Source organism: Nylanderia fulva, unplaced genomic scaffold, assembly GCF_048542155.1.
Source record: "Nylanderia fulva isolate GAGA-0341 unplaced genomic scaffold, ASM4854215v1 Scaffold192, whole genome shotgun sequence".
Classification (NCBI taxonomy): domain Eukaryota; kingdom Metazoa; phylum Arthropoda; class Insecta; order Hymenoptera; family Formicidae; genus Nylanderia; species Nylanderia fulva.
Genome location: NW_028190184.1, coordinates 93,021 through 153,968, shown reverse-complemented (window position 1 = coordinate 153,968; position 60,948 = coordinate 93,021). Strand labels below are relative to the sequence as shown.

General features: G+C 34.8%; 1 protein-coding gene and 1 pseudogene across 1 annotated transcript; both read left to right on the top strand.

Moving 5' to 3' along the window:
• Window positions 1-20,660: 20,660 nt before the first annotated feature.
• LOC146723493 (uncharacterized) lies at window positions 20,661-28,475 on the top strand. The gene is made up of 8 exons (XM_085481864.1): window positions 20,661-20,785; window positions 22,573-22,872; window positions 23,092-23,420; window positions 26,064-26,393; window positions 26,571-26,879; window positions 27,255-27,454; window positions 27,573-27,837; window positions 28,198-28,475. The coding sequence occupies exons 1-8, from the start codon at window positions 20,661-20,663 to the stop codon at window positions 28,473-28,475; spliced, it is 2,136 nt and encodes a 711-aa protein (XP_085337990.1).
• Window positions 28,476-34,628: 6,153 nt separating this feature from the next.
• LOC114928990 (uncharacterized) lies at window positions 34,629-35,310 on the top strand (annotated as a pseudogene).
• Window positions 35,311-60,948: the final 25,638 nt, after the last annotated feature.

Sequence of the window (60,948 nt, the reverse complement as noted above, 5' to 3'; positions counted from 1 at the left end):
GTGTTTCAATTCAAGACGACGATCCAATTCTTGTCGCTTGGCTTTCCGAAGCACTGTAGTAGTGTATAACGTTGGTGGAATGGGATCACCATTGTCCATTAAACTTTTTGCTTCGAATGTTCTCCACGTGCTGGCATCTTGCTTACTTTCCACTAAATGCGATGCAATTTTCTGACGTAGATTTCCTTTTAATTGACGCTTCTTTTTGTGTAAAAATTCATACTTAAAATTTTTTAAGCTGCACTGAAATATTAGGTTTTCATTTTTTTTTGGTTTTTTCAATAAATGACCAGAGAGTTTCGCCTTACATTCTACACATAAACCCACAAAACGCGCGTAATATTTAGCATCAATACTCTGGAAAACTTTTGCACTTTTGAAAGCAAAAGCGCATGGAAATTTTTTCTGTTCCCATATTTTAGATGCAAATATGTGAGTCCATTTTCCAGGTTGCAATAGTACATAGTTACGAGTACAATATGTCTTTTTTGTAGGTTTTAAGGTTTTCCAAACATCGTTAGAAAAGACAAGGGAAAATGTTATATTGTCAGTAATTTTTTCTGTTGTATCTGATATATTTGATATATTAAATGTACTATCATCTACTGTTTTCTTTATTTCTGCGCTTTTATTTACATTAAATGTACGCATAACATAATCTTTCATTCCACTTCTATTACTGTTTAATATTGTATAGATATTTAAAGCCACAATGTCCACTTGATTCCTCTCGAGCAATAGAGCCAAACGCGATGTTATTGCGACAATTATGAAGGAAAGAACATTTTGGAAAGGAATTTGAATCCTATGGTTGGGATCTCAAAAATTCCCCCTGTTCCTTCTCTTAACATCCCCTGTAAAGAAAATTTTTGAGATCCCAACCATAGGATTCAAATTCCTTTCCAAAATGTTCTTTCCTTCATAATTGTCGCAATAACATCGCGTTTGGCTCTATTGGTTGAGAGGAATCAAGTGGAGATTGTGGCTTTAAAAATTAAAAGAGCTGACTAAATAATTATTCGCATTATTGTATAGATATGTTTCGGGCTAATAACAGAACCTAAATTGTGCATGTGATCTGATATTCTTTTAAAAATATTATTGGATGGTGGCAATACCTTGCCATTTTCATCAATAGCCCTGTACTCCACTTGCCCTAAGGTTTCAATTAATTTCTCGCGATCGTACATGTTTTTTTTCTTTTTGGAAGAACGAAGATTTTTTTTCAGCTTTCGTCAATATATATATATATATATATATATATATATAATTTAATATACTATATTATATATATACAACATATATATATATATATATATATATATATATTTATATATAATATTAAAAAGAAGCGTTGTGTATTTAGTCTAGCAAATCGTAAAACGGCGATTTTTTTCTTTTACAGTTGCAGAGGAGTCAGCTCAGCGCAATGGTAAAGGCAATAATCAGTGAGAAACGATACAGCGCTTTTTATTTATAACATTCGTCTGTCTCGGCTCATTCGGCGTGCGTATCGCAGGGATAGCGCGATATATTGTATATATATAATATAATATATTAAATTATATATATATATATATATATTGTATATATATATATATATATATATATACTGGGTGTAACTAAATAAACATATATGACATATAATACCGAATTCTCTGGCCAATTTGGAAATCATTTTTCCTCAGCGAAAATGTTGAGAAGTCGATAATTTTCGAGTTAAAGCGATTGAAAAAAACGAGTTTCTCGCAAACTAAACTTTGTAGAGTTAAATGGTTAACATAATTATATTCTTCAGTTAATTTCAAGTGGAGTTTACTTTAATAAAATTTTAATTTAAAGCTTAGTTACAAAGATATATACCCATATAGCAAAAAATGTCACAGTGATGTCACAAAGACATTGCTCTGTGACGATAAAATATGTCAAAATAAAATCACAGTGATGTCATAGTGACGTGCGAATGTCCGCTTCGTAACAGATGTGATGTCATCATGACATCATTGTGATAAGAAATGGAATGTTATAGCGATGTAATTTATACAGATGTGATATCACTATGACATCATTGTGATAGGAATGGTATGTTACAGTGATGTAATTTATACAGATGTGATGTCATTATGACATCATTGTAATAGGAAATGGAATGTTATAGTGATATAATTTATACGTCATAAAAGAGTTTTATATAAGAGAGACAAAGATTGGTTTTAATACGAGTAAAAGTACCAATATTTAAAATTAAATTCATAGCAGTGCTATAGCAGTGCTAAAAGGAGAGATAAACGTTCAATACAAGTTTACCGAGCATTTATCTCTTTTTAGTGCTGCTATAAAATATGTTTTTCATTAATTTTAAAGATTATTACTTTTTACTCGTGTTACAATCAACCCTTGTCTCCTCTACGTTTTTCTTTCAAATAAATGTAATTTATTTAATTACATTTTTATTTTTTAAATAATACATATATACGTTCCAAAAAATATAAGCCATATTTTATCATCCGTATCGATACCGTGTGAAATTCGAGATTTGTTGCGGTTAGGAGAGAACTTCTGTCTGCCAGTATTTGACAAAGATAAAACCACCATAGAGTTGTTGAAAAATATAGAACAAAATATTTTTAAACTCCCTGTGGAAAAACGATCTGCAGTCAGAAATAGAGCCTTTCCCATAATAAATAAATTCCATATTTCCATGTCTGGAAAAGCTCACACAAAAAATAGTTTTTGTAAGGCTTACAAATTGACGGGTAAATTCATCCAAGATAATCCCGATATTTTATTTATGAAGGCGGATAAGGGTAATATCACGGTTGCGATGAACAGAGATATGTACATGGACAAAATGTGTGATTTGCTGGCTGACCGGGATACTTTTACTGTTGTTAAAAAAGATCCGACTAGGAACCTAATTAATCAATTACACGGGATTTTAAATAGATGGAAAATGAAGAATTACATTTCTTCAACAACATATAAATCCCTGAACTGCACGGACGGGGTTTTACCGAGAGCGTATGGTCTGCCGAAGGTGCATAAACCGAATTGCCCTTTACGTGTCATCGTGTCATCTAGGAATACACCTCTTTATTACTTGGCAAAATTTTTACATAAGATAATACATAAGGCAATTCCGAAACCTGATTCGGCTATTTCTGATAGTTTCCAATTAGTGAACAAATTAAATGGTTTATGTGTGGATAGTGATGTGAAGCTAGTTTCACTAGATGTTGCATCATTGTTCACCAACGTACCATTGGATATGGCTATCGATAGTTTAATTAACAGATGGGGGTATATTGAAAAAGAGTGTATTATTCCACGAGATGAATTTTTATTGGCAATTCGTTTTATTATGAATTCGACTTATTTTATGTTTAATAATGTATGTTATCAACAGACTTTTGGCACGCCTATGGGTTCCCCTCTCTCACCGATCATTGCGGATATCACGTTGCAAGATTTGGAGAATAGAGCGATTGCTGCGATTCCAATGTCATTTCCATTTTATTTTAGATATGTTGACGATATCGCGTTGGCGGCCCCCTCCCTCCATGCTTAAAATTGTTTTAAACACTTTCAATTCTTTCCATCCTAGATTGCAGTTCACCATGGAGGAGGGGGTTGACAACCGATTGAATTTTTTAGACGTCACTATTATTATAAATAATGGGAGCATTGAGTTTGATTTGTTTCATAAGCCGACGTATTCAGGCAGATATTTAAATTTTGAGTCGCAGCATCCTCTCTGCCATAAAAAAGGCACCATTATCAGCCTCATAGATAGAGTTTTTTGGCTATCTCATCCGAAATTCCATAAAGATAATTTTGAGTCTATGATTGGAGTTCTTTTGTCTAATAATTATCCTCTCAAATTGATATTTCAAACATTACAAGCGCGGTTAAAAAAGTTGTTCTTCCGGTACAATAATAAGTTGCATAACAATAGAGCAAATATATGCAATGACAAGATTCCAACGCAGAAAAAAGTTTCGTACTTTAATATTCCGTATATCAATAATGTATCGAAGAGAATCGAGGACATTACACGTGATTTGGATGTCATTCCATCCTATACAGCAATTAACAGTCTCCGTAAATTCATCAAAGTACACAAGGATAAGTTACCAAGGGAACTCCATAATAATGTAGTTTATAAAATTGATTGTATGGATTGTGATGCGTCGTATGTAGGGCAGACGGGTAGATTGTTGAAAACTAGGATGAAAGAACATCGCAGCAACATAAAAAGAAACGCGTCACAATTATCAGTCATATCGGAATAATCTTACTTATTCCGATAACACTAGTATTCCTAATACTTAGAAATACTAAGGTAAACTGTATCGTATATGATAAGCCGAGGATAACAGATCATTTATGGATAAGCGTTGAACTTAATAGAAGTAATATTGAAGAAAAATATAGAGAATTCATTAGTAGAGATTACAGCAAATTTCAAATAGATGATTTTTTATATGCAATAGAGGAAGGATTAGAAAGTAGAATTAATTTAGGGGTAAATGAAAGAGCAGAGAAATTGTGCAGAATATGGTAGTGGCGTTAGATAGGGTAGCACCAAAGAAAAAAATTTAAAATTCCAAAGATATGGGAAGGAAAAAAATGGTATACGGATGATATAAGATTAGCTACAAATGCAAGGGATGAGGCGTATGCAAGAGCGGTATATGCGGGTGAAGAACAAGATTGGTTACAGTTTAAAACTGAGAGAAATACGGCAGTCAAAATAATTAGAAAAAAAAGAAAGAATATTATGAGAACATGATAGATGATAATAAAAATGATCCTGTATTAATGTGGAAAACTCTAAAGAAAGTCATAAGAGGAGAGACTAGGGGTTCGAAAGAAATTAATAACATAGACTTTGAAATATTAAAGAATGTAGAAGAATGTACGTTAGTGAATAATTTTAATATATTTTATATACAGAGCATTAACGATATAATAGAATCTATAGAAAAAAGAGAAAGTAAAAATACAAAAACCATTTATGTTATAAATAGTAGAGATAAAATGGAATATTTTAAGTTGATAAATTTAAAGAAACTTGAACAAATTATTATAGCTTTGCCAAAGAAAAAAGGAACAGATGAGGGAATATCTAGTGATATATTAAAAATGAGCTTTCACGTAATAAAAAATGAAACTATTGAAGATAATAAATGATTCATTATTAAAAGGAGTGTGTCCGGAGGGATGGAAAACATCTACTATTGTACCCAATTCCTAAGGTAGAGAAACTATAGAAAAAGAGACAGTAAAATACAAAAAACCATTTATGTTATAAATAGTAGAGATAAAATGGAATATTTTAAGTTGATAAATTTAAAGAAACTTGAACAAATTATTATGGCTTTGCCAAAGAAAAAAGGAACAGATGAGGGAATATCTAGTGATATATTAAAAATGAGCTTTCACGTAATAAAAAATGAACTATTGAAGATAATAAATGATTCATTATTAAAAGGAGTGTGTCCGGAGGGATGGAAAACATCTACTATTGTACCAATTCCTAAGGTAGAGAAACCAAAGAAAGCAGTGAATTTAGACCAATTAATATATTACCAATTTATGAGAAAGTCTTAGAATTAGTCGTAAAGGAACAAATAGATGAATACTTACATAATAATGATATTATATCAGAGCATCAATCAGGATTTAGAAAATACCATTCGTGCGAAACAGCGATACAAAGCGTCATTGATGATTGGAAGTTAACAATTAGTGAAGGAGAAATAGTAAGAGTAATATTCATAGACTTAAAACGGGCATTTGAAACGGTGGATAGGACAAGATTGTTAGAAAATTAGAGCAATATGGAATAAAAGGAATAGTGCTAGAATGGTTTAGAACATATCTAAACAACAGAACGCAACAAGTCAAATTTAACAATCAGTGGTCAGAACGTCTTAGAACGGAATACGGAGTGCCACAAGGTTCGGTACTAGGATCTCTACTATTTATAATATATATAAATGATATAATCGAAGTATGTCCGGAGGGATGCAATATAAAAATGTTTGCAGACGATACGCTTATATATGTAAGTGGAGAAAGTAGCACAGATATAGAGATAAAAATGAATATGGTTTTTAATATAATTGAATGCTGGATGAATATAAATTAAAAATGAATGCGGATAAAACGAAATATATGGTAGTTAGAAGTATTCGAAAAGAATTGAGAGGCAATACTATTTTGAAATGTTTGGATGGAACTAAAATAGAACGTGTTGAAACTATAAATATTTAGGTATAATTATGATGACAGACTACGATTTCAAGATCATTGCGATTATATGCTTAAGAAAATAGGGAAAAAGACTAGTTTTTTAAACAGAATAGGTAACTTCGTGTCAGCCTACACTAGATGTATTGTATATAAGTCCATAATAGCACCTCATTTCGAGTATTGTGCCACTCTATTAGTCGGGATGGGAGAAACGCAGTTGAAATAAACTGCAGGTAGCTCAAAACCGTGCCATGAGAGTCATATTGCAATGTAATAGATATACCAAAGTTGAGGACATGCTGCAGGCGCTGCAGTTTATGTCCGTAAGGCAACGATTATATTATAATGTAGGTGTATTTATTTTTAAAATACTAAATAACATGGCATCGGTGGCGTTAAGTAATAAAATAGAAATAGTGGGAAAAAGAATGTGATAGACAAACGAGGCAGACCGGAAACATAGTACTAACATTGCGTAAAACGAGAAGTGCGCAAAAAAGCCTGTTTTACGAAGGAATAAAAATGTATAATGCGTTACCCACCGAGATAAAACAATGTGAAAAATTAATATTATATAAGAAACTGTTAAAAGAATATGTGTAAAATAATGTATAGTAATTATGTATATGTAATAGCTGTGAAAGCTAATAAAGATCAATCAATCAATCAATCAATCTTTCTTTAAGACACACGCTCTATCTCTATCTCTCTCCTTCCCCTCTTTCTTTAAGACACGCATTCTCTCTCTCTCTCTCTCTCTATCTCTTCTCTTTCTCTCTCACTCTCTCTTTCTCTCTCTCTCTATCTCTCTGTCTAAAATTTAAAATCTACTTACATTATGCTGATTTGAACTGCATGCATTTCCCTTGCTCTCTCTTAGACATCTTGGTTTAAACCGTATTATGTGTCACATTGATTTAAAAAAGTTGAAGGAAATGTATGTATAAAATAAGAATATTGAATTTAAATGTTACTATGGTCAAGGCATACAAATTAAAGGTTTATTTACACGAATTGCACACATAATCACAAATACGTACACAATTTTTTTCAAAATTACTTATTGGTGTGATTTTGTAAAAATCACTCTTTAGGAGTAGTAGTTTCGATTTTTTTAACGTGAGTCATTTAATAAATGATTATATAAGTTGCTGGTTTCATATTCAATTACGTTAAATGTCATAATGGATAGCTCACATCAAATAGAAAAATATTATAATAAATGAAATTAGTACAACACAAAAAAGAGTCGAAGGCGTAAAACTTTACGAGAAAGGAGTGATAAACGAAGGTAAAACGTTGAAGAGGAAGAGTGAAGGACGAGAGAGAGAGAGAAAGAGAGAGAGAGGGAAAGGAAGAGAGAGAGACGGTAGATATTTTACATTTTTTATAAATATAGGTATTTGTAATAAATAGGTATTTGTAATAAATAGGGTATTTGTAATAAATAGGTATTTGTAATAATAGGTATTGTAATAAATTTAAATATTTGTAAATATTTTATACTTAATAATTACACTTTTATTACATTTTTCTTATGATATAGTATAATATTATTTCGTAGATATTCTAAATTCAATTATATAAAAATATATAAAATTATATAAAATTATATAAAAAATATATATATAAATAGAAAAATATATAAAATTATATAAAAAGGCTGCTGTGTGCCTGTACAAAAGGCTGCTGCGGCGCCTGTAAAAAAAGGCTGCTGTGCGCCTGTAAAAAAAAGGCTGCTGTGCGCCTGTAAAGAAAAGGCTGCTGTGCGCCTGTAAAAAAGGCTGCTGTGCGCCTGTAAAAAAAGGCTGCTGTGCGCCTGTAAAAAAAGGCTGCGGTGCGCCTGTAAAAAAGGCTGCTGTGCGGCCTATAAAAAAGGCTGCTGTGCGCCTGTAAAAAAAGGCTGCGGTGTGCTTGTAAAATAAGATTGCTGTACGCCTATAAAGAAGGTTGCTGTGCGCCTATATAAAAGACTGCTGTGTGCTTATACAAAGAATTAATATAAAACAGAATAAGCACGAAAAAGAAAAATTTCATCAAGAAAATCGATGAATTAATGAATAAATAATTCTTGGTCATACAGACAGATATAGATAGATAATATAAATATAATTATTACGGCAATATATTTATAATATACCTACGTATACGCCGTATACGGTACGACGCAGATAAGTATGCCTTAAAAGAGAAAAGGCGGAATTTATATAAAATCAGTCGCAAAAGCAAGCGCTTACGACAATTACGAAAAATTGAGAGTTCGGAGGAAAGATCTCAACGACTTGAAGCTGATGCCCAAAGACATGCTCAGCAGAGGGCTCATTGAAAATAATGACGCAAGGTCTCAACGACTCGAAGCTGATGCCCAAGACATGCTCAGCAGAGGGTTCATGAAAATAATGACACAAGGTCTCAACGACTTGAAGCTGATGCGCAGAGACATGCTCAGGGAAGGCAACAAGCTAGACAATTAAATCATCATATTCCGCTAATTGCCAAGGACAATGAAATAAATGTGTCAGTTCATACACTTGGCCAAATGAATATAGAATGCCAATTTTGCAAATCGTTAAATTTTGAATGTGAAAAACCTGAAAATGGGAAATTTACATATTGTTGTCAAAGAGTAAGCTTACATTAAAGTCAATAAATTGTCCTGATTTTATTAAAAAATTATACATGGGAAATGATTATGCATCGAAAAATTTCCTAAATAATATTCGTTCATATAATAGCGCTTTAGCTATGGCTTCTATGGGTGCCCCGGGCAATAGAAATCCATTGGATGTTGTGAACAATGCTCTTTATTGCTTGAAGATTCATGGGCAATATCATCATTTGACTTCGACAGCAATGCGCCCGGGGATGGGCAATTTTTAATTTAACGAATAATTTTACGAATGGTGGTAATTGATTTCAGTAAAGCTCTTTTAATGGCTGTATCGAAAGTATTTTCAAATTGCGCGGATACACGTGATTATTTACAATATTTTATCTAATATTATAATTTTTAGAACGAGAAGAGAATTAAATTACCAAAGTGTTCTATCAGACTTGATGTTAGTCATTTTATCAAAATTATTGCTAGCTGGACTGCCTTCGCCGGGTAAAGTTAAAAAAGTTCGCCAATTTTATTTAAGGAGTATAGGCCATATTATAAAATGAAAGATGTAAAAAAACATAAAAGATGCATTAACGTCCATAATGATAATGCTTTGAGCTGAGGACATAGGCTGCAATAAAAATTCTAAACTTTTTCAATTTTGGAGTTGCATTTGAGAACTATTATGAAATTATCAAAGGAACGTCACTCGAATATCCTTTCGATGAAGCAGCGGAAGGAAAGAAGAAGCAATTTACAATGAATTTGGTTCAGTGAAAAAAGATTGGAAGAAAGGGCTAAAGTATTTCGAGGCGGGGCAGAAATGAAGGCCAGCGAGGTACCTCAGATTCGTATAAAGAGTTATTTTCAATCCGGAAATCGCAAAAAATTAAAAAAAATTAATTTTATTTACCCAATGGGACAGCCATAGAATTATTTTTTGGAAAAGAAGGTAGCCCCCGTCCTAACTGGTTGAAGCAAGCGCTCCAGCCTAAATGCAGAACTTTCGCAGGAGAATTTCCAAAGCGAGTCGCCCAATTACATTTGACATATCGATTGGCTACAAGGTAAGGTTTTGTTTCGCTTGGATATAATACGGCACATAATAGAAAAATAACAGCCCAACAAATGAAAATAGTGGGATGTCGTAGAAAATGGCGTGGTTTAAACCCAAACCATAAAAAATTAAAAATGTGAATTTTTAGAAGACCAATCAAAATAAAACGGCGCAAATTATAAAAATAAGAAAGGGAAAAATACATCTGATAATTGCCCAATTGGAACGACATGCCAACATTAAAAAATTCCCCATACTTTATAAAAAACCCGGCCCAGTTTGCTTTAAAGCATGCGTTTGTGTGGTAATTTATGTTGTTCGCGAGACAGTGAAATTTGTTTTTTTTAAAACGCAAATAATAATAAAATGAATATGACAATAAAATAATAATATCATTACTAAGGAAAATAACAATTTTTGTATTTGCAAGCATTTCACTTTAGATATTTTTTTTTAAAATTCCCGAGCAATATTTATACGGAACGTAAAAAAATTCTTAGATTGATCCTTTTTTAAAAGGGAAAACCAACGAGCAAATGTTATGCTTTTAAATTTACGAATTGCAAGCGGGGTTTAGCGGAACACTATGCAAATTTCCCGTTAAGGATAAGAAAAAAAAAAAATCCCCATTGCAATCTTTTAAAATTTCCCGGGAAAATTTCCCATAGTCATATTAAGTTGATATTAATTTACAAAAGGGTTTCTTTATTTCCCAAAAACGCTATAATCGCACAATACGACAAAAATTCTATTAGGCAGAAATGTCATTAAGGGGGCCCGGAAAAAAAATAAAATTTTCAACACACTTGCTCTTTGCTGGCAGGGGGTAAAGAAAAGCGGGGGGGGGCGTTAATAGGAATAGAAAAAAAAAAAATACACTCGACCGGGACCGAAAAAATAAAGATAAAGAAAAAGTTTTTCCCAATTTTTAAAGCTGGTGCAGTATCTACCCACCCATTATGCTAGTAAAAAAAAATAACGGACATTACACGAAAACATATGTGATACGAATCCGGGTTTGGGTTTTTACTTTTGTATGAGTTTATGATGTCTAACCAAAAATAGCATCAATGGTTTTGGAAGATTTAGTGGATTTTCAGTTAAAAGAATGGATTTTAATACTTTATAAATAAAAATTTTAAGCATAAATAGTTAAAATTTATAACAATATAACTTATAAAAATAAAAAAAAAAATTTTTTAGTAATTGAAAATGCCCATCGCACGCACAAACACACACAAACCCCACCCAAAACCAAAACCCCCACATGACCAAGCAAAGTTACCGACAACCGTAAATCAACCGCCTTACAGTGTAAAGACCAACTCATCAACACTTAAGCACCAAACACTTACTACGCGACAAATAATTGATTAAAGAAGACTCGACTTCAAGCTGTACTAGTCAAATTGCGGTCTGAGACCGCATAAAGACAGAAAAATTAAAGGCTACAAAACCAATATTGAAAGCCAAGAACCCCACATCTCGTTCGCTCGTTTCTATGCATTCAAGCGCTCTTACCCCTGATTCACCAAAGCACAAAATTTATTGCCCTCCCACCCAGTGCGGGGATACTATCTCCATCCCCACCCACCTCTCATATACCTACAGCATGATCTAAGGTGCTTGGGAGTAGGAAAAAAATGCTCCAACGCGAACGATCCAAGAATGTAGACGCCATTATGGGCAGGACCACGGGAATACTTGAGACAATAAACAAAAAATTCAATATCACATGCGTTCCGTTGGATTAGACAGTGAAAGAACAGGTTTTAAAAATCGAGCAATACGCATTTTTTCTTCTGTTTGCAACAAATAGATTACAAATTATTTATTGAAAACGAGCGCGAACACGTACCGATTATCGTCTAAGTAATGACGAGACGAGTCCAAAGTGAACCCGTTATTCAGAACAAAGACAAATAAAAAAAAATAGATGGAACGGCAACTACCACACGTACACGAATGGACCGCTAACTATTAGCACGACAACCAAGCGATTTCAATCTCCGGCGCCCGCTCTATAGGCATCACACGCATCTTCCTGCACAAACTCGCACACCGCTTCCTCACCCAAGGATAAAAAAATTGGTATACAATGTGGCCTCAGAAACATATCCTAGAAGGTGAAATGGATACTACAAATGAAATGAAAAAATGGCACCCCTACTGAAGGTGGATCCCAGAAGAGCAAATACTAGACATAAGAATGTCGAAAATAAACACCAACCAGATATAAGCGTCTCTTCCCCGGAACAAATAACACCCTTCCTCCCGATCAATCTACTGGCGTTAAAAAAGATAGAATGAGAACGATAGGGATCTTAAACAAGGTGAAAGAAGGCTTTCATAGATTGTGAGCAACCAAATGAGCAACGCTGAATTTAAACCAGGGACAAAGCGACTGTCCGCAATAGGAACCAAGAATGTAACGGGACATAACCGCCGCAACCCCCGTTAACCCACCCTTGAGAAGAGATTTCGGCCCTTCCTTTTGAGAAAAATAGTTGCTACTATAAGACTATAAAAGGTGACGACAGATTCGACAATTATAGAAACAAACGCTCCGCTCTCTTGATAAAAAATTGCACACAAAGTATCATACGCTTATGAGTACAAATAAAGTAGTTAAGAGGACATATATATTAGATATATGAAAGGATGCTCGTAATTCAATGCCAAAGACTAGACTACCGGCGTAGGGCAATCCGAATTCCCATGTAAAAGCCAAAAAATAACGCATGGCCTCCCATCGCTCTCCCACTCTCTCTCAGGGTGTGAATTGAATACGGAGAACATGTAAGCGATAGATATATGATTTCCCTCTTATATACACTTGATTGTTAACATGCGTAATATAAAGTTGTGTGCCATTTTTTATCAAAGAAGGAACCTCGTACGCACTTGAAGAATTCCCAACGAACCAGGTATACACTTCAAATAAGCTAGGTCATTACACTACTCTAAAAGCACATGGAAAGTTAGTGATAAAATTTAGCATTTAGCAACACCTATAGTACGAGCGCAGGAAACATCTACGAAGTTAAACATGAACAAACAGAAAAAAATGTTTGCAAATGGGCGACATTGGGCAAGCGGAAAACAGTAGGGCCGTACTGAGGGAAAGGACAAAACATAAAAGGAGACGTAGTTGTAGAAAAGCAAGAAACAGGTTTTGTGCAATATACGACAAACTACGACCCAGACCCACCTCCAGCCTAGCTACCCAGATTAATACTAATGATTAGCTGTCATGGGCCAAGTGCGATAAGTTAAACACAGATAGTACAATACGAATAAAAACAATTTGTTGTAGTACAATGGACGAGGCCACCAGACCCGAATAAAAATATTAAAAAAAAATTAGCACGTTAATGAAAATAACCGACAAAGCACCAATACAACACACAGCTCGACCTTGTAACCAATCGGACAGGAAGCAAAGGGGATATTCACACGGAAACAAAGAGGAGCAAAAAGTTAAACCAAGACGAGAATTTCTTACGCACACATTTGTGCTCGGGAGAAAATTCTTTCGGACAATCAAGCTAAAACATAGTTGTAGACAGAAGAGAGGTTACACACTTAGAAAAAAATACGGCAGGAACAATACAAGTAATTGATGGCGCTTTAACGACTCCATAGGGACGCGTTAGAAAATATCTTAATAGAAGCAATTGGGAGCCAAACGTTTGTCGAGGGCGACCTTAGTGATTAACTAAGTGCTACGTAAACAATTTAGGTGGCATAGCTAGACACCTACATTGGATACGCGCCATTTTAACGGGATTCCTAGCCGCTTCCAGCGCACGTTAGAACAGGGGAATATTACTTCCCGGTTAGGACAACATAACAGATATTCCTCTCCGCTGGGCACCGAAATAAAGAAAACACCCGCAAGAGTAAGCGCATTACGTAAGTAAGGACTAAATGACCCTATATACGGAGACTGAGTTTGCCCAATAAGTTCCACAACCTGAAATAGAACATTCTAAATGGCCACTCGAATTTCCTCCGCGCCCTAGGCATATAAAAAAACGTTGAAAAGTGATACAAATAGAGAAAACAATATGTGTGCCATAGATAACTTCTAAACTAACCATATTTAAATTTATTAACACTACAACAGAGATTTGCAAAAAGGTAGCAAAATAGGACTCCATTATATATGCGAGACACCAGCATGACGATGATTTGCATTAATGAAATACTAATATACCGGCGAATTTGCAACTGTGATACGCCACAAGTGACAAAACATATAGAGAAAGAGACTTTGTATGGGACACTAGAGGTTGATATACGACGGAACGACGTTTATGAAGTACCGGGTACATCAACCACATACTATGGCTTGTACTCAACAGCCAAAAAAAGAAAAAGAAAGCAGAAAATGCGAGTGAGGGAAAAGACAGATAAGAGAGGCAAGGGGGGGAATGGAAAAGAAGGACAGGCAGAGGATCCGACGATGTGGAAACGGCCCAAAGGAAAACATTTTATGAAGGACATGACATTAGAAACAACAAAGACAATCTACGTAGCAAGCATAGACCATATTTACCAATATTTCAACATTGCACCATCACAAGACAAAGACATTAAGAATACTCGACCCCATTAGGCTAACCTGATACAACACAACATAGAACGCATAGAGGTGATAAGAGCAAAGATAACAACGAAAAGCAGGACAACGTTTACGAAAACAATGAATAGAAGTTTTCACAAAAAACGACAGTTTATTTACCCCCGACATCGAGCGGATTGAATCTAATAACTCAAATACATAAATCTATTAGCCATGGTAGGTTTGGAAAATAAAAAAACAAAAGACAAAAAAGAACGAGCCAAAAGAGTAACAATACTTGACCGAGATAGAGTTTAACCTAGAAGCCCAGACAAAAAAAAGCACTAGACACATTTTTATAAAATAAAGAAACCAATTACCTAACAAATTTAGATGCGGTAGTAACAGCCGAGCCCCCTGAGTGATGTAAAAAAAAACTACATATAAACTGTAGGTAATACCATTTACTCCGCACGAAAAAATACTCCCACTAGGATATATTAGATAATTTTGCTTTGATTATTGGACACAGGGGGGGCCTCATCTGCAATCGGGGATCGGTCATCACGGCGATGGTGATCATACAGAAAAGATCCTACTAATAACTATTAAAGGTTATAACTACTCATGATTTACAAGATCGACGAAGGGGCAAAGGACCGCGTAAAAAAAGCAGACAGATGATTGATTGACTACGCAAGCCGAAACCGAAATTGGCACAACGTGCAAAGCAAGAGCGGGACTTGATATTTACTATCGCTTGATCAAATAGGTCATTGACCGAGGGGGCCCGTTGCCAGGCCACCCCTTTCGATCATAGGAATTTTACAATATATCGATTTTCTCACTCCCTCTCCTCACCCCGTCCCGATTGTGTACTATAAAAACGGATCGAGCATGCGACCGCGACGCGAACAGAAATAGTATAGTCGACGAGTAGAGGTTCGGGTAATTATAGTAATTCCTGTCGCACAAACAGCCCTGTTCGCAGTCGGTATTTTTACCATACAAACCCACGCATCGCGATCCCCTCTTTAACTCCCCCCCGACAACCTCCTCCCCACCCTTCCCTTTCCCCCCCCATCGCCGTTTCTTCGGCCATCCGGCCCCTTATCACTCCTCTCCCTTAACTTCCTCATCTTTACCCCAGACCCACACCCTTCCACCCACCGCTCCCCCATTCCCCACTCCCTCACGCACGTTTGCCCCCCCTCCCCGCCACGCCACGCCCTAGTTCCCCCTCCCCCCCCTCCCCCCACTAACCCGCGCTTCCCTCCCATTACCTCCCCTCACTCCGTCCCCTTCCCTCCTTCCCATTTACCCCTCTTCCTCCCCCCTTCCCCCTTTAACTCCCCTACCCTCCCCACCCCCCAATTACTCCCCTGTGTTCCCTGTTCTTTCCCTTTCTCCATCTCTGCGCCCCCCCCCTTCCCCCAGTCGAGTTCACGAAATCATACGGCAGCGATTAGCTCGATTAGTTAAGTAACTACAAAGTGTAAACATTGTGGAACATAAAAATTACACCAGTGTTAATGCAAATATAAAGGATTTTTTAACCTTTGATAGTGAGAAACGTGAATCTCCCTTGGAATTGGTCAATACATCCTCTATGCGGATACCAAGCCCACACCACAACTCTGAAGCACGGTCCTCATCATAAATGTGGCTCTCTCCCCCCGGGAGCCTCTTGTTTTTTTCCCCTGTGCCTTACCCGAGGCACACAACCAAAAACACATAGCAATTATTTTAACAACTTCGACTTAAGGGAATCACTTCTGTCAATTTCAAATTCAACAGTACCTCACCCTTTATTTTCATCTATGCGCGTTTTGGGCGTGGAAGCGCGATGTTGAATCCGCCTGTGAGAGCAAAAAACCATAAGAAAGAGGTGGCGGGAACAGGCCTAACAAGGGTCACCGTGTCATTGATGCCGTTTGTCGGCCCGGTTCGTACGCCTTGCCCATATCCCCACGCCGACCAAATGATGTAAAATCTAGTCACACGCGAAGATTCTAAAAATAATGTAAAAAAACCACCCACCAACCATACACCAACCAAGGAACAGGGGGATTTATTAAGTAATAAACACTTTGTAGCTAGAGTAGTATATGTAAAAAATAACGATGTCGGTTGATAGAACTCACAGAAAGTCAAGACTACGCTCACAGCATTAAAGTACGATCGGGCAATAAGATGGTTTGGCTACAAGACCAATCCCACCATATCATGAGTGACGGAACGAAATAATCTCCTAAAATTGAAAAATTCAACTACGAAAATAAGCACATATAAACCCCCACCTCGTTCATATCGTTTTCAACTGATTGTCATTTCCTCAAGGGAGGCAAGGAAGTCACACAGTAACCACCCGTCTCTACCCGGAGGCGGGGGATCCATGAGGATTTCCACTAAGTAAAAAAAAAAAAAAAAGACAAAAAAAAGGGTATCGATTCTGTAACTTTTTTTAAAGTAAAAAGTAAAAAACTAAAAAATGTCTCGCCCAATCAGCAATTGATTTTGAAATGAAATTGATGGCTGCAATTGGACGAAAATTTTCATTTTTTCACGGTTTGACTTTAGAAAAGTTACAGGATCGAGACCCAGCTGATTGCGTATCCACAAGTAAAACACAAAGCTTAAATTTACTTAAAAAACAAATATAAAATAGAATAAATCAATAAGAAAATAATACTCGAATAAATATAACCCACTACATAATGTCAATCAATAATTATACTTTTGTACCCAATTTGTTCTCCACCCACTCAGGGTTTCACTCTTTGTAAAATCCTATAACTTTCTTTACCCGACCACGTCCGTATCCATTAGACGGTTGAATTTTGAGCCCCTATTACGTTCCTCACATCTATTAACTGCCAACTATCACACATTCGCGCGTCTCGGCTTCATGTCTACAACTTCTCACTTCTTGACTCTTCACATTCCATGGGCTCTCGTTCCATCGAGCACTTCATCCGCGATTACCTGCCAAATATTCGTCCAGGACTCAGGTTATTAGTGATCAGCTCAAAAATACTCATCTCTAAGAATAGAAGTAGTACAGCGTATTTACGTATGTACTCCTCTAAGAGAGTACTAGGGTCCACTACTGTTTTAAAGAAAGTTATCTTGGAAATTACGTATGATATAGAGATATATTTTATTAAATAGATATATAGTAAATAAGATTACGGTATAATCTCTCTCTCTCTCTCTCCTTCTTTGGGAGGGAGAATGTTGGAGAAGAAGAAATGCAACTGGATGATGAAGTCTTAATTGACTCAATCAAAAAACAAAATAAAATTGACGAAGAACTCCACATAAAAATAGTAAAGAGAATGGCCAAAGGTAACGAAAATTCTCGTGCTGGAAGTGGAAAAAAAGAAGACGGTTCCTTAATAATGGAGGTAGATGAAATTGCCCATGAGCTGATGCTGAAAAAAGAAAAAATAAATATCGGATGGAGGAAATGTCCTGTGTTTGAACATTACAGTGTTAAAAGATGCTTTAAATGTTGGGGTTACTATCATATTGCTAAAAATTGTAAGCGAGAAGAAACATGTCATAAATGTGCTGGAAATCATAAAGCAAGTGACTGTAAGGTAACGAAGATGAGGTGTGTAAATTGTATGTACAAAATTAAAACGTACAACTTAAAGATAAATGACGAACATGATGCGTTAAGCAGAAAATGTCCGACTTTCACCAGAGCACTGGAGGAGGAGAAAAAAAGAGCGGGCTGGGAGTCCACTAAGTAGCAATCATGGATGGAATCAATTGTATACACGAACTCGCAGAGTGTGATGGCGCACAAAGATGAAATTCAAGACTATATGAAGAGGATGAATCTTGCAGTCGTGGCGTTGTCGGAGACTAGGCTCATTGCGGAAATAGAAGACAGTGAAGTGAATGCGCCGGGATATAATTTAGTTAGATGCGATGGGGAAAATAGAAACACAGGAGGCGTAATGATTTACATAAGAAATGATATCAAATATGAGGTAATAGTTAAAGAAAAAATAGTATCTAACTGTTGGTGTGTAGCGATAGAAATGCGAGATAAAATATATAAAGGAGTAATTACAGTAGTGTACCATTCACCGAGCGCGTCGGATGGTGATTTCTTAAGATTTATAGAGGATGTAGTGGACCGTTTAGTAGCGAAAGGGCAATGCGTCATGTTGGGTGATTTTAATATAAACTTAATGACGGAAGTGTTTTATGCTAAAAAGCTAGTAAATGAGATGTTGTGTTTGGGCATGAAACAATACGTAGACAAACCAACTAGGATTACAGAAAATAGTCAATCTTTGATAGATTTAGTTTTTGCAAATACTAAGGTAAACTGTATCGTATATGATAAGCCGAGGATAACAGATCATTTATGGATAAGCGTTGAACTTAATAGAAGTAACTATTGAAGAAAAATATAGAGAATTCATTAGTAGAGATTACAGCAAATTTCAAATAGATGATTTTTTATATGCAATAGAGGAAGGATTAGAAAGTAGAATTAATTTAGGGGTAAATGAAAGAGCAGAGAAATTTGTGCAGAATATGGTAGTGGCGTTAGATAGGGTAGCACCAAAGAAAAAATTTAAAATTCCAAAGATATGGGAAGGAAAAAAATGGTATACGGATGATATAAGATTAGCTACAAATGCAAGGGATGAGGCGTATGCAAGAGCGGTATATGCGGGTGAAGAACAAGATTGGTTACAGTTTAAAACTGAGAGAAATACGGCAGTCAAAATAATTAGAAAAAAAAAGAAAGAATATTATGAGAACATGATAGATGATAATAAAAATGATCCTGTATTAATGTGGAAAACTCTAAAGAAAGTCATAAGAGGAGAGACTAGGGGTTCGAAAGAAATTAATAACATAGACTTTGAAATATTAAAGAATGTAGAAGAATGTACGTTAGTGAATAATTTTAATATATTTTATATACAGAGCATTAACGATATAATAGAATCTATAGAAAAAAGAGACAGTAAAAATACAAAAACCATTTATGTTATAAATAGTAGAGATAAAATGGAATATTTTAAGTTGATAAATTTAAAGAAACTTGAACAAATTATTATGGCTTTGCCAAAGAAAAAAGGAACAGATGAGGGAATATCTAGTGATATATTAAAAATGAGCTTTCACGTAATAAAAAATGAACTATTGAAGATAATAAATGATTCATTATTAAAAGGAGTGTGTCCGGAGGGATGGAAAACATCTACTATTGTACCAATTCCTAAGGTAGAGAAACCAAAGAAAGCAAGTGAATTTAGACCAATTAATATATTACCAATTTATGAGAAAGTCTTAGAATTAGTCGTAAAGGAACAAATAGATGAATACTTACATAATAATGATATTATATCAGAGCATCAATCAGGATTTAGAAAATACCATTCGTGCGAAACAGCGATACAAAGCGTCATTGATGATTGGAAGTTAACAATTAGTGAAGGAGAAATAGTAAGAGTAATATTCATAGACTTAAAACGGGCATTTGAAACGGTGGATAGGACAAGATTGTTAGAAAAATTAGAGCAATATGGAATGAAAGGAATAGTGCTAGAATGGTTTAGAACATATCTAAACAACAGAACGCAACAAGTCAAATTTAACAATCAGTGGTCAGAACGTCTTAGAACGGAATACGGAGTGCCACAAGGTTCGGTACTAGGATCTCTACTATTTATAATATATATAAATGATATAATCGAAGTATGTCCGGAGGGATGCAATATAAAAATGTTTGCAGACGATACGCTTATATATGTAAGTGGAGAAAGTAGCACAGATATAGAGATAAAAATGAATATGGTTTTTAATATAATTGAATGCTGGATGAATATAAATTAAAAATGAATGCGGATAAAACGAAATATATGGTAGTTAGAAGTATTCGAAAAGAATTGAGAGGCAATACTATTTTGAAATGTTTGGATGGAACTAAAATAGAACGTGTTGAAACTATAAAATATTTAGGTATAATTATTGATGACAGACTACGATTTCAAGATCATTGCGATTATATGCTTAAGAAAATAGGGAAAAAGACTAGTTTTTTAAACAGAATAGGTAACTTCGTGTCAGCCTACACTAGATGTATTGTATATAAGTCCATAATAGCACCTCATTTCGAGTATTGTGCCACTCTATTAGTCGGGATGGGAGAAACGCAGTTGAATAAACTGCAGGTAGCTCAAAACCGTGCCATGAGAGTCATATTGCAATGTAATAGATATACCAAAGTTGAGGACATGCTGCAGGCGCTGCAGTTTATGTCCGTAAGGCAACGATTATATTATAATGTAGGTGTATTTATTTTTAAAATACTAAATAACATGGCATCGGTGGCGTTAAGTAATAAAATAGAAATAGTGGGAAAAGAATGTGATAGACAAACGAGGCAGGCCGGAAACATAGTACTAACATTGCGTAAAACGAGAAGTGCGCAAAAAAGCCTGTTTTACGAAGGAATAAAAATGTATAATGCGTTACCCACCGAGATAAAACAATGTGAAGAATTAATATTATATAAGAGACTGTTAAAAGAATATGTGTTAAATAATGTATAGTAATTATGTATATGTAATAGCTGTGAAAGCTAATAAAGATCAATCAATCAATCAATCAATCTTTCTTTAAGACACACGCTCTATCTCTCTCTCTCTCTTTCTCTCTCACTCTCCCTTTCTCTCTCTCTCTATCTCTCTGTCTAAAATTAAAATCTACTTACATTATGCTGATTTGAACTGCATGCATTTTCCTTGCTCTCTTTAGACATCTTGGTTAAACCGTATTATGTGTCACATTGATTTAAAAAAAGTTGAAGGAAATGTATGTATAAAATAAGAATATTGAATTTAAATGTTACTATGGTCAAGGCATACAAATTAAAGGTTTATTTACACAAATTGCACACATAATCACAAATACGTACACAATTTTTTTCAAAATTACTTATTGGTGTGATTTTGTAAAAATCACTCTTTAGGAGTAAGTTTCGATTTTTTAACGTGAGTCATTTAATAAATGATTATATAAGTTGCTGGTTTCATATTCAATTACGTTAAATGTCATAATGGATAGATCAAATAAAATAGAAAATATTATAATAAATGAAATTAGTACAACAAAAAAAGAGTCGAAGGCGTAAAACTTTACGAGAAAGGAGTGATAAACGAAGTTAAAACGTTGAAGAGGAAGAGTGAAGGGAGAGAGAGAGAGAGAAAGAGAGAGAGAGGGAAAGAGAGAGAGACGGTAGATATTTTACATTTTTATAACTATAGGTATTTGTAATAAATAGGTATTTGTAATAAATAGGTATTTGTAATAAATTTAAATATTTGTAAATATTTTATACTTAATAATTACACTTTTATTACATTTTTCTTATATATATATATAATAATTATTTCGTAGATATTCTAAATTCAATTATATAAAAATATATAAAATTATATAAAAATTATATAAAAAAATATATATATAAATAGAAAAATATATAAAATTATATAAAAAGGCTGCTGTGCGCCTGTAAAAAAGGCTGCTGCGCGCCTGTAAAAAAAGGCTGCTGTGCGCCTGTAAAAAAAAGGCTGCTGTGCGCCTGTAAAGAAAAGGCTGCTGTGCGCCTGTAAAAAAGGCTGCTGTGCGTCTGTAAAAAAAGGCTGCTGTGCGCCTGTAAAAAAGGCTGCGGTGCGCCTGTAAAAAAGGCTGCGGTGCGCCTGTAAAAAAGGCTGCTGTGCGCCTGTAAAAAAAGGCTGCGGTGTGCCTGTAAAATAAGATTGCTGTACGCCTATAAAGAAGGTTGCTGTGCGCCTATATAAAAAGACTGCTGTGTGCTTATACAAAGAATTAATATAAAACAGAATAAGCACGAAAAAGAAAAATTTCATCAAGAAAATCGATGAATTAATGAATAAATAATTCTTGGTCATACAGACAGATATAGATAGATAATATAAATATAATTATTACGGCAATATATTTATAATATACCTACGTATACGCCGTATACGGTACGACGCAGATAAGTATGCCTTAAAAGAGAAAAGGCGGAAATTTATATAAAATCAGTCGCAAAAGCAAGCGCTTACGACAATTACAAAAAATTGAGAGTTCGGAGGAAAGATCTCAACGACTTGAAGCTGATGCCCAAAGACATGCTCAGCAGAGGGCTCATGAAAATAATGACGCAAGGTCTCAACGACTCGAAGCTGATGCCCAAAGACATGCTCAGCAGAGGGTTCATGAAAATAATGACACAAGGTCTCAACGACTTGAAGCTGATGCTCAGAGACATGCTCAGGGAAGGCAACAAGCTAGACAATTAAATCATCATATTGCGCTAATTGCCAAGGACAATGAAATAAATGTGTCAGTTCATACACTTGGCCAAATGAATATAGAATGCCAATTTTGCAAATCGTTAAATTTCGAATGTGAAAAACCTGAAAATGGGAAATTTACATATTGTTGTCAAAAGAGTAAGCTTACATTAAAGTCAATAAATTGTCCTGATTTTATTAAAAAATTATACATGGGAAATGATTATGCATCGAAAAATTTCCTAAATAATATTCGTTCATATAATAGCGCTTTAGCTATGGCTTCTATGGGTGCCCCGGGCAATAGAAATCCATTGGATGTTGTGAACAATGCTCCTTATTGCTTGAAGATTCATGGGCAATATCATCATTTGACTTCGACAGCAATGCGCCCAGCGGATGGGCAAGCTCCGCGCTTTGCGCAGCTTTACTTTTTAGATACAGAAGAAGCTATAAATCATAGAATGAATAAGAAAGCTAATCAAGAGTGTGATTTTGAAATAATGAAAAATTTGTCAAGTTTTATGGTTCAATGCAATGAATTTGCAAAGACTTTCAAGATGATGCGTCAAGTTGAACAAGATCTTAATCCAATAGGCAATAAAAATATAATATGTGATATAATAAAAGGCCAACTTAACGAGCTTATATGCTATTAATTGAAAAATTTTTTTATTAATTTACGTCATAATATACAAAAGTTAAGATAAACGTTTCGACTGTACGACAGTCTTTTTCAATATCCTAATAATATGTCAAAAAATTAATTTAGTCATATCGACCTTATTATAAATACAACATTTATGAGATTATATGACAAACGCAGTACAAAATTCATGTTTGTTGGCATGAGTTAGAGCGTCAGATGCTGTTATATTATGTAACGACACTGTGAACAAATTAATATATCCGCTCAAATATTACATTTAGATTTTTAATAAATAGTATTAACTTACTTTTTTGTCACGAACATAACACTTTTTTTAAAAAAATTATTTCTTTTTACTTAACATAATCACAATGTGTACTTTTTTAAAAAACAAATCGATATCTGTATCTTACAATGTCGGCGCGCTGTATATATACCCAATTTTTAAGATGACGTAGACAATTTTTTTAGAATATCAAAATAAGAACCGTCAAGACGCTCGGTGTCCTTTTTTAGGTTGATACTGTTGTTTTCTTCTTTAATATATATCATTTCTGATATCAACCTTTTATAATAATTCTTTTCATAATCTAGGATTTTTGTGTCGTTCCAATTGAAATTGTGTGTAAATTTTACAATATGATCAGAAACCACCGAGTGCCTTGCTGAATCTAATCTAATATTATTTTTATGTTCATTTACTCTTGTACCTAATTGTCTTTTCGTCTGTCCTACATATGTAGCATCACAATTATTACACGAAATCTTATATATGACCCCCGAATTATTTTGGAGCTTATCTCTGTCTTTTTGCGTTTTTATGACTCTGTTTAATTTCTTTAGACATCTGTATCCTACTGTTATATTTGATTTCTTTAATTCTGATGCTACTAGTTCCGAGATTCTTTCAATATAAGGTATCGCTATGAATTTTTTATTATTGTCATTATTTATGATTTCGTTATTTATATCTTGAGTCATTTCTTTGTTTAATCTATTAACAATAAGGAACTTCAGTCTATTATTGATTTCTGAGAAAATGAGATCAAGAGGATAACTATTGCTCAATAAAATCTCTATGATTAATGTTAAATTTTTACTATGAAAACGGGGATGTGATAATAATATTGACCGGTCTACTAAATTATATATTACACTTTTTTTGTAGCATATAGGATGATTTGAATGATATGAGAGTGTTCTACCCGAAAATGTTTTTTTCTGAAACCAATCTATGTATATTATGTTATTTATAATTTTGAGTGAGATATCTAAAAAACTTATGCTACGGTTATCCTCTCTTTCTATTGTGAATTTTAATCTATCGTGACAATCATTAAATTTTTCTACTAGATATGTGACTTGATCTTCCGGCAAGCAAAGCAAGATATCATCGACGTAGCGATAGTAAAACCTTATATTAACCTTTATAGTTTCAAGAATCCTAGTTTCTATATCTTGCATGACAATATCCGCAATAATTGGAGATAAAGGCGATCCCATCGGAGTTCCATGTATTTGTTTATAGATCGTTTCGTTGAATGTGAAGTACGTTGAAGTCAAAATGAATTTAATTACATTAACAAACTCATTTTTGTCTATTGATGTGTGGTTTTCAATGTAATGCCATCTATTATTTATGCTGTCTATTGCAAGGTCCACAGGAACATTTGTGAACAACGATATCACATCCAAAGATACGATTGTTTCATTATTATTTAATTTAAGATCAGACAATGCGTTGCACAATTCAAAACTATTGTTAACATGACTTTTCCTTTTGGGTAAACTTGTCACTAAAATGTTGTGTAAATATGCAGCTAAATGATGTAGTGCTGTATTGACCGGCGATACTATTACTCTGAATGGAACATTTTCCTTGTGAATTTTGGGCAAGCCATATGCTTTAGGAAGCACTGAATCACTGGAACTTAAACAATAATAGTCTTTTTTTGTGACCCATTCATTTTTTAACCATTGTTTTAAATTTTTGTTAAGGTCTTTTTCTATTTTTATTATTGGATTGTTTTTGATTGTCATATAATTATCTTTGTCATTTAATAATTCTTCAACTTTGTCTATATAAAATTCTTTGGTCATTGCTACGGTCGTGTTTCCCTTGTCTGCTCTTGTGAAAATGATGCTGGGATTTTGTTTACAAAATGTCATGGTTTTTTTGTACATAAAAGTAAGTTTGTCATTAATTATGTCTTTCCTAGTATTGTTGTTTAAAAAAACAAAGAACTGTGGAATAGCTATGTTTCTTATTGTCGTGAGATTAGTTATGTTATTCGAATTGCTTTCTATGTAATAAAAATATAAATTTAATGTTGTCCTTTCGAAACGATCCTCAACATGATCAAAGAAAATATAATGCTCCACAAGCTAATGAAATAGCTGTGGTCTTTCAGAATGTAGATGGTGAGCCTCCATTTGAAAGAGACATTCGGATTTATAATAAAAATTCAAACGATGTTCAACAAATATCAATTCTGGACAAAAGTGTGACCCAATGTGTTATCCTTTGTTATATCCATATGGTAACGATGGATGGCATTCAGAAATGAAATCTTATAATTCTAAATATTCAGAATTTAAAGTAACTCAAATGGATTATTATGCTCATCTGCTGGCACCAAGAGCCGAATTTAGCCAATTTAAAAGAGCAGGCAAATTGAGATGTCAATTTATACTTGATGCCTATATGAAAACTGAAGCCAATAGACTTAATTATATTAAATTAAATCAACCTCAATTAAGAGCAGAACTTTATTCAGGATTAATGGATCACCTTGATAATCGAGCACAAAATGAGGGAATTACAGTTGGTGTACCTGTAATATTACCATCTTCATTTATGGGCAGTCCAAGGAACATGCAAGAAAGATACCAAGATGCCATGTCTTTGGTAAGAAAGTATGGTAAACCAGACATTTTTCTAACCATGACTTGCAATCCTCAATGTCCTGAAATTAAGGATAATCTTGATGGATGTCAAATAGAGTTTCGACCTGATTTAGTCGCTAAAACATTTAATTTGGATGTCAAAGAAATTTTAAAGGATTTAATTCAAAATAAAATTTTTGGAAATATTATAGCTTATGCAGGTGTGATTGAATTTCAAAAAAGAGGACTTCCACATTTGCATTTACTTGCAATGTTGAGCGATGAAGATAAGCCCCGACTTCAAGAAGTCATTGATATGATGGTATGGGCTGAAATTCCTAATGAAGAAAAATATTCAGAACTTAATAAAAAAGTTTTGAAACACATGATTCACGGTCCATGTGGAGATCCCTCGAGGAGATATCCTTGCACTGGGGACGATGGAAAATGTTCAAAAGGATTTCCAAAAGAATTTAGTGATAAAACTAATGCTAATGTAAATGGATATCCCATCTATCAACGTAGGGATATTGGAATAAAATACATTGTTAGAAATAAAGAAGTGGATAATCGATGGGTGGTGCCGTATTCACCATATTTAATCATGAAATATAATCGACATATTAATTTAGAAATATGTTCATCAGTGAAGAGCGTAAAATATCTATATAAATATATTCATAAAGGATTTGATTGTGCTGCAATTGAAGTGCAAGCACGAGATGGTACAAGATTCATTAGAATAGATGAGGTTAACTCATTCATGGATGCAAGATATGTTAGTGCTCCAGAAGCAATGTGGAGACTTAATGGATATGATCTGTTCATGAAATCTCATACAGTAATAAGATTGGCAGTTCATTTGCCTGATCGCCAAATGGTTTATTTTCGAGCAGGAAATGAAGAACAAGCTGCTCAAAGAGAGCTAAATCGAGATACTACGCTGACTGCATGGTTCAAATTAAATCAATATGATGAAAATGCAGCAAATTATCTTTATACAGATATTCCTTATCATTATGTTTATAATAAAAAAGAAACTAAGTGGAAGCCACGTAAAAAAGGTGGTGAAAAAATAAATTCAAGACTATATACAGTAAGCATAAAAGATATTGAAAGATTTTATCTCCGTCCTTCTTCTACTACATGTGACTGGAGCAAAATGTTTTGAAGATTTGAGAAATGTAAATGGAATTATTTATAATACGTTTAAGGATGCAGCAATTGCAAAAAATTTAGTAGAGACTGATGACTTTTGGGGAAAAACGATGGAGGAAGCAACAGAATCGAATATGCCTGCACAACTTCGAGAATTATTTGCTTACATTTGCATCTTTGGAAATCCAATAGATGTACCAACAATTTGGAATAAATACAAAGATTTTATGATTGAGGACTTTGTAAATAATAATGTTGTAAATCCCGAAAATATGGCGTTAAACCATATACAACAAATTCTGATAAATAATGGAAGTAGTTGTGAGAAATTTCAATTACCAAATCCAACTGAAATAAATATTTACGAAACAGAGTATAATGTAGATGAAGAAAAAATACGTGGTGATTATTTATTATCTACACTAAATGATGAACAAAAATACGTGTATGATATAGTAATGCGAGCAATTGAAAATGAAAATGAACCTAAGCGTTTGTTTTTTATTGACGGGTTTGCAGGAAGTGGTAAAACCTATTTATTTAACACATTTCTAAGTGTTATTCGAGGAAGAAATGAAATAATTCTTCCATGTGCTTCAACTGGAATTGCAGCCACACTTCTGAAAGGAGGAAGAACTTATCATTCTCTGTTTAAGCTTACAATTCCAATTGATGATGCAGCTAAATCAAATATTAGAGGAAATTCTCAAGCTGCACGAGAATTGATCAATGCAAAATTAATCATATGGGATGAAGTGAGCATGACTGTTGGACATGCCTTAACAGCAGTTGATAAACTTTTAAAGGATTTAATGAAGAATGATCAACCATTTGGAGAAAAAGTAATTTTATTTGCAGGAGATTTCAGACAAAATCTTCCAGTAGTACCTCATTTACACAAAACAGCGATAATTGAATCGACTGTAAAAATACAACCCTATATGGAGGAATGTAATTAAGGTTAAATTACAGCAAAATATGAGAACTGCGGAAGAAAAAGAATTTGCAAATTGGTTAATGCAACTCGGAGATGGTAAATTATCAAATACAGATGGACTAAATCTAGACACGATTGAAATTCCACAAGATTTTATATCAAAAGAATCTCTTATTAATGAGATTTTTGGTGATAGAATTACCATGAAAAGGATTAGAGAAAATCAAGATCGAGCGATTCTTTGTCCTAAAAATGAGGATACTTTCAAAATTAATGATGAAATTCTTTGTCTAATGGAAGGAGAAGAAAAGGAGTATCTCTCTATTGACTGTATTGTAAGTGATGATCCACAGGAGCAATTAAATTTTCCAACTGAGTTTCTAAACTCACTGACACCTTCTGGAATGCCAGTTCATCGGCTTAAAATAAAAGTTGGTGCTACAGTAATCTTATTAAGAAATTTAAATACTAAAAAAGGACTTTGTAATGGTACAAGATTTATTATAACTAATTTGAAAAATAATATAATTTATGTAGAAGTTATAACAGGTCCTGCTCGAGGACAAATTGTTATGATTCCGAGGATAGATTTAATTACAAATGATTTGGAACTGCCATTTAAGTTTAAACGAAGACAGTTTCCTATTCGAGTGTCATTTGCTGACAATAAATAAATCACAAGGACAAAGTTTAGAAAAAATTGGAATTTATTTGCCACATCCTGTATTTGCTCATGGTCAACTTTATGTGGCATTTTCTAGAGCAACAAAAAGAGAAAGTGTAAAAATTAAAATTGATGAATGTAGCAATCAAGGACATTTAATTGAAGAAAGTGAAAAATGTTTTACAAAAAATGTAATATACAGAGAAATTTTGTAAATTGAAGAATTATGACATTGTATGAGAGCTAATAATAGCGGGTTAGCAGTGGGTACATTAGAAATAAAAAAAATTGAGTAAAATGTAAAAAAGGATATAATAATTAAGTAATAAAAAAAATATTTAAAGTATATATTAACTAAAATAATGTTTTATATTTAAAAAATATGAAATTGTGTGGAAATTAAAATAAACAAGAAAATAAAAATAAAAATATATAATAAATATTTAAATATATGCAAAACGCGGTGTAAAATAAAATATCTGGGAGAAAGAAATAGATAACATAGTAGTCATCCAAAAAAAATTTAAACATTTATTTTGATATAAATTTCGTGAAAGTCGGACAACAAATGTGGAAGTAGTTCGCGGTAATACAAAAAAAGAATTAATTTTTTGTGTTAAAACGGATTTAATATAGGCTATATGAGGACCGCGCGAAGCGCGGTCCGAAAAGCTAGTCTACAATATGTTCCGAAACCACAGAATGCTTAGAAGAATCAAATTTAATGTTATTTATATGCTTCTTTAGTCTAGTACGTAATTTTCTTTTGGTTTGCCCAACGTATGAAGCTTCACAGTCTTTACAATTAATTTTGTAGACGACATTATTATTGCTATTATGCGCATTTTTGTCCTTATGGACTCTGATGAATTTGTTGAGATTATTAAGACAACGGTACCCTACTCTAAAATCTGATTTTTTAATTGTCGATGCCATTGTTTCCAAGATGTTATTAATATAAGGAATGACAAAAAATTTTTTATTATTTCCCTCTATAATTTCTTTTGTTCTATTGTTGTTAAATTGCAAATTGTTAACTACTTTTATTCTTCTATTTATTTCTTTAAAAATTAAATGAATAGGGTAACCGTTGTCCAACAATGTTTCAATACACACAACTCTATATTTTTCTTGTGATATATGGGATGAGATAATAACAGCTCTATCGATCAAATTATAAATCACTCCTATTTTGTGGCACATGGGGTGATTCGATAAGAAAGATAGTACTCTGCCTGAACAAGTCTTTTTTTGAAACCAGTCCAAGTGTATGACGTTGTCGATGATCTTAATGTTTAAATTTAAAAAATTTATGCTTGTATTAATTTCGTATTCAACCGTAAATTGTAGTCGTTGATGGTAACTATTAAACTTATTCAATATACCATCTATCTTATCTTTTGGTGCCACCATAATAATGTCATTTACATATCTATAATACATTCCGATATTAAAATCCAATGTGTTAATAATCGATTCCTCCAGATCTTGCATAACAATATTAGCAATTATTGACGATAACGGGGAACCCATAGGCGTGCCATAAACTTGTTTGTAAACAATGTTATTAAATGTAAAATATGTTGACGACAGTATAAATTTAACCATAGAAATAAATTCATTTTTTGGAATTAATGTATGTGTGTTAATGTCATTCCATCTATTGCTCACACTTTCAATTGCAAGATCTATCGGAATGTTAGTGAAAAGTGAAACCACGTCTAACGATATTAAAATCCTTAAAAAATCATAAAAATGAAAAGGTCAGGCCATGTTCAAAAGAAGGTACTCAAAAATTTAAACCTTTCAAAATTTAAACGATCTAATAATAAATTATCACGAAAAGTAACTGATATGTTATTCAAGGTGCCAGTTCAAAGTGAACATACGTAAAGTGTATATTATCTAAATTTAGTAATAATATATTACCATGAAAAGTAACTGTGATATTTTATTCAAGGTGCAAGTTCACATTGAACATACATACATATAAGTAAAACTGATTACAATTTGATTCTAGAAAATAAGTGCGATATGTTATTCTTAGTGCACAAAATATAATAGTCGTTTATAGAGATTTGATTTGAAATTCATACTAGCCCGTACAATAAAAAATAATTGCTCGTAATTCCAGAGTACCAATTTGTTAATGACTCAAAAAAAATAACATGGCGGCCTACTCTCAAAAAACTTTCGATGGGTAGAATAAATAATTGAAATAAGAGTTGTGAAAATTGTATAAATTAAAAACCTCCAATCTTTCTTTAGTAAAATTTCGAATTTTCGTATCAACTTCCGATTTGTGTTATACCGTATTTTCAGGGAGTAAGTTATTGATCAGAAAACTTTGCCTTATTGCTTGAAACGGGTGTATATTAAGTAAAATTTATAAATGTACAGTTCTCAGGTCAAGTACAATAAAGCTATACGCTTAAAAAGTTTACTGATTATTTGTCGTAATATACAATAAAAAATTACATATTAATTATTCAAGATACAAGTGAGAAATAAATATCATTAAAATATACAAAAAAAATTTATCAATTTGACTCTGAAAAGTAAGTGAAATAGTTCTCAAAGTGCAAGTACAAAATGTATTAGTGTTTTGATAATGATTGATTTAAATATTCGCATTAACCTAGGCAGGGTGGCATATGTGATTGGGATTTAACATTATCAGTAATTTATTGAACAGACAGAGAAAAGTTTTGTTGTATGCATCGGTTCAGTGTTTAAAATAACCATGTACTATTCATATACTCTAAAGCACAAATTCTTCATTTCTATCATAAATAATATCTATTTATTAAAATTTTAGCATACGTCTTTTAAATAGAAAATAGTGTCTTGCGATCATGAAGAATAGGTTTTGAATAGCAAGGTTTCATTTGACTTACAATTTTCTTCAGAAACACAGAAGAAAAAGGTATTTGTATATAGTTTTGTATATTTACTTCGTCGTGTGTAGAGCTTTTAAAAATACGTTGAATCCTTATTCTAATCTAATCTTCTTCTAATGTAATACTTTTCTTACTTCAAATGTTGTAGTAATTATTCTGTAAGAGCTTTGACATTATTTCTAAATGGACATTGAGAAACATCATAGTTTTTTGAGTGCAGTTTTTCATTGTACAGACTAGGTTTAAATTTTTGAGGACCTTTTTTTGAACATGGCTTGACCTTTTCATTTTTATGATTTTTTGGAGATAGGGTGAGAGAGAACGAATGAGGGTAAGAGAAGACGAGATAGGCGAAAGAGGGTGAAAGAGAACGAAAAAGGGTGAGAAAGGACGTACGAGGGTGAAAGAGGATGAGAGAGGGCGAAAGAGGGTGAGAAAGAATGAAAGAGGGTAAGAGAGGACAAAAGAGTGAAAGAAGGTGAAAGAGGACGAAAGAGGGTGAAAGAGAGCGAAAGAGGGTGAAAGAGAACGAAAGAGGGTGAAAGAGGACGAAAGGGGGTGAGAGGGAATGAAAGAGGGTGAAAGAGGGTGAGAGAATGAAAGAGGGTGAGAGAGGACAAAAGAGGGTGAAAGAGGACGAAAGAGGGTGAAAGAGGGTGAAAGAGGACAACAGAGGGTGAGAGAGAACGAAAAGACTGAAATAGGACGAAAGAGGGTGAGTAAGGGCAAAAGAGGGATGGGTGTGGGGGTGGGGGTGGGGGCGGAGGGACGAGATGTGGGAGGGAAAGGGGTGGGTGGAAGTTGAGGGAAGTGTGAGTGAAAAATGAGAAGAAATTTATATACAGGGTGAGTCATTTTAATCTATAGACCCGAATATCTTCCAAATTACGGTATCTACAAAAAAATGGTTTAGATAAAAGTTGACCAGGACAGAGGGGGTCATTCAATTGTACCATTGGTTTTGACCTTGAGGTCAATTTTGAAGGTTATTTCAAGGTCACGATGGTTTTTTTAAATGGAACACCCTATTTTTGACTGCGGATTTTGAAAGAGCGGAAAATTTTACATCAAACTTGTCTTATGAAAAAATTGTTTTTGCGACTTTGGAAAGGTCAAAAATGAAGGTGAAATGCCTGAAAAACGATCTGGTGTACTTTTTCTGAAATGACGTGGTTTTCCGGGTAACACAAATGTGCATAATGCTTAAACAAAGTCAATGAATTGTAAAAGTGTAAATTACTTTGACTAGCTTGACCTTGAGGTCAATTTTCAAGGTTGTTTGAGGTTCATAACGCATTTTTTTATTAGTAAACCCTATTTTTGACCGCAGAATCCGTTTCTTGACAATGGACTCTTAAACAATGGCACTTTTTACATGAACATAAAGATTTTTTAGTTTTTCGACCTGACCTTTTGAAGGTCATATCAAGGTCAAAAGCACTTTCATCTTACTTTTAGCGTTACCCGGAAACAACGGAGTGGACGTAGTAAGTTCTGTTTCCTTTAGGGTGCTTGATTATTGTGAGTCCCCTTGCCTCTCACGTCGGGGTGCTTGATTATCGTGAGTTCCCTTGCCTCTCACGTCGGGGTGCCTGATTATCGTGAGTCCCCTTGCCTCTCACGTCGGGGTGCCTGATTACCGTGAGTCCCCTTGCCTCTCACGTCGGGGTGCTTGATTATCGTAAGTCCCCTTGCCTCTCACTGACACTGTAATTTAAATGAATTACCCACGGAGTAATTGTTCAAAATTACTTCCGTTGGCTTCGAGACATAACTGCAATCTGTTTTGAAAACTATCCACAGTTCTAAGCAGGGTAGCTCTAGGAATGGCTGCACAAGCTCTACGAATGCGGTCCATAAAATCATCTCTTGTGGTTGGTCGTTCAGCAAAAACAACATTTTTCAAGTATCCCCATAAAAAGAAATCGGGCGACGTCCTTCAAAAAGTCAGGTCAAAAGGATAAATGGAAATCCATTTCTTTTTTACGGGAGCAGCGGACGTAAGGTATCCGATACCTAATGTTAATAATCAACGATTGAAAAAAACTAAACAATTACGTTTGATTTAAGATTTATAATTCTTGTTATAATAGAGTTTTATTCCTTTTCTTTCTTACTCACTTCTGCATAATTGAACAATTTATTATTTAAAGTTGCTTAAATTTAAAAATTCCAAACATACATACAGGGTATGTAGGTAATTACATTCACAAGTTACCTTTCCAGAATGGCTGATTATAGTCCTAATGAGATTGTTGATATTATATTAGTTTTAGGGGAGTGTCATAGCAATTACAATGCAGCATCAAGGCTTTATGCTCAACGTTTTCCTGAAAGGCGACATCCAACTGATATGACAATACGTAGTTTAGTCCAAAGAACTCGCAATGGACATCTTGTTCGTCAACGTCAACATCATGAATATGACGAAAATGATGCGCGAGTTGTAACTATTTTAGCAATAGTTCACCTTAATCCTCATGTTAGTACTCGCCAGATTGAAAGGGAAATAGGTATACCACAAAGAACTGTTGTTAGAATTTTAAGAGCTCTAAATTATCATCCTTTCCCTATAACTCTTACGCAGGCTTTACAGCCTAATCATCATCTGATGCGTATTGCTTTTTGCCAGTGGGCTTTACAAATGTTACACGATGATCCTAATTTTTTTAGATATGTGCTTTTCTCAGATGAGGCTAAATTTTATAGTGACGGACAACTTAATAGACACAACTGCCATTATTGGTCAGATGTTAATCCTCAGTGGTATAGGCCAATAGATCATCAAAATCGATGGAGTATTATGGTGTGGTGCGGCATTGTAAATGGTTATTTGATTGGACCTTATTTTTTTGAAGAAAACGTTGATAGACACAGTTACTTATCGTTGCTAAGAGATCACTTACCAGGCTTATTAGAAGATGTTGACTTAGCAACAAGAGCAAGAATGTGGGCTTCAACAAGATGGTGCTGCACCGCATTATGCACTCTTTGTACGTGCCTTTTTAAATGCCAGTTACAATGAGAGATGGATTGGACGAAGGGGTCCAGTTAAATGGCCTCCTTGCTCACCAGATCTGACGTCGCCCGATTTCTTTTTATGGGGATACTTGAAAAATGTTGTTTTTGCTGAACGAACAACCACAAGAGATGATTTTATGGACCGCATTCGTAGAGCTTGTGCAGCCATTCCTAGAGTTACCCTGCTTAGAACTGTGGATAGTTTTCAAAACAGATTGCAGTTATGTCTCGAAGCCAACGGAGGTAATTTTGAACAATTACTCCGTGGGTAATTCATTTAAATTACAGTGTCAGTGAGAGGCAAGGGGACTCACGATAATCAAGCACCCCGACGTGAGAGGCAAGGGAACTCACGATAATCAAGCACCCCGACGTGAGAGGCAAGGGGACTCACGATAATCAGGCACCCCGACGTGAAAGGCAAGGGGACTCACGATAATCAGGCACCCCGACGTGAGAGACAAGGAGACTCACAATAATCAAACACCCTGACGTGAGAGGCAAGGGGACTCACGATAATCAAGCACCCCGACGTGAGAGGCAAGGGGACTCACGATAATCAAGCACCCCGACGTGAGAGGCAAGGGGACTCACGATAATCAGACACCCCGACGTGAAAGGCAAGGGGACTCACGATAATCAGGCACCCCGACGTGAGAGACAAGGGGACTCACGATAATCAAGCACCCCGACGTGAGAGGCAAGGGGACTCACGATAATCAAGCACCCCGACGTGAGAGGCAAAGGGACTCACGATAATCAGGCACCCCGACGTGAGAGGCAAGGGGACTCACGGTAATCAGGCACCCCGACGTGAGAGGCAAGGGGACTCACGATAATCAGGCACCCCGACGTGAGAGGCAAGGGAACTCACGATAATCAAGCACCCCGACGTGAGAGGCAAGGGGACTCACAATAATCAAGCACCCTAAAGGAAACAGAACTTACTACGTCCACGTCGTTGTTTCCGGGTAACGCTAAAAGTAAGATGAAAGTGCTTTTGACCTTGATATGACCTTCAAAAGGTCAGGTCGAAAAACTAAAAAATCTTTATGCTCTTGTAAAAAGTGCCATTGTTTAAGAGTCCATTGTCAAGAAACGGATTCTGCGGTCAAAAATAGGGTTTACTAATAAAAAAATGCGTTATGAACCTCAAACAACCTTGAAAATTGACCTCAAGGTCAAGCTAGTCAAAGTAATTTACACTTTTACAAATCATTGACTTTGTTTAAGCATTATGCACATTTGTGTTACCCAGAAAACCACGTCATTTCAGAAAAAGTACACCAGATCGTGTTTCAGGCATTTCACCTTCATTTTTGACCTTTCTAAGGTCGCAAAAACAATTTTTTCATAAGACAAGTTTGATGTAAAATTTTCCGCTCTTTCAAAATCCGCAGTCAAAAATAGGGTGTTCAATTTAAAAAAACCATCGTGACCTTGAAATAACCTTCAAAATTGACCTCAAGGTCAAAACCAATGGTACAATTGAATGACCCCCTCTGTCCTGGTCAACTTTTATCTAAACCATTTTTTTGTAGATACCGTAATTTGGAAGATATTCGGGTCCATAAATTAAAATGACTCACCCTGTATATATAATCCTGATGACGTCAGCGGACGCGGACAGAGAAGAAGAAGACGACGTTTCTTAATTTTTTATGAAAAACGTCATTTTTTGACCGCTTGTATGTCCAGAACGGCTTGACCGATTTTATTCCTTCTTGGCTCAAATTACTCGTGGCAATGCCGCCTTTCAGGTTATATTTCGTGCAATTCCAAATTTTTTATAGTTTAGTAGTTCTACACCCCCAAAAAATGGACTTTGATGGTGCAGGATATGAGACTTGTAGTGTCTTTTAAGGTCTTTTAGGGTTTAAACATGGCTGGAGACACTACCGCGTCTCCTGATATCTTCCGTACTAATTTTTTTACCCGCAAGCTTGCTATATAATTCAAAACTGTTATTTATATTGCTTTTAACCGTGGGAATACTATTTGATATAATTTTATGTAAAAATGTGGCAATCGAGTATAGCGTGGTATTAATTGATGACACAATAATTCTAAATGGAGTATTCTCCTTGTGTATTTTTGGGAGACCATAACATTTTGGAAGAAGGGAGTCGCTGGAACGTAGTAAAAAATATTCTTTATTGGAAATGTACCCTTTTTTTTTGCCATTTTTTAAGAGTATCGTTTAGTTCCTTTTCTATTCTAGAGGATGGATTCTTTTTTATGATAGAATAGGTGCTATTGTCATTAAGTAGGCCCTCCATCTTATCCGTGTAATATTTTTTTGTCATCGCGAATGTTAAATTGCCCTTATCGGCCCTTGTAAAGAAAATATCAGGATTATTATGGCAAAATTTCTTTGTGTATCTATGCATGCAAATCAATTTTTCATGAATTGAATTAAACTTAGTTTTGCCACGTAAAAAATTGGAAAGTTGTGGAACCAAATTGTTGCGCAATGTTTTTAAATTTTTGATGTTGTAACTGGTGGAATTTCCTTCCATATCCTTGATAAATTCGTGTATGGCCAACTTTTTATCATTATTAAACGGCAGGCCGAATTTACTCCCAAATTGCAATAAGTTAGTAACATTGGATGGAATTATTGTGTCAGTCAAATTAATAAACCATTTTTTATTAGTATTAATTAAAGGATTAATATGTTTGTCCTTGAATTTATTTGGAGATATGACGATGTCTTTGTTATTTATATTATTATTTATATTATTTATTTATTTAATTAGTTTTTATGTAATAATAAGTATATAACTAATTGAATCAAAATAAATTCACATTGATTTAATTTACATTGAGCACTTAACACGCGTATCAAATAGTACATTTGAGCTGATCAGCTAATAAAAATGAGTCAATTTACTAATATTTGCTATTTAATACGCGTATGAAGTGCTCGATGTAAACTAGGCCATTGTAATTTGAAGATTCAATGAATTGATAATTTTTAGACATGAAATCCGATAGCTCTAATGTGTATATTTTTCAAGGTTATAGATGTGATGTAATAGTAATATTGGCTCAAAATTCAACCGTCTAATTGATACTGACTTTTCGTTTAAAGAAATTTATAGGATTTCACAATATATGAAACCCTTATTGTGTTAGAACAAATTTTTTAAGCAAAAAGTTAATTATTCGATTGACATTATGTATTTTGTTATAATTTATTCGAGTATTATTTTGCTTTGATTTATTAATATTTATAATTTGTTTTTAAGTAAATTTAAGTTGTGTTTTACTTGTAATACGCAAAATCAGCTGGGTATCGATTCTGTAACTTTTTCTAAAGTGAAAACGTGAAAAATAAAAAATTTTCGCCAATTGCACATTAATTTCATTTTAAAATCAATGCGTGATTGGCGAGAATTTTTTAGTTTTTACATTTTTACTTGAAAAAAAGTTACAGAATCGATACCCTTTTTTTTTTTTTTTTTTACGTAGTGGAAATCCTCATGGATACCCCCGCCTCCGGGTAGAGGACGGGTGGTTATGTGGGACTTCTTGCCTCCCTTGAGGAAATGAAATCAGTTGAAACGATAGGACGATTTTTTATAGTCTTTTCGTAATTATTTTCAAGTTAGATATTTCGTCATCATGCGTTAACAAGAACGGATGCAATACTGAGCTTCTTCTTTATAAACCTTATTTTTGAATGCTATAAAAAGTTTATAGAAATATCAAAATGTTAATGTTTTTTTTTTTTTTTTTTTTTTTTTTTGTAGTTAGAGTTAATAGGTGACAAGTGTTAAATGTATAAAATATTTATTTTTGTTTTTTGTATATACATAAATACATTAACGCACAAAAAAGCGAGATTAGTGATGTACTGCTGTAATGTTGAAATTGACGTCTGTAATTCGAAGTTGTTAAATAGATTTCTATGTGTTGTTGTGTGCCTCGGGTAAGGCACAAGGGGTCGCGCCAAATTAGGATGAGGATCCGGGGCGTCAGGGCTTGGATCGGGATGGTTGCACCAATGCACTTCACGTTTCACTATTAAAAAATCCTTTATTTGAATTAAACACTTGGTGTAATTTTTATTTCCACAATGTTACACTTTGTAGTTACTTAACTAATCGAGCTAAATCGATTACGTATGATTTCGTGACTCGCGCGCGAGACTGCGATAAGGTGTTATAGACCGCACGCGGTTTGCGAGGTAATTCTTAATTAACGACTCGAGAGCGACTATTCGGCGCGTCTCCTGCTCCGTTTTTATAGTCTCGCTTTTTGAGAGTTCCTTGATCGAAAGGGGTGCCTGGCAACGGGCCCCCTCGGTCAAGGACCTAGGTGCAAGCGAAGTAAATTCAAAGTCCTGCTTTGCTTGCACGTTGGGTAATTTCGGTTTCGCGTGTATCTCGCAGCGTCTGCGTTTTTACGCGGTCAGTGCCCGTCGTCGAGCGGATGTAATATGAGTAGTTATACCTTAATAGTTATATCTTTTAGGGATATAACATCCCTCCCCGTTAAAGAAGAAAAACGAAGGTACGTAGTTTTTCGCTTAAAACTAAAGTTTATAAATGTTTTATACCCGTTTACAATATAATTATAATTGTTTCTTATTTTATAAAAATGTGTGCTATTGCTTTTTTTTAGTATGGATCTAGGTAAACTCTAGTCATCGTCAAGTATCGTTACTCTTGGTCTTCTTTTTGTCTTTTTTGTTTTTTATTTTCCAAACTACAATGGCAATAATAGATATTATGATTAGAGTTATTATTAATCCGCTCGAGGTCATGGGGTAAATAAACTGTCGTTTTGTGTAAAACTTCTATTCATTGTTTCGTAAATCGTTGTCTATGTCGTTTATCTTTGCTCTTAACTCTATTAGTTCTATGTTGTGTTGTATCAGGTTATCTAATGTGTCGAGTATTCTTATGTCTTTGTCTTGTGATGGTGCAATGTTGAAATTTGGTAAATATGTGTCTATGCTTGCTACGTAGATTGTCTTTTTTGTTTCTAATGTCATGTCCTCTGTTTTAATTTGGCAGATTCCTCGTAAGGTCAGTCTGCCTGTATTTTTTATTACCAAATTGCTTTCTGTATGTTCATCGCATTTTATATTTATTTTTTCTTTTTTGGCTGTTGAGTACAGCCATGTATGTGGTTGATGTAACGGGATTCATAACGTCGTTCTCGTTATCCGATAGTGTACCTTACATTCATGCTTATTTTGCACTTGTTGCGTATACAGTTGCAATTCGCACGGTATATTAGTATTTATGCGATAAGTCGGCATGCTGTGCTCGCATATATAATAGGAGTCTATTTTGCTACATTTTTGCAAATCTTTGTGTGTTATAATTAAATATGTTAGTTTAAAGTTATCTATGGCAAACATATTGTTTTCTATTTGTATACTTTTAAACGTTTTATTATATGCTGGCGCGGGGAATTCGATTGCATTTATAATGTTATATTTAGGTTGTGAAATTATTGGGAAACGCAGTATCGTATATAGGTTATAGTCCTTACTTACGTATGCGCTTACGCTTGCGTGTTTCTTTATTTCGTGCCAACTTGCTGTATGTGTCCTAAACGGGAAGTAATATCCCTGTTCTAACTGCGCTGCGGCTTCCGTTAAATGCGCGACAATGTTGTCGAACGGCACTAATTTTGGATACATGTTTCCTTCCTTAATTTGCGCCAAGTATTCTATAATATTTTCAGCGTCCCTAATGGAGTCTGTTAAAGCTGCCATAATTACTTTGTATTGTTCCTGTATTTTTTCTAGTGTAATATATTCTGCTAAATTTTCTTGTAAGAGTTTCTCACTTTGCTCGATTATATTTTCTAATTTGTTTAAGTGTGTTAACATGTTGATTACTGTCAGTTGGTTTCGAACTGTGTGTTGTATTGTGCTTTGTCGGTTATATATTAACTCTAGTTGTTTATTTATATTTTTTTCGTCTTCCGCGTCCATGGTACTAAACAATGTTTTTGCTATTGTACCTATTCCGTTGATTATTCCCCTGCGTTTGTCTGTACGTCTGTCGTAGATTGTAGTTATTTGCACTGTTATTTTTTCTAAATAGTTTAATTTTTGTTTTGTAATGTTAACTAAGTTAAGGCATATGTTTTCCGTTGCATTAGTACATTGCACTTTTTTTCTGTTTGTTCTATGTAATTTCGTATATGTTCCTGCTTCGTACTTAGTGTTGCTAAATCTAATTTTATCACTAACTTCCATGTGCTTTTAGAGTAGTGTAAATGACCTATTCTTTTGAAGTGTATACCTGGTTCGTTGGTGAATTCTTCAAGTTCGTACGGTTCTTGATAAAAAATTGCACACAACGGTATATACGCATGATTACAAATAAAGTAGTAAGAGGAAATATATATATATCATTACAGGATGCTCGTATTCAATGCCAACGCAGCGGTATTTGGCTTGACTGTCTTAATACCGCTGCGTTGGCATTGAATACAAGCATCCTGTAATGATATATATATATATTTCCTCTTACTACTTTATTTGTAATCATGCGTATATACCTTTGTGTGCAATTTTTTATCAAGAGAGCGGAGCGTTTGTTCTATATGTCGTCTGTCGTCACCTTTTAGTCTTATGACAACTTTTCTCGCGGTTATGTCCCGTTACAATTCTTGTTCCTATTGCGGACAGCGCTTTGTGCACTGGTTTAAATTCAGGTGCTCGGTGTGCTCCGATGAAGCGTGATGTCAATGGGGCGCCTATCGGGCGCCGCTTGTGGGACCGGAGTTGCCCCGTGATCGGCTGGCGCGGGTCTATGAGGCCGTAGGCCGTATAATTAACTTAGTGAGGTCCTATCGGGTTTCCCTTGACGTGTTGTGCACCGGGGTGCGAGTTGTGCAGGAAGTGCGTGTGATGCCTATAGAGCGGGCGCCGGAGATTCCGCTTCGGCTAATAAGAGCGGCCTTGGACGTGAGGAGATCCTTCTCCTATTGTTTTTTGCGGGATGACTTAGAAGGGGACTCGTCTGATGATAATTAGACGATAATAGGTAAGTTCCTAGTTTTCAATAAATAATTTTAATCTATTTGTGTGCATGCGTATTGCTCTTTTACCCTTCTTCACTGTATAATCCACACTTGAATTTTTTTTTATTATCGTGTACGGTCCTGCCCATAATGCGTCTAATTTCTTGGATCGTTCGCGTTGGAGCATTTTGTCATACACAAGCACCTTATCTCCCACTCTAAATTTTGCTTCCTTCACGGTCTTGTCATATTGGTTTTTAGCCTTTAATTTTTCTTCTTTTATACGGTCTCCCGCAATTTGACTAGTCGCTCGTCATCTTTCTTTCAATTTTTGCGCGTAGTTGTCATAGGTATACGTTGGTTTATGTAAGGCGGTTTATTTAAGGTTGTCGGTAACTTTGCTTGGTATCCGTAAGTATGCTCAAAGGGGTACTTGTGGCTGTGTGGGGGGTCGTGTTGTATGCGAACATAGCGTAGGAGATCCACTTGTCCCAGTCTGTCTGGTCATTATTTATGTAATGTCTTACAAGGGACCGTTACAAACTGAACAATAGCTACAGCGTAGACAAAATTATCCAAACATCTTGACTCTTTTTGGATCATTTTCCACCCAAAAACTAGACCGGAAATAAAAAAAATACAAATAATAAAATAATAAAATAATTTTTTTTTAATTTTTTGATGCCTGTCGTGCTTCCTCGTTTTTTATTTTATTTTTTTACTTGTTATCTATCCGATTCGACTCCAATCTGATTAACTCAAACCAAAATCCGCTTAATACTAATGAGCCATAACATACTAATGATTAGGTCAAGTCGGAGCCTCTGTGAAGTTGGCACCCCATTTTTTAAAAAACTAATTTTTTCTTTGAATTCTGAATGCACCCCGAAGAGTTCTAAAGTTCCTTATTAATTTTAAAAATAGTTCCGGCGAATTAAGCTAAAAAAACCAATTTTGAATTTTGGGGGTGCTAATTTCACAAAATGAAATGTTTAAATCAGCGATAACAATGAAAGTATTACGAATATTTAATTTTGTCATTAGGAGTGTGTGTGTGTGTGGTTTGTGTGTGTGTGTGTGTGCGTGTGTGTGTGTGCGTGTGTGTGTGTGTGTGTGTGTGTGCTGTGGTTTGTGTGACACAACAGAGGTCAGGACCCTACGGTTCGTCACTCCCGTAGTATTTCACGACTCCAAACCCTCTTTGTTGTGTGTGTGTGTGTGTGTGTGTGTGTGTGTGCGTGCGATGGCGCATGTAAATTACATAAAAATTTTTTTTTATAATTTTATAAGTTATATATGTTATATTATATAAATATTTATGCTTAATTGTTATTTATTATGGAATATATTATTATATGCGGTACTACTTCTTCATTATCTATTGATGCTATTTTTGGTTTAGACATCATATCGTCATACATGTACCAGCCAGTCGTATCACATATGTATGCTGTGTAATGTCCGTTATTTTTATTACTAGCATATTGATGATAGGATACTGCACCAGCTAAAATGTAACACTGTTTATTAATATTTAAATTCTTAGGTACGGAGTCGAGTGTATTTGTTTTTTCTATTCCTATTGAAGCAGCATATCGCTTGTCTGTGAAGACACTGCAATCAATGAGCAAGTGTGATTAAAAATTATATTTTTCCAGCACGCTTTGATGACATTCTCTGCATATCGAATGTTTGTCGTAGTTGGTGTCGATTATAGCGTTTTGTAAATCGGAAAGACCATTTTGTAAAATTATATCAACGTTAATAGTGACTATTGGAACTTTTCGCAAATTTTCATGATTGCAATGTTGGCATTTTTTGCTTATACTTAGACTGGGAAAATTTGCGAATAAGTGTTCCGCTAAATGCGCGACATTGCAATTCGTATTTAAATGCATAACATTTGCTCGATATGGTTGCATTTCAAAAATGGATACAGTACTAAGAATTTTAGTACGTTCCGTATAAATATTGCTCGTAATTTTAGCACTGTCTATGATTAAAATGCTTTTTGCAAAATTACAAAAATTGTTATTTTCCTTAGTAATGATATTATTATAAGTTTCATTAGTCACTATTGCATTTGTTATTATTTGCGTTAAAGAATCAAATGCACATGTCTCGCGAACAACAATAAAATTACCACTACAACGCGATGCTTTAAGCAAGCTGCCGTTTTTTAATAAAGGTATGGTAATTTGTTTTAATGTTGGCATGTCGTTCCAATTTGGGCAATTATCAAGATAAGTATTTTTTCGTTTCTTATTTGATAATTGCGGCGTTTCATTTTGAATTGGATCTTCTAATTCAACATTTGATTTTTTATGGATGGTTAATCCACGCCAATTTTCTACGACATCCCACATATTTTCATTTGTGACTGTTGATTTTTCTATTATGTGTGCCGTATTAATATCCAGAAGCGATAACAAAACCTTACCTTGTAACCAATCGATATGTCGAATGATAAATTTGTCGACTCGCATTGGCAATTCTCCTGCGAAAGTTCTGCATTTTAGGCTGGAGAACGCTGCTTCGACAGTTGAGGACGTGGCTACTTCTTTATCACAGGAGAAATGATAATTCATAATGGCTGTCCACAATGGTAAATAAGAAATTAATTTTTTTAAATTTTTTGCGATTTCCGGATTGTAATACGCATTAATTACAGAATCTGATGTAGCCTTCGCTGCTTCAGTTTCTGCCGCCTCGAAAATACATTTAGCCCATTCTGTCCATCCTGATTTTTCAGAAACCAAATCTTCATTGTAAATTGCTTCTTCGGTTTCTTCCGCTGCTTCATCGATAGGATCTTCGATTGACGTTCCTTTGATAATTTCATTAATAGTTCTCAAATGCAACTCCGAATTGAGAAGTTTAGAATTTTTATTGCAGCCTATGTCCTCGCTCAAAGCAATTATCATTATGGACGTTAATGCATCTTTTATGTTTTTTACATCTTTCATTTTATAAATATGGCCTATACTCCTTAAATAAAATTGGCGAACTTTTTTAACTTTACCGCGAAGGCAGTCCCAGCTAGCAATAATTTTGATAAAATGACTAACATCAAATCTGATATATAATAACACTTTGGTAATTTATTCTCTTCTCGTTCTAAAATTATAATATTATATAAAATTTGTAAATAATCACGTGTATCCGCGCAATTTGAAAATACTTTCGATACAGCCATTAAAAGAGCTTTACTGAAATCAATTACCACCATTCGTGGTGCAGGTGCTCCGTCCTTTAAAATAGATAAAAAGAAATATGCAATCATTGCAGCATCTTGTTTCGTTGACACCTATTTGAAACACCGGAGTGCTGTTTGTCTCCGTTACTAGCACACATTGATAAATAAACATGTGAGGGCTTTTCTCATTATTTAAGAGCTTTAATTTTTTTGCAAAACTACCCGTTGCATCGATAGTTAAAAAACTATTCAAGTTTTGACGCGTAGTGGTTTTATACAATAATTGTTGCTCCTCTGTCCAATACATGCAGAAGAAGGGGTCAAGTCCTATGTTTCGAATGATACCTGCAAGAGATTCATATTTTGCCAAATTTAAGTTAAGAATTGGATCGCTGTGTTTCAATTCAAGACGACGATCCAATTCTTGTTGCTTGGCTTTCCGAAGCACTGTAGTAGTGTATAACGTTGGTGGAATGGGATCACCATTGTCCATTAAACTTTTTGCTTCGAATGTTCTCCACGTGCTGGCATCTTGCTTACTTTCCACTAAATGCGATGCAATTTTCTGACGTAGATTTCCTTTTAATTGACGCTTCTTTTTGTGTAAAAATTCATACTTAAAATTTTTTAAGCTGCACTGAAATATTAGGTCTTCATTTTTTTTTGGTTTTTTCAATAAATGACCAGAGAGCTTCGCCTTACATTCTACACATAAACCCACAAAACGCGCGTAATATTTAGCATCAATACTCTGGAAAACTTTTGCATTTTTGAAAGCAAAAGCGCATGGAAATTTTTTCTGTTCCCATATTTTAGATGCAAATATGTGAGTCCATTTTCCAGGTTGCAATAGTACATAGTTACGAGTACAATATGTCTTTTTTGTAGGTTTTAAGGTTTTCCAAACATCGTTAGAAAAGACAAGGGAAAATGTTATATTGTCAGTAATTTTTTCTGTTGTATCTGATATATTTGATATATTGAATGTACTATCATCTACTGTTTTCTCTATTTCTGTGCTTTTATTTACATTAAATGTACGCATAACATAATCTTTCATTCCACTTCTATTACTGTTTAATATTGTATAGATATTTAAAGCCACAATCTCCACTTGATTCCTCTCGAGTAATATAGCCAAACGCGATGTTATTGCGACAATTATGAAGGAAAGAACATTTTGGAAAGGAATTTGAATTCTATGGTTGGGATCTCAAAAATTCCCCCTGTTCCTTCTCTTAACATCCCCTGTAAAGAAAATTTTTGAGATCCCAACCATAGGATTCAAATTCCTTTCCAAAATGTTCTTTCCTTCATAATTGTCGCAATAACATCGCGTTTGGCTCTATTGGTCGAGAGGAATCAAGTGGAGATTGTGGCTTTAAAAATTAAAAGAGCTGACTAAATAATTATTCGCATTATTGTATAGATATGTTTCGGGCCAATAACAGAACCTAAATTGTGCATGTGATCTGATATTCTTTTAAAAATATTATTGGTTGGTGGCAATACCTTGCCATTTTCATCAATAGCCCTGTACTCCACTTGCCCTAAGGTTTCAATTAATTTCTCGCGATCGTACATGTTTTCTTTCTTTTTGGAAGAACGAAGATTTTTTTTCAGCTTTCGTCAATATATATATATATATATATATATATAATTTAATATATTATATTATATATATACAACATATATATATATATATATATATATTTATATATAATATTAAAAAGAAGCGTTGTGTATTTAGTCTAGCAAATCGTAAAACGGCGATTTTTTTCTTTTACAGTTGCAGAGGAGTCAGCTCAGCGCAATGGTAAAGGCAATAATCAGTGAGAAACGATACAGCGCTTTTTATTTATAACATTCGTCTGTCTCGGCTCATTCGGCGTGCGTATCGCAGGGATAGCGCGATATATAGATAAAGATTAAAATCAGTGATCCGTATTGTTTGCTCAAAAGCTCGTACATTAGTACTTGCGAGAGTGAAAGAATAAAGATCGCCTTTAATTAGAGAACTACCGATACTCTAACATTGTATCTTTGATGCAGTGCTGTCTTCTTAGCGAGCAGCACTCACGTCGTGGACGTGATTTTCTATCACTTACCTGTTTAATTCTTTCTTACTCTAATTAAGAATGGCGGAGCTTTCTGAAAAAGATCGAATAACACTGTTAATGATGCGAGGATGGGGAGATCAACAAAGAGGGTATAAAACAGTAACGCGATTATTTAATGAAAATTTTCGGAATGAAAATAATAGGATCTCTAAAAGTACTGTAATTCGTACTATTCAACGTTTCATGCATATTTGTATAGTAGGGATCATTTGCGACAAAAATCATATGTAGTAAAAAATTCCTACTATGCATCGTTTACGAGATAATTGACATTTTATGTATGAAAGTAGTAAGTTTGATTCTAAGTATTTTTGAACGGTTTGAAATGTCAAAGAGAGTTCGGAGAAGAAAACATACAATGTTTGTTTATAGAACATTTATTAACACATAAATTGCTCGAAATTTTGACCATCATGTTCAATACAATATTCAACGCGTTACGACACAAAATCACTAGAGCTGTTAAAGGCATTACAGCAGAAATGCTGCAGTCAACAATGAGGAATATTATAAAACGCGTTGAATATTGTATTGAACATGATAGTCAAAATTTCGAGCAATTTATGGGTTAATAAATGTTCTATAAACAAACATTGTATGTTTTCTTCTCCGAACTCTCTTTGACATTTCAAACCGTTCAAAAATACTTAGAATCAAACTTACTACTTTCATACATAAAATGTCAATTATCTCGTAAACGATGCATAGTAGGAATTTTTTACTACATATGATTTTTGTCGCAAATGATCCCTACTATACAAATATGCATAAAAAATTATAGGTATCCATTTAAAAAAACTATGTTAATCTGCATAACTCGAAAGGACCACGAGTAGAACAAAAATTATTACGCGCACTTTGTAGCTGACTTAGAGCCGTGCAAATTCTTCTTATTAAACTTTCTTGTAACTTCAACCAATTGCGAGATATTTGCTCAGACATCTATGGACAGACACCCTGTATATATACAGGGTAGTCAAAAAGTATCGGACCTCCCCAATATTTCCGTTCCCTTGCATTTTACAAGAAAATGTTTTAGACAAAAGTTGTAGGGTTTAAAAAGATCTATTTACTTATCTTATCAGTTTGACCTTGGATGACGTCGCCAAGGTCAGATCGAAATTACATTAACTTTTTTAAACGGAACACCTAACTTTTTATTGCATATTCTTGTAGCTTATCTCGAGACCTTTCCAAAACACTACACGAAAGTTTATTTTCGTTGAGTACTTTCCGAGTTGTAAGGCTTGAAATCTACAGTGTACTGTAGTGTGGGTCCAGCCAGTTAAGGCAAGAGTGGCGTGTGGGTCCGGCCAGTTAAGGCAAGTGTGGCGTGGTCCAGCCAGTTAAGGCAAGTGTGGCGTGTGTCCGGCCAGTTAAAGCAAGTGTGGCGTGTGGGTCCGGCCAGTTAAGGCGAATTTTATTCCAATTGGTCAGCTTGAGCAAAATATTCAATTGTATCAAACAATTCACAACAAATGTTCAAATTGTTGCCCTTCAACAGCCTGGCAATGTGCCAATCTGTTATAAACAGCTAAAACCGCATTCCGGTACGTTTCCGGCGGTATTAGTTGTACCTCTTGAGTTATTCTCCCTCTTAAATCATCTAAATCTTGAGGTTTGGTGGCATAAACTTTACTTTTCAAGTAACCCTATAAAAAAAAGTCAAGTGGGGTCAAATCTGGAGACCGAGGTGGCCACTCAATATGACCCCTTCGCCCTATCCACCTGTCCTGAAAGACCTCATTCAAATATTGACGGACAATGACACCATAATGAGGTGGAGCTCCATCCTGTTGGAAATAAATTTCATCCATATTTCCACCAGCTATGTCTCGAATAGCTGGAACAATTTGTTCGCGAAGCATGACTGTGTAAACCTGTGCTGTCAAATTGCCTTCAATGAAGAAAGGACCAACTGGTCTATCATTAAGAATACCAGCCCATACGTTAAATTTTTGTGGATATTGGGTATGATTGTCTCTTTTCCAATGAGGATTAACGTCACTCCAGTATCTACAATACAATTATGTCTATTTACATTTCCAGTCAGTTCAAATGTTGCCTCATCAGAGAAAACAATATTATTAAGTAATAGAGGGTCCTCGGCAATCATCTCCATCATAAGATCACAAAATTCGATGCGTCTATCAAAATCGTCTTCGGACAACTCTTGGCACAAATGGAGTTTGTATGGATGCCATTTATTCAATTTCAAAATTTTACTGACAGATCCATGAGAGATTTCGTGTTCTTGTGCAACGCGATCGATGGAAATATGGGGATTTTCAACGACAGACTGTAAAACATTTAATGCCTTATCATTATTTGTTGCTGTTTTACGTCGACCAGATCTTGGGCGGTTTTTAATGCTACCAAGGTCCTCGAAACGTTGAATAGTACGGATTACAGTACTTTTAGAGATCCTATTATTTTCATTCCGAAAATTTTCATTAAATAATCGCGTTACTGTTTTATACCCTCTTTGTTGATCTCCCCATCCTCGCATCATTAACAGTGTTATTCGATCTTTTTCAGAAAGCTCCGCCATTCTTAATTAGAGTAAGGAAGAATTAAACAGGTAAGTGATAGAAAATCACGTCCAAGACGTGAGTGCTGCTCGCTAAGAAGACAGCACTGCATCAAAGATACAATGTTAGAGTATCGGTAGTTCTCTAATTAAAGGCGATCTTTATTCTTTCACTCTCGCAAGTACTAATGTACGAGCTTTTGAGCAAACAATACGGATCACTGATTTTAATCTTTATCTATATATCGCGCTATCCCTGCGATACTCACGCCGAATGAGCCGAGACAGACAAATGTTATAAATAAAAAGCGCTGTATCGTTTCTCACTGATTATTGCCTTTACCATTGCGCTGAGCTGACTCCTCTGCAACTGTAAAAGAAAAAAATCGCCGTTTTACGATTTGCTAGACTAAATACACAACGCTTCTTTTTAATATTATATATAAATATATATATATATATGTTGTATATATATAATATAGTATATTAAATTATATATATATATATATATATATATTGTATATATATAATATAATATATTAAATTATATATATATATATATATATATATATATATATTGACGAAAGCTGAAAAAAAATCTTCGTTCTTCCAAAAAGAAAGAAAACATGTACGATCGCGAGAAATTAATTGAAACCTTAGGGCAAGTGGAGTACAGGGCTATTGATGAAAATGGCAAGGTATTGCCACCATCCAATAATATTTTTAAAAGAATATCAGATCACATGCACAATTTAGGTTCTGTTATTAGCCCGAAACATATCTATACAATATTAAACAGTAATAAAAGTGGAATGAAAGATTATGTTATGCGTACATTTAATGTAAATAAAAGCGCAGAAATAGAGAAAACAGTAGATGATAGTACATTCAATATATCAAATATATCAGATACAACAGAAAAAATTACTGACAATATAACATTTTCCCTTGTCTTTTCTAACGATGTTTGGAAAACCTTAAAACCTACAAAAAAGACATATTGTACTCGTAACTATGTACTATTGCAACCTGGAAAATGGACTCACATATTTGCATCTAAAATATGGGAACAGAAAAAATTTCCATGCGCTTTTGCTTTCAAAAATGCAAAAGTTTTCCAGAGTATTGATGCTAAATATTACGCGCGTTTTGTGGGTTTATGTGTAGAATGTAAGGCGAAGCTCTCTGGTCATTTATTGAAAAAACCAAAAAAAAATGAAAACCTAATATTTCAGTGCAGCTTAAAAAATTTTAAGTATGAATTTTTACACAAAAAGAAGCGTCAATTAAAAGGAAATCTACGTCAGAAAATTGCATCGCATTTAGTGGAAAGTAAGCAAGATGCCAGCACGTGGAGAACATTCGAAGCAAAAAGTTTAATGGACAATGGTGATCCCATTCCACCAACGTTATACACTACTACAGTGCTTCGGAAAGCCAAGCAACAAGAATTGGATCGTCGTCTTGAATTGAAACACAGCGATCCAATTCTTAACTTAAATTTGGCAAAATATGAATCTCTTGCAGGTATCATTCGAAACATAGGACTTGACCCCTTCTTCTGCATGTATTGGACAGAGCAGAGGAGCAACAATTATTGTATAAAACCACTACGCGTCAAAACTTGAATAGTTTTTTAACTATCGATGCAACGGGTAGTTTTGCAAAAAAATTAAAGCTCTTAAATAATGAGAAAAGCCCTCACATGTTTATTTATCAATGTGTGCTAGTAACGGAGACAAACAGCACTCCGGTGTTTCAAATAGTGTCAACGAAACAAGATGCTGCAATGATTGCATATTTCTTTTTATCTATTTTAAAGGACGGAGCACCTGCACCACGAATGGTGGTAATTGATTTCAGTATAGCTCTTTTAATGGCTGTATCGAAAGTATTTTCAAATTGCGCGGATACACGTGATTATTTACAAATTTTATATAATATTATAATTTTAGAACGAGAAGAGAATAAATTACCAAAGTGTTATATCAGACTTGATGTTAGTCATTTTATCAAAATTATTGCTAGCTGGGACTGCCTTCGCGGTAAAGTTAAAAAAGTTCGCCAATTTTATTTAAGGAGTATAGGCCATATTTATAAAATGAAAGATGTAAAAAACATAAAAGATGCATTAACGTCCATAATGATAATTGCTTTGAGCGAGGACATAGGCTGCAATAAAAATTCTAAACTTCTCAATTCGAAGTTGCATTTGAGAACTATTAATGAAATTATCAAAGGAACGTCAATCGAAGATCCTATCGATGAAGCAGCGGAAGAAACCGAAGAAGCAATTTACAATGAAGATTTGGTTTCTGAAAAATCAGGATGGACAGAATAGGCTAAATGTATTTTCGAGGCGGCAGAAACTGAAGCAGCGAAGGCTACATCAGATTCTGTAATTAATGCGTATTACAATCCGGAAATCGCAAAAAATTTAAAAAAATTAATTTCTTATTTACCATTGTGGACAGCCATTATGAATTATCATTTCTCCTGTGATAAAGAAGTAGCCACGTCCTCAACTGTCGAAGCAGCGTTCTCCAGCCTCCAGCCTAAAATGCAGAACTTTCGCAGGAGAATTGCCAATGCGAGTCGACAAATTTATCATTCGACATATCGATTGGTTACAAGGTAAGGTTTTGTTATCGCTTCTGGATATTAATACGGCACACATAATAGAAAAATCAACAGTCACAAATGAAAATATGTGGGATGTCGTAGAAAATTGGCGTGGATTAACCATCCCATAAAAAATCAAATGTTGAATTAGAAGATCCAATTCAAAATGAAACGCCGCAATTATCAAATAAGAAACGAAAAAATACTTATCTTGATAATTGCCCAAATTGGAACGACATGCCAACATTAAAACAAATTACCATACCTTTATTAAAAAACGGCAGCTTGCTTAAAGCATCGCGTTGTAGTGGTAATTTTATTGTTGTTCGCGAGACATGTGCATTTGATTCTTTAACGCAAATAATAACAAATGCAATAGTGAGTGACTAATGAAACTTATAATAATATCATTACTAAGGAAAATAACAATTTTTGTAATTTTGCAAAAAGCATTTTAATCATAGACAGTGCTAAAATTACGAGCAATATTTATACGGAACGTACTAAAATTCTTAGTACTGTATCCATTTTTGAAATGCAACCATATCGAGCAAATGTTATGCATTTAAATACGAATTGCAATGTCGCGCATTTAGCGGAACACTTATTCGCAAATTTTCCCAGTCTAAGTATAAGCAAAAAATGCCAACATTGCAATCATGAAAATTTGCGAAAAGTTCCAATAGTCACTATTAACGTTGATATAATTTTACAAAATGGTCTTTCCGATTTACAAAACGCTATAATCGACACCAACTACGACAAAAATTCGATATGCAGAGAATGTCATCAAAGCGTGCTGGAAAAATATAATTTTCAATCACACTTGCTCATTGATTGCAGTGTCTTCACAGACAAGCGATATGCTGCTTCAATAGGAATAGAAAAAACAAATACACTCGACTCCGTACCTAAGAATTTAAATATTAATAAACAGTGTTACATTTTAGCTGGTGCAGTATCCTATCATCAATATGCTAGTAATAAAAATAACGGACATTACACAGCATACATATGTGATACGACTGGCTGGTACATGTATGACGATATGATGTCTAAACCAAAAATAGCATCAATAAATAATGAAGAAGTAGTACCGCATATAATAATATATTCCATAAAAAATAACAATTAAGCATAAATATTTATATAATATAACATATATAACTTATAAAATTATAAAAAAAAATTTTTATGTAATTTACATGCGCCATCGCACGCACACAACACACACACACACACACACACACACACAACAGAGAGGGTTTGGAGTCGTGAAATACTACGGGAGTGACGAACCGTAGGGTCCTAACCTCTGTTGTGTCACACAAACCACACACACACACACACACACACACACACACACACACACACACACAAACCACACACACACACACACACAAGCACACCCACACATGAGGTTGTAAATCCGACTGTGCAACCTCCATGCGGTACACCTTGGATAATGCTAATGCCAGCGGTACTTAAACTTTGAGGATTTTTAACTCGGGCAGTATTCTTTAGAAAAAATATGAATAATTTTATCAAAGTTCTAAATAGCACCTCACGAGTAATACCAATAACTATTAATGCTCGAAGCGCTAGAACCGATATGATATATAAAAAGTTATCGTAAATTTTTGTATCTCATATCAAAAAATTTCTAAGTTCCGATAAACAAAATTTTTTCAAAAGTTCTGGCAGTTTTATTAACAGTTCTGGATAGCACCTTACGAGTTCTATCAATAATTATTAATGCTCGAAGCGCTAGAGCGGATATATAAAAAGTTATCGTAAATTTTCGTATCTCAAATCAAAAAATTTCTAAGTTCCGATAAAAAAAAAATTTTTTTTTTTAATTCTGGCAGTTCTATTAACAGTTCTGGATAGCACCTCACGAGTTCTATCAATAACTAATAATGCTCGAAGCGCTAGAACGGATATATAAAAAGTTATCGTAAATTTTCATATATTAAATTTAAAAAATTTTTTTTTTTAATTTTGCTAGTTTTATTAACAGTTCTGAGTAGCACCACAAGAGTTCTAAAGAAAATCCTAATGACAAAATTAAATATTCGTAATACTTTCATTGTTATCGCTGATTTAAACATTTCATTTTGTGAAGTTAGCACCCCCAAAATTCAAAATTGGTTATTTTAGCTTAATTCGCCGGAACTATTTTTAAAATTGATAAGGAACCTCAGAACTCTTCGGGGTGCATTCAGAACTCAAAGAAAAAATTAGTTTTTTAAAAAATGGGGTGCCAACTTCACAGAGGCCGAGTCGGACATAAATGGATTGATTCACTGGCAGTTTATGTGCAACTTATTGATTATACAATGGTGGAAACAGAAGAATTGCTCACAATGAGCGCATTTAAAATTTGACATGTTGAAACACTTTCAAAAGAGCAGCAATCCAGTTTGGAGAAGCGAAAATAATAGTCACAAAACAAACGGGTAACAAATCTGAGTGGTCGTTCGGGCAAGTATTCTGCCTTGTAAAAAGGCAAAGCGAATCATATCCCGAAAATCGATCGGCACGGAACTGCAAATAAGCGAACGCTTGCAACTTGAAGTAGTTGTTTCGTTGCCATATTTTGAAGTCATCGATCTCGAGAGTGTCACATATAAAGCGAATGAAGACCTTCAACGGTCGAAATAGTACACATTGAGTTGCTGCGTGGTTCCAGTTCCAGGAGGAATTAACATGCGCTTCACAGCGATGTCGGGAAAATCGGCTGCGATTTGGTTGAAACTAGCATCATCCTTGTTGGCCCGAGTCGCAACAAGAGAAGACACATGTCGATATTTGATTGCCGCAGTTGGGGCAAAAAAGTCTGCCCGAAGGTACGTTTGCAAATCTGACTTATTCATCATTGCACTCGTTCCAGGATAAGCGTTGATGCCGGGTGGAATAACGGTGGTGCTTGGAAACTGGCGAGTCGTTGTCTTTGCCTAATGAGCTTGATTCGGAACTCTTCAAATACAAGGTGGACATTAACGTCCCGTCCATGCTGATCGTGGGCATAATCGTATAAGAATGGGTTGGGTCGCATTCTTGGACCCCACCTTCACATAGACCTGCTGTGCACCTCGAATGTTCATGGTTCGGCGGTACCCATGCATTTTCTTGTTGAAACCTGATTGATCGATGTTTACAACTTGAAAAGAAGCGAATCCATCTTTAATCAGGTCTTCTAAAACATCCTGAGAAACTTCTCTCATATACGTGCCTTCGTTTCTTCTTCGTCACGGAAGAAGTTCCTTCCAATTTTGTGGGTTATATTTTTAAAAACAATGTTGAATCGTTGCTTGAATTTCAGCAACCAGGAAGGTGTGGCGCGAAATTGGGTTCGTGGTGTCCACCATTGAGACTTTCAACTTTATAGCTCAAAGGCGGATCAGCCTATCGGTCACGATCTTATTCCGGCTTGATGGTTCAGGAACTGTTCATACACCTGACGTTGAGCTGCCGCATAGTGAATCTGTCCGAGGTGCTTCCGCCGCGCCCATTTTTTCAGCTTTGTAGTTGCTCATCAAGAAGATGGTAATAACTCGCCACAGATCCCATCTTGCGCTTTTTGCCACGGTGAAGAAAGTTGTCCCCAATTGTAATCAATCTGATCACAATCTTTTCCTTCCTGCTTGGTTCAGTACGCCCAAGCCTTCTCGAATTTCTCTTGTTTACATCCTCAGGCTTGATCAGGGACTCGTTCAGATAGGTGTTGGATCAAGTCCGGATTCTCCTCGAGATCATCCTCCACTTTATCCTTTCTTTTCGGATCAAATTCCTCTTCGAATACATCAAAATCAGGGTCCGGAACCAAACAATCCCTCACTGTTGATAATGATCTCACCAGAAACCAATTGCTTCGAGAGTTGTTTCTGCCATCGAGACCACATACTAATCGAAGTTCTGGTTCTGGTTCTGAACCACAGAAGACAACTCGTTCATGTCAATGGTGTGAATCCTGCAATAATATGGCAATGGCATTCGTGTCGTGATCTCGATCACGGACTGTCTGGATGGAATATTCTGTTCGGAATCCATTCCAATAATCTATACCGAATCTAATGAATTCTTGAACCAAGAACTACAATCAAAACATTAACCGAATCAAACCGAACCGGTCAGAATTGACAAGAATTCGCCAAGAACCAAACTATCTTCAAACTACAGAAACCAAATAAAAAATCAAAGGAAAAGATAACAATCCAACAACAAACCCAATGATGCCAAATGTAATGATTAGAGACTTGACCAAAACCAAGATAACGGAACTTTCGAACGGTTTCACAGATGATAGAATTTCGATGATTAGGTAACCAACTGTAGTGAGACACTGCCGCTCTTTTCGATTATATGAGTTTGTGCTTTTCTATGTGTAACGTCGTTTACGGCATTACACTTGCATTGTAATAGGTTTGGGCAATGACAGCCGCCTTATCACATAATTATCCAAACAATAAACAACAACAAATAATTGTCATTGTCTTGAAGTCCTTTGTGATTTTTCTGGTGTGGGTGTGATCCGCAATATTGCACACTGGTCAGCATCTTACAGTTGGTTACCTAATCACCGAAATTCTATCATTCTTTGGAACCGTTCGAAAGTTCCGTTATCGTGGTTTTGGTCAAGTCTCTAATTATTACATTTGACATCATTGGGTTGTTGTTGGATTGTTATCTTTTCCTTTGATTTTCATTTACTCTGTAGTTTGAAGATAGTTTGGTTCTTGGCGAATTCTTGTCGATTCTGGCCAGTTCGGTCGATTCGGTTATTGTTTGATTGTAGTTCTTGGTTCAAGGATTCATTAGATTCGGTATAGATTATTGGAATGGATTCCGAACAGAATATTCCATCCAGACAGTCCGTGATCGAGATCACAAATGTCATTGCCATAGCCATATTATGCAGGATTCACACCCATTGGACATGAACGAGTTTGTCTTCTGTGTTCAGAACCAGAACCAGACCTTTGATAGTATGTGGCTCGATGGCGGATGTTTGTTACCTTGTGTGTGACTATTTGTTTTCCGCTTTTCCGAACTAGAATTGCTGCTCTTTTGAAAGATGTTTTCAAAACATGTCAGGATTTAAATGCGCTCCATTGTGAGCAATCCTGTTGTTTCCACCATTGTATAATCAATGAGTTGCACATAAACTGCCAGTGAATCACTCCATTTATGTCCGACTTGACCTAATCATTAGTTATGTATTGGCTCATTAGTATTAGCAGATTTGGTTTGGGTTATCAGATTGGAGTCGAATCGGATATAGTAACCAATAAAAAAATAAAATAAAAAACGGAGCCAAGCAAGCCAACTCAAGCAAAATCGAAATTTAAAAAAAATTATTTTATATGCAATTGTTAATTCGCGAGAAATATTTGCGCTATCTTATCTTGGATTCGAAAACTTAGATATCGCTGATAATTCTTAGAAATTCATAGATAAAGCCGCCATTCCATTTCACCCCGTCGCAAGACACGTCACAACCAGCGAAGACATGTCGCAATCTGTGAAGCCTGCGTTCGCCCCCGCTGATATTTCTTAGAAATATACGTATCAACCCGCTTGATTGTCGGCGCTCGATCCATGCGGCAGCCTTTCGCAGAATTTTTATCTTATCTTCGGAGAAAATTTAGATGAAGAAACGCAACCCCCTTAGTAATAGATATCTGAATGTCGGCGCTCGATCCATGCGGCAGCCATTCGCAGAATTTTTATCTTATCTTCGGAGAAAATTTAGATGAAGAAACGCAACCCCCTTAGTAATAGATATCTGAATGTCGGCGCTCGATCCATGCGGCAGCCATTCGCAGAATTTTTATCTTATCTTCGGAGAAAATTTAGATGAAGAAACGCAACCCCCTTAGTAATAGATATCTGAATGTCGGCGCTCGATCCATGCGGCAGCCATTCGCAGAATTTTTATCTTATCTTCAGAGAAAATTTAGATGAAGAAACGCAACTCCTTTAGTAATAGATATCTGAATGTCGGCGCTCGATCCAAGCTTGGATTTTGCGGCAGCCCTTCGTAGAATTTATCTTATCTGCAAACTTTGATACCTTACAAAGACGCCGCTTATCTTGGATTCGAAAACTTAGCTTATCTTATCGGCAAACTTTGATACCTTACAAAGACGCCGCTTATCTTATCTTGGATTTTCTACGAAAACTTAGATATCGCTCAAGCTTATCTTATCTTGTTTATGAAAACTTAGATATCGCTCAAAGACGCCGCTTATCTTGTTTATGAAAACTTAGATATCGCTCAAGCTTATCTTATCTTGTTTATGAAAACTTAGATATTGCTCAAAGACGCCGCTTATCTTGTTTATGAAAACTTAGATATCGCTCAAAGACGCCGCTTATCTTATCTTGTAACAGATATCCGCTTATCTTGTTTATAAACATATCAGGTAACATGATCCCTTATCAGGTAACCTGAGCTGATAAGATAAGCTTATCTGCTGATAAGACCCCCTCCCCCGCGTGACGTCACCCCCCCCTCGCCCCCGATTTCCCCCCGCCCCGCACCCCCCCTCATTGTCCCCGGGTTAGAACCCCCATAGTATTCCTACTGCCATGCACGCTGCATCACCGAAACTCGCCTGAGGCGAAGAGTAAGTGTAACGCAGGTTCGAATCCTACCCAGACCCCAAGTTTGTGATCATCTTCGTTACTTATAGTATTTTTATTTTTAAATGTCTCAGCATCAGTGGTCTTTCCAGCATGTGATCGCTGTGATCGCTGAGTAAATACTAGAAAGCGACAAAATAATGATCCATTAGAAACACTTGCAAACAAAAAATCAAATTATAGTTGTCGTTGCAAAACGAATTGTCTATCGAGGTTTTGTGGTTGCGCAAAACGAAAAATTTCTTGCAAAGTAATATGTAAATGTGATATTCAACTTTGTGAAAACAAGGTAATATTTATTGTTATTTACTGATTTATAAAATGTTTTTATCGTGAGTAGCATTTTTAAGCAACTCTACGTAGAAATTAATTTTATTTTACAGGATACACATGATAATACTGCACATGCTGGAAAGAGCACTGATGCTGAGACATCTAAAAATAAAAATACTATAAGTAACGAAGTTGATCACGAACTTGGGGTCTGGGTAGGATTCGAACCTGCGTTACACTTACTCTTCGCCTCAGGCGAGTTTCGGTGACGCAGCGTGCATGGCTACCCTCCGCCCCAAGATATATTTTACTATGTATATTGATATTGTAACAATAATTTGATGTTATATATTTTTTAATAGAAGAATTAAACTTGTGAAATATTAAATATGGAGATTTTAATTTCAAAAGATTTGATAAAAGCAATGTCAGAGAAACTGATTTATATAAACATTATAGAACATTTTGAAAGGCTAGTAAATGAGTTTAAGAGTCTTCTTTTAAGTGAGTGATATTACATTTTGTATTATATTTCAAATTTCCAAATTATATTCTCATTCTCATGTATTATTCTTATGATATATCTTTTTTTTTGCAAATTTGTCGAATAATACAAATTTTACAAGATTAATAAAAATGCATAAATTTATCTGTTCTGCACTTTATTTTTATAGTAAAAGATATATCGGAACTTATTGTAAATATAGAATCTTGAGAAGCTTGAACAATATTATATTGCTTAAGGGGAGTGTGATTTATTGATTTACATAATAGAAATTAGTCAATATATCCTCTGGAATCTTCAATACAGAGAATTATAGATAATATTTTGCACGAAGATTTTCATCTTTTGGCACTTGAAAAGTTGACCATTTTTCTATACACTTATATTTATTTGTTGTACAATTCGGCACAACACATTCCGACGGCATTTTAATGAAATTTCAATTAAACAGATATGACATATGAGTTATGATATAGTCATTTAAAAAAAAAGAACTCTTACTATGCGATCACAGTGCCATACGGCTAGCGGTTAACTCAAGAAACTTTTGACATTCACTAAGAGCCTTACCCTCACCATGAGAGTTTCCAGACCTGTGTATACGACCGTGGTCTCGAATAATTGAACGCGACTAAACTCGGTGCGCGATATCACCGTTATAAAACGCTCTTGCACGTGTAAGCTCGTTCCTGTACGCATCTTTGTTTCTGAATAACAGCCATTAACCTACTTGCCCCGGTCTACCCTACGTGAAAATAAAAATATTTTAAAAAAATACCGGTTGAAATGGATAGAACACACTTGTAAAATATACTGAAAACTCTCCTTTTGCTTGAGTAATAATCAATTAATAAATAACATGTATATGTCAAATGAAATTGAGCCTAACCAAAGACGAAAACCAGCTGTTTGACAGGTATCAAAAAAAATTAATATTTGCTTTCACATATTAAATTATGCTTAAATGAGAGTCTTTGGTATATATTTTAACACTACGACAATTATTTAAAAACACTGCATTAA

Coding starts and splice junctions, on each gene's coding strand:
- LOC146723493 (XM_085481864.1), top strand. CDS start 20,661: ATGGGAGAAACGCAGTTGAATAAACTGCAGGTAGCTCAAAACCGTGCC. Junction 22,873..23,091: donor AAGGACAATGAAATAAATGT/GTCAGTTCATAC, acceptor TTCATATAATAG/CGCTTTAGCTATGGCTTCTA. Junction 27,838..28,197: donor GATAAATAATGGAAGTAGTT/GTGAGAAATTTC, acceptor TTGATGATGCAG/CTAAATCAAATATTAGAGGA.